The following is a 60,948-nucleotide window of genomic DNA, read 5'->3' as shown; positions in this document are numbered from 1 at the left end:
TCCACGAGGGGCGCTAGTTCTTTAGCCATCCAATGGGATGATTTTTGGGCATGTTCAGAAGTGAAACGTTGTAGAAAGTTTCAGATAGAAATACATTTTCTAGAACGCTATTCCAATTGACAAAGGGAGAATCTCAATTACATACCCTCGCGTCCTCTCTCCTCGCCGCCTCGAACCCCATTGGAGGAGAAAGGGGTTGGACCTCTGGCTTGCTCATTCGATGAGTTTTGAAGAGGCTAGGATAGAGGACGCGAGGAGGATTCAATTGAGATTCTCCCATAGTATATGATTTGTTCTGTGCGTTCGAGTTCTACGTTGGGCGTTTTGTAACGTCGCACCTTGCCCCAGGAATGGAATGTCTTCAGCCCCGCAACTGCCATACATTGACTGTTCGGCTAGGGCTCTGCGAGATACTGAAGCTGAGCGAGTGTATCATTTAAAGTTTCCTACGCGATTTGTTATTGTAATGATTAACGCGTAAATAGTTTTATTGCGACAACTGTGTACTCGTACTACTTGGTATTTTTTTGGTTGTTGTGAAGAAACGGGGAGGATTCAACTTCAGCGAATCCGGAGGTCCATTTTGTTATTTTTGCGAACCAAGCTGTTTTTTCCACTGAAGCTTTTATGGTGTTAGCGGACATATAGCTCGTTGGCTTTGTTGCGTTTGCTAAAATACACGGCGAATAAAGATTGAACAAAACAAACCACGACAAGACATATCAATATAGGTGTTAGCTATATGCATATTATATTTAGCTAGTACGTAAGCTAACGTGACCTAGCTAGCTACTACAGGCTGAAAGCTAGCAACAGTGATGAATCATTTTGAGCGACAGCCTTTGAAGAATTAAGCGAGGACCGTTCAAATGGTTGAGGTTTGTAGCTAGTTCATCAACAAAGAGAGAACGACATTAAATCAGGTGACTAATAACGTTAGGCTACCTCTGTCGAAAGATCTACACCTGGACAAACATATCATATTAGTTAGCTAACGCCAACTGCATCACCAATTTTGGGACAAGAGCTAACTAGCTATCTGGTCAGCTCGTGCGATTCTTGGCTAGATTCAAGCTTGCAAATACGGACAAAGAGGACCAACGTAAGCAAATATTTTTGTGTCAGCATTTAGAATCTTCCTCATTCATCGTATTTGGAAAGGAAAACAATAAACAAGGAATTGACATGATGTTTCCACAATCCAGACATTCAGTAAGTGGGTTTAATTTAATATTCAGACGCACTTGCAGTTTTTTTAGGATTATTTTCTGCACTGAACTTGTTTGTGTGCGCGTGCTAGTTACATTGTATCACGCTAGGTATATACAATGAGTAAGACCGTTACTTTGTATTATATCAAAGGTTTTTGACATGTCTAGTGTTTTTATGCCCTCGGCATGTCACTACACCAAGAGAAGAGGATTGTCAAATGTCGTTTCAGCTCTGACTTAAACAGACACCCCCTGGGGTAATTTGATTACCAAACCAGATAGAAGTTACTCATGCGTAACCACCAGCGTTCCTTATTTTGCCTATTTACTTGTGCTCACACATTTGCATACCTATGTTGAATGGGATTTCACAGGTTGTTCTTTTACACTAATTCATAATCATGCTCATATCCAGGCTTTTGCATCAAACATCAGTGAAACAATTCCAAGAGTAGTTCTGTTCAGTACAGAATCAACATGATTTGCATTGTAAATTAATTTGGATTGCAAGGCAGATGGGTAATGTAACTAGAGAGAAGGGCTTCTATGCTTGTGTCTAAAGTAAAATAGCCAAACAAAATCATGTATGCAGTGGAGAGGTGACTTGCACAGGGAGCCCCAAATTATGACATTGAAGAAGTTGGGACTCTGCAGGGATGGTACAGGTACGACTTTCCCAACTGTCTTATTTTGACCTTGAAATCAACCTCAGATTTGCTTTGGAGATGCTGGGTGAGGGCTTATCAACTTTCCCCAAAAGTTCTCATTGACTTGCACAAAAGTGCCTTCCATAGCAACATTCAAGGATTAACAAGCCCTTCATTTACCCTCTGAGGGAGACTTGGTTCGTGTCCAATGTTGATTATACTTCAGAAATCAGAACTGCCAGTGAGCTATAATTTGATCTTAGTTCCTTTGACAATGACTGATGTCTACGTGATTCCATTGACCAGGGGTGGGAAACTCCATTCCTTGGGGGCCGGAGTGGTGTCGCACTTTTTCCTCATCCCTAGCAAACACAGCTGACTTAAACGGAACAAAAATATAAATGCAACATACAATTTCACTTTACTGAGTTACAGTTCGTATAAGGAAATAAGTCAATGAAATAAATGCATTAGGCCATAATCTGTGGATTTCGGATAGATAAATATCTGTATTCACAGTTGTTGGTCGCATAGCTTTAAAAAAAAATTGTTTAAATAGGTGCATGGATCAGAAAACAAGTCCGTATCTGGTGTGACCATTTGCCTCATGCAGTGCAACACCTCTCCTTCACGTGTAGTTGGTCAGGCTGTTGATTGTGGCCTGTGGAATGTTGTCCCATTCCTCTTTTAATGGCTGTGCGAAGTTGCTGGATATCGTTGGGAAATGGAACACGCTGTTGTACATGTCAATCCAGAGCATCCCAAACATGCTCAATGGGTGACATGTCTGAGTATGCAGGCCATGGAAGAACTGGGACATTTTCAGCTTCCAGAAATTGTGTACAGATCTTTGCGATGTGGGGCCATGCATTATCATGCTGAAACATGAGGTGATCGCGGTGGATGAATAGCACTAAAATGGGCCTCCAGATCTTGTCCCGGTATCTCTGTGCTTTCAAATTGCCTTTGATAAAATGCAATTGTGTTCGTTGTCTGTAGCATTTACCCCAGTGCCACCATGGGGCACTCTGTTCACAATGTTGACATCAGCAAACCGCTCACCCACACGACGCCATACATGTGGTCTGCTGTTGTGAGGCCAATTTGGCTGTACTGCCAAATTCTCTAAAATTATGTTGGAGGCAGCTTATGATAGAGAAGTGAACATTCCTGCAGTCAGCATGCCAATTTATTGTCCCCAGCACAAGGTGCACCTGTGTAATGATCATGCTATTTAATCAGTTTCTTGATATGCTGCACCTGTCAAGTGGATATATCTTGGCAAAGGAGAAATGTTTGCACAATTTGCGAGAAATAAGCTTTTTGTGTGTATGGAACATTTCTGGGATATTTTATTTCATCTCATAACATGGGACCAACACTTTACATGTTGCGTTTTATATTTTTATTCTGTATTTGCATTCTAAACTGAAGATCATGAATAGTTGATTATTGGAGTCGGGTGTGTTAGCTGGGGCAAAAGTATACCTCCATTAAGGCCCATGAGGACTGGAGTTACCCATCCCTGCTCTTCACAATAAAATACATATGTGAAGTGTCCATCTACTGGAGTATCCATAATAATAATGAAGGGTAGAGCTGGTACTGGCTTGTGATTCATGGCCTGCAACCCAAATGTAGCAGGTCCATGTTGTTCCTTGACGTTGGTAATGGAACACATATTTGCTAGCATGAAAACAAGTAACTCTGGTGGTCGGGTGCCTTTGATGACTGGAATAGGCCATCATCCAGTTTATTTCCAAAATCCCACGTTTCCATGGTAACAAACTATGGTCTATGGAAAACGCAGGCTCTCTCCCCATGATCACACAACTGACACATTTGTCTATTCATTTAGGTAAAAAAATAAACACTGCAGTGAACATCCATTTTTGAAATGTTCACATCACTCGTGCTAAACTGAGCTCAAATATAACAGAAAATGAAAGCTTTGGAATAAAATGTAGGTAAACACAATTTTATTTATTTATTTAACCAGGTGGGCCAGTTGAGAAGTTCTTTGCAGGACTATTATGTTACCACGGTGCATTTGCTCCATATCATGATTTGTCGTCGCCAGTTCTAACACAGAAGGGGTAAGAGTTGTTTCCTCAGGCTAGAGCCTGTATGTCCCATGACATGAATGGTGTGCCTTTTTGCATCAGTCAGTGCAGCCACGGCATGCAGCTCTGTTCTGAGGCTGGCGTTGTCTGAGAGGACCACTCCTGCCACTTCACACCTCATCAGTGTGCAGAGGAGAAGTGAAGAGCTTGTAATTGTGAGATCTTACTGGCTCCCCATCGCACTCTCCAGAATCCTTCCGCTGACTGAGTTAGACTCGGCATTAGTGTTCAACCTGATTACAGTTGGTGGGTTGTCTCCCCAATGTCTCTCACCCTCATCAGGAGTGGAACAGCTTGTGTGATAGGCCTGCAACCCAAAGCTATCTTCTATAATGACTGGTTGTGTCTGAAAATAAATACCCATGCTAGCATACTACATACTTAAACGGTATACTATGGACTCAACTTTTTATACTATGTAGCACTATGTAGTTTTGATAAAAAAGAAGCCATGCAGTAGCTCCTCCCGACTGGCTGAGTAGGTGGGGCAGGCCGAGGCGTGGGTGAATTTTTCCAAATTCAACAGACATGCATCGCATTAACCAGCCTGATAATGGCCCCATTTTCCATTTCGATTAATTGCTCTAAACTCTGAATAGAATGAGAATTCTAGGCCTAATCAGGCTGGTTATAGGCAGACTATCACATTCAACCTATACTATAGCCCATCTGCTATTTAAAAAAGGACTGAAGATAGAACAGATCATTTGGTTCCATTTCAACATTTATTAGTGAAACCAAAGCGCTGTAACATAAATTAAATCAAATAGCCTAATACACACACCTTAACTTTTCAAATGTTCAAATCAAAGGCTGTTGCACAGGAACGAACGTGGAGTCCATCGCAAATTCAGAACCGCTGGACAACAATACACTAAAGCACTGATCATTGGGAACAAGATCAGAATGATGGCTACGGCTTGATATATTAATTAAATAGGTAGCCTAGCCTGCAAACTAAAACAATCCATATGTTCAAATCAGAAGGCCTGATTTAACATGACATTAATAACGCAGCCACATCCTGAGTACCTGTTACCGACACATCCAAAAATTAAGATTGTTTAGTATTTAGTTCAAAAGCTCTAAGGCCAAGAGAACAAACGCTTTTCAATGAGAACAGAAATCCACTTTGGGTTAAAAAAAAATATAATAATTAAACAACACTTATTTTCAAAGATGTAGCCTACGATGCAATACTTGTGATCATTGTAAGGAGAACAAAAACTACTTGGCGCATATTTGAACACCACACATTCAGCATCTTCCCAATATAAGTGGCCTAGTGTTGGCTACTTGAAGAGAACTAGGGCCTATCACGCGCAGTCCACCTCTTCCAATGCATCGTGGGAAAGTGTGCATTGAATTCTACCAGATGGCAGAAATTACTGTACAACACTGTACATGTTGCGCTTTGTATATTTGTTGATTTAGCTAAAATAAATTATTATAATAATTCTGGGATTCCATCCACTTTTCTGCAATTCCAATGACCCTAGGTTGGAGAAGATGCCTTGGTGCTGTAGGTAGCCAGTCATCTCTGATGTGGTGCACTGGCGTTCAGTCACCTTTACCAAGGTGAGAACCTGGCCATTTGTCACTTGTTTTTCCCCCCTAATCCAATTCAGTGCCCTTATGCTACTTGATTGGAGTATTAAGACCCAACACACAGGATTTAAAAACGTGGATTATGGATTTAGTGCGACGCTTTGTGAGAGCTACAGCAGTTCATCCTTGGAGCATAGGTAGTTAATGTTGCACCTCCACTCTGTGCTGCTGAAGCTCTCCTCAAATCAAACTGAACAGTGCTGCTGGCTGGCTGGGCTGGGCTGCCACAGGCCCTGTGGTTGGAAATATGTGACAGCTATAGATATGACTGTCAGAGATTAGAACCGTCATGATGGAAGACTTAAACTGGAGCCTGACAGCGGAGATGGATCTCTCAAACTCACCCGGTTCAGAAATGCCTCAAAGGTGATTTAGCTCGGAGTGCTTAAAGCAGAGTGTTTCACCTTATATATTTTTGTAACTAGCCTAGTATATTCCATGTTATCATGGTAAATCAATTAAATTGGAAGTTATTTTGCCTTCATCCCCCATGCAATTAAGGTGTTGTAATTGTAATGGATTTAAGAAACTGAATGTGTGTAGGATTCTTGCAGGAGTGTAGCAGTTACAGAACTATCACTCATCTTTCAAACCCGTTACCAGTGACAACGCCAGATGTTAGACCCAGGTGTATTTGCATACATTTGGTTGTAACACAGATAAACAAATGGCAGATGATGGATTGTTGACAGATGACCCGGGGAAAAGATTAACACCATTCAAATAATTAATATGCAAATGTTTTCCTAAAGAGCTCAGTCACTATAGTGGGTCAGTAGAATCCGTTGGTTTAAGTGAAGAAATCTTCATTTGGAAGTGGCTGCAGTCTGACCCAGATGTTTGCATTTACCATATTGTTTGGAGCCTGTTTAATCCTATGCATCTACAAAGCAGTTTCTTCTGTAAATAGGACCCACAGAACAGCGTGTAGCCGACACTGCTAAAAGTAGTAGTATGGGAGTAAAATCTCACAAACCTATTGGCTGTGACTCACAAGTTTGCATGAGCACACACACACACACACACACATGTTCCCTGCTTGTTGCCCTTTATCATGCATTTCCTCCCAGATTTGATGTAGTGGTGGGAGGGATGGAAGGGAAGAGGGTGCACAGGCATTATTAAGCCCACTTGAATTAACAGAACAGCCCCCAGCCTTTTCTCTAAAGCCTCCAGCTGGGGGAACTTAATCCCCATGGTCCCCTGTCTCGCCCATTAAACAAACTCCCTCCCACCCCTGCTCAATCGCTCTGTTACTCACACAGTGCACCACAAGCACACAGAGTGAACACACAAGGGCACCCTCTTCACCTGTCTCTAGCCAAAGCTGACATCCACTCGTCAATGCAGTAATGATTGCACACATATTTAAATTAACTCAAGGATGCCTATGTCTTTCACACTTTCCCATACACAACGTCAATAACAAGGGTACAGACACTTCTACAAATAACACCGTTTATGCACGCATACACACAAATGTCCTGACTGGCCTCAAGGGTCTTATCTGCTTTTTGTTTCTGGGGAACAAATTGAATGTGGGGCTTGACACATGCACAGCCAGCAGATGTCTGGGTCGTTAAGGGCAGAGTCGCTCATTAGCATGACAGAGGGCCCAGAGCACCACCTCCCTCCACTCCACGGGGGGCACAGCTATTGAGGGCAAGCCATGGGTCACAGGTGATATTGATTTTACTGGAGGGCCACACTGGCTGATTTTCAAATGACTGTTGGGTTGGGGGATTGGGACAGTCTCCAAGTCCCCATCAGAAATACACACATTCTAAGCAGGGAAGGCATACACACCTCCCCTTTCTGTCAGAGTTCATACCTGCCAATTTTGGAAGACTAACACAAAAGATTGGTTCTGCCCCCAAAAAACAATTATTTCACAAATAGCCATTTCAGTAATTGCTGACTAGATTAAATGCGAGGACTACGACTAAAGGGTGTTGATAATTTTACACATTTTCAGCAATGGAAAAGTAACATTTTTGGTGTTCTGATTTTAGGTCCTGGTTAGAATTCATTACTTCTTAAATCCTCTGAGAAGTGAAAGAACCACAGCCTTGTTGAATGTGTGAAAAGCATTGCTATTGTGCTGCTGAGAGGATTGGTTCTGTTGGTTGTTATTCCAAGACTTGAAGATTGCATGGAGAGACACCTGTTATAGCCTTCCGCCCAGCACCTTTCTGACCACACTCTGTATGAGTGATGATTGTGTGTGGGTGGATTTTATGAGCCTCTGTTTTGTGTTCATAAATTATTGCATGCTTTGTGTGGGTTGGCCTTTTGTCTGTATACATTATTCCTGACGCTGCGAAAACTGTGAGAGAAAAGGACAAACTGTAGGATGTTGGCAAGAGGGAGAAGTGGAGCATAAGGATGGTGTGTGTGTGTAGATGTGGTCTGTATGTGGGAGGAGGGAATATGGCGGGGGATTAAGTTTACTACAAGCATAACTCTGTTGATCTATGTGCGTGCATATGGGTGAAATGGAATTTTCTTTAGAGTAGGGGAAACACTTTTTGATAAAATTATATGCTTGCCGGTCCCACTCCCATTCACAAGGGGGCGATGGCAACATTTTTTTTGTTGTGTTGATTTTGTGAATACAAGGAAGTATCACCTTCCCTTGCTAGTCGTAGCTAGTGGCAGCCTGGCTAGCTGACGTTGGCCTGGCTAAAAACAGAGCAAGCTAGCCTTTTTAGATCTCCATGTGAAATTATCTGATTTATAATACAAAAATATGCCCTGGCAATATTCTTCTACTAGCCTGTGTAACCTACAACATTATCCCGGTTTGATGTGCTGCTTGTAGATTCATTCCCATATCAGCTAAAAATAGAACGTCATGTTTTGGTCATAGAGTAAAAAAGCACATGGCTAGCAAGTTGCCTATAGCAGGCTTTACCAATTCACAATAGCCTGTAATAACTAGTTATTACTTCTAAACAAAATACATTTTGGGGGGGTGGATTCTTCTTGTTTGGTTTACTATTTGAACAGTTGCTGAGATTATATTTGGTTATCAATCCAAAATGGGCTACTTTGACGATTAGCCTAGAGATCAGATCAAGGAACCAAGCGACAACACTGCCCCCGCGGCTGCAAAAGGAATGATACTTTTTTACTTCCTGAAAATGCTCCGTATGTTGAATGCCGGAGTCTATTACAAAGGACCTGCCCCCTGTGACAAAACAACATTGCAGCACTCTGAATCTTGCGTCTGCGTAGAGTTTGTGCCAAGCTTTAGAAGTGGAGCGGCAGCTGCATCAGTATTCAGAGGTGGCTGTGTGTGGTGGGGGGGGGGCACCCCTGAGCAGGGCGCTGGGCTGGAACAAAGCATCTCGGCGGGGGGGCTTTTGATTGGCCAACCCCTGTACAGGCCCCAGACCTGCCAGAACACAGGCACTGCAGAGCCCAGACAAGAGAATTAGCTGTACTCCCTCCTTTCACACAGGCAGGGCAGGAGGAAGACTGGAGCAACAAAACACCTCATCCTGGAGCTCTTTGAAAACCCCAGAGATCTACGGCAGGCAGCCCTCCCAGACTGAGCTGTACATGCCCAGGTGTAGGCTGTGGGTTGGCTGGGTCTAACTAGCCAGCTAGCTATGGTCATTGTTCAACAAATTGGAGTCAGCGTGCAGAGGAGGGAGCATTTTAGAATGCAGGTCTGTCCACTTATTTTGGTTATCAACCAGGGAGTAATCTTAGTACCTCCCTTTTGGACCCATGTAAGTAATAACCTGGGTTTTTACAAGGCGGCATAACCGCACTCTCTGTAATCTCACAGCCTCCTTCACCAGGCCATTTTTAATCTCTCCTATGGTTTCCCAAACCCGCAACCCTGTTTCCCAACACGTGACATTGCTCATTTCCCCTTGCCTTGCAGTCTTCCTCGGCTTGTTGCGGTTCCTGTGCTTTTGCCCTGGCTTTTGTGGGTGTGTGTTTAGGGTTTAATATTTTCCAGGTTTTGTTTTACAAATGTTCCATCCGGAGAATAAATCACTTTTTGTCCGGATATCCCGGTATATCTCGCAACAACAGGAAGTGTCATTCAAAGGCATTATAAAGCATATAAATATGTCTGGCTTTGATCAGCATGAACATTCCAACCTGATGCCCCCTGAACCTGATGAACCATATAATAAATACATTTTATGAGCACTACATTATTAACAACATTTACTGAGCCAAAGCTCAAAAAAGCCCAAATGATCGTGCTGTTATCCAATACATATAAGATATAGGCTACTGCACATTACGCACAACTGAAAAACATAAAAGCCCATAAATATGGCTAGCTATATGCTCTCTTGGGTAGATGAATGAAACTAGCTCCAGTAGGCTAATCTTTTTGTGTGAGCTGTTACTATACTCTTGTATTATATGGACTGGGATTATGTACATTATTCAAACCATGATGAAGCAGAAGAGTACATGCGATCCTGGTGCAACACATGCGGCCTACAGTTACAAGTTTAGGCTAGTGAATTTGTTTTTCATTTTGAAATGCAGTATAATAGGGCCTGACGCATATACAGTACCAGTCAAGTTTAGACAAACCTCATTCCAGGGTTTTTATTTTTACTACATGATTCCATATCTGTTATTTCATAGTTTGTCTTCACTATTCTACAATCTAGAAAATTGTAAAAATAAAAGAATCTCTGGAATGAGTAGGTGTGTCAACTTTTGACTGGTACTGTATACCTTTCATAATATTTCCCCTCATGTTAGTAGCCTACCTCTTTCTCTCTATTGTTGCTAATGACATCCTTGAATAATATAGGACTAGAATTTGATGCAAAGGCTTTCACTTTTCTTCACAAAGATTGAATGGATATGGGTCTGAATAAATAACTGCTATAGCCTACCGCCATTGTGTGTTCGCTCTTCTTTCAAACTACCCATGAGTTTTATTGGCTGCTGTATTTAACGTTCTGCAAAAAAGAGATTGCATCCCTCTTTGAATAGTCTATTGGTATAAGAAATGCTTTAAAAAATATATGTCCAGCAAGCTATTGTGGTGTAGCATTTCCTGCATGGGACTCGAAGAGCTAAAGAGCATTTTTTTTTGAGAGACCAGCAGAATACAGGTGATTGCGTAAGAGACGGAGGCTGTAAATTAAAAGCTTATTATGCATAACCCATCATTCATTATCTAAATACAAGGCTGATACTGCATTGAATGTATTACCTGAAAGAGGGTGGGTGTGTGTGTGTGTGTGTGTGTGTGTGTGTGTGTGTGTGTATATGAGAGAGAGAGCTACAGTTGCTACAGAGAGCTACAGTTGAAGTCGGAAGTTTACATCCACCTTAGCCAAATACATTTCAACTCAGTTTTCCACAATTCCTGACATTTAATCCTGGTAAAAAAAAATCCCTGTTTTAGGTCAGTTAGGATCACCACTTTATTTTAAGAATGTGAAATATCAGAATAATAGTATAGTGATTTATTTCCGCTTTTATTTCTTTCATCACATTCCCTGTGGGTCAGAAGTTTACATACATTCAATTAGTATTTGGTAGCATTGCCTTTAAATTGTTTAACTTGGGTTAAACATTTCGGGTAGCCTTCCACAAGCTTCCCACAATAAGCTGGGGGAATTTTGGCCCATTCCTCCTGACAGAGCTGCTGTAACGGAGTCAGGTTTGTAGGCCTCCTTGCTCGCACACGCTTTTTCAGTTCTGCCTACACATTTTCAATTATATTTAGGTCAGGGATTTGTGATGGCCACTCCAATACCTTGACTTTGTTGTCCTTAAGCCATTTTGCAACAACTTCGGAAGTATGCTTGGGGTCCTTGTCCATTTGAAAGACCCATTTACGACCAAGCTTTAACTTCCTGACTGATGTCTTGAGATGTTTCTTCAATATATCCACATAATTTTCCTACCTCATGATGCCATCTATTTTGTGAAGTGCACCAGACCCTCCTGCAGCAAAGCACCCCCACAACATGATGCTGCCACCCCCGTGCTTCACAGTTAGGATGGTGTTCTTCAGCTTGCAAGCCTCCCCCTTTTTCCTCCAAACATAACAATGTTCATTATGGCCAAACAATTTTATTTTTGTTTCATCAGACAAGAGGATTTTTTTTCTTCTGAGGTCTTAGCTGATTTATTTTGATTTTCCCATGATGTCAAGTAGAGGCACTAACAGACTTGCCAAAACTATAGTTTAAGACATTTGTGGAGTGATTGAAAAACAAGTTTTAATGACTCCAACCTAAGTGTATGTAAACTTCCGACTTCAACTGTACATACATACATACATCCCACTTTCACATTTCCTCTGTCACACACAGCTCAAAAATGGAGGAAAATTCCTCATTTCATTCTGCCCCAGTCCTTTGAGATGCATTAAAAACCGTTGTGCTCTGGTGGGGCAATAGAGACAGTCTTCATGGGATTCATCATTTCAGGAAATTGTCATCCTTTCCTCCCCCTGCCCAGCCCACAGACTTAAAAAAATAAAATAATCATAATCATAAAATCTGAGTTAAATTTACTCTCCATGGTCTCCTGAGTGGCACTGCATCACAGTGCTAGCTGTGCCACTAGAAATTCTGGGTACGAGTCCACGCTCTGTCGCAGCCGGCCGCGACCCGGGGTGGTTCACAATTAGCCCAGCGTCGTCTTTGTTAGGGGAGGGTTTGACTGGCAGTGATGTCCTCTTCCCATCGCTCCAACACATTGGTGCGGCGGGCTTCCCCGCTTTGTGTCAGGAAGCAGTGCGGCTTGGTAGGGTTGTGTTTCAGAGGATGCATGGCTCTTGACCTTCGCCTCTCCCAAGTCCGTACGGGAGTTGCAGCCATGAGACAAGACTAACTACCAATTGGATACCACAAAATTTGGGAGAAAAGGGGGGGGGGGAAATGTACAAAATCAATAAATCTGCTCTCCACCATAATGTCTATCTTTAACAAGGATTACAAACCCAATCCTATGTTTCTGCTCAGCAGATCAGACCACAAAGGCAGGAGAGTGCGATTACTCGGTGGGAGCGGCTATGCTTCACGCATGCACACACAGGCGCACACACACCGACAATAACACCGGGTATCATCAGAAAACATCCTCCTCAGTGTAAATCCTGCCTGAGGGGAACAGCAGTGTGGGGATTGCATTTCCTGCATCTCCGGCTCCCTGTTTACATCGCCACTGGAGAGAGAGCGTGAGATGGCAAGCGAGAGAGGGGTTTGTTCTGAATCCCCACATTCAGGGTGGAACCAAACCAGCAGGGAATCTCTCAAATGTGTAATTAGAGGGAAAAGGAAATGATACACAATGCAAATCTGTATTAGAACTTCATATGGATTCATGAACATTAAACCTGCACACAAACCTACCTAAAACACAAAACAAACTACAATGAAACAGTACCAGTTTACTACCTAGGATGAACCCATATAGGAACACATCGCACACAGACCTACATAACAAAGAATATATCTGTAGGCGCTACAAAGCAAACATTGGTGTCATATGAAACTTTATTGCTTGTTCTAATATTTAGTAGTATTTTGCTTTAAAATACAATTTCTTTCATTTATGAATATAGAAAAATATACAACTTATGATTTGGCAAATGTTTTATATTGTTAAAAAATATATATAAAACACAACATGCTGTAATTGCAACGATTTTACTGAGTGACAGTTCATAAGGAAATCAGTAAATTGAAATAAAATGCATTGATCTAGGGATTTCACATGACTGAATACAGATATGCCAGGCCCAGCCAATTAGAATGAGTTTTTCCCCTACAAACAGGCCTTATTAGAGACATAAATACTCTTTAGTTTCATCAGCTGTCCGGGTGGCTGGTCTCAGACGATAGCGCAGGTGAAGAAGATGGATGTGGAGGTCATGGGCAGGCGTAGTTACACGTGGTCTGCGGTTCTGAGGCCGGTTGGATGTAAAAATGATGTTGGAGGCGGCTTATGGTAGAGAACTTAACATTAAATTCTCTGGCAACAGCTCTGGTGGACATTCCTGCAGTCAACATGCAAATTGAATGTTTAGATTGAGAAAAATTAAAGGAAGAATTTCCCTTCTCATTGACTTCTCAAACCCCATTCTAGTCTGTTTTCCCGGATGTCTTGATGTTGCGCCTCTGGGTTTAGAAACTCTGTGGAGCAGGGCTGTGATTGGTTACATTGCCTACTACACCAATTTCTCAGTATAAAATGGCCATTAATTTAACTAGCAGAGATCCCACTCTGGAACTTTGATATGGCGCGGTTGGTAGCCTAGTGGTTAGAGCGTTGGGCCAGTAACCGAAAGGTTGCTAGATCAAATCCCCGAGCTGACAAGGTAAAAATATGTTGTTGGGCCCCTGAACAAGGCAATTAACCCACTGTTCCTAGGCCGTCATTGTAAATAAGAATTTGTCCTTAACTGACTTGCCTAGTTAAATAATAATACAATATATTTTTTTTAAATATGCCCGTAGAGTGAGTATACATAACAATTGACAAATCATCATTTATATTCATAAATTAATACCACTCATATTTCAGAGCAAGCGGTATACCTTCATATGACACCAATTTTTTTGCTTTGTAGCATCTCTATAACATTATGTCTGAAAGGGTAAGTCTGTCCCGTGTAGCTCAGCTGTTAGGGTATGGTGGTTCCAATGCCAGGGTTGGAGGTTTGATTCACACAGTGGACCAGAATGAAGAAAAAAGTATGAAAATGTATGCACTCAGTACTGGTCATTCTGGATAAGAGAGCCTGCTAAATTTCTAAAATATAAGGGCTAGAATGTGATAAATATGCAAACTTTGATTAAATATTCCCAATTATGATTTTAGATACAAATATATGTCAACAATCCTTCCTCCAAAAGACCATTCTATGACTTAAATTTGGTTTCGTGAGAAATCACCCTGATATGCTTGTAGAGCCACTGTACCCAGTGAGCAGAGAGACAGAGGTCTGACTGGCTCAGGGCCAGGCCAACCCATGCATGCTAGGGGCTGAGGAATTGGATTGTCTCTTCAGCATTGGACTGGGCTTTAGATACAGCAACAGGGAGCCTAATCTTGTTTGGGCCAGGAATTTGATTTTGATTATTATCTCCATGGACCAGGCCGGGCTTACCCCCATTCCTGAGATTCGGTTATCCCCCACCCTGAGCCCAGCTGATTTGACCTTGTTAAGACGCTTTAAAGGAGATTATTCTACTTTTATCACTTCTAGTGAAGTGCACTCGCAAACATAGACTGCAAGGCAGGCCAAGCATGGCAGTCAAAACACACACACACAACGCATGGACATGGAGGGCATACCAGCACACACACAAAACACATGGGAGGGCACAAACACACATTAGGGTTGAATAACGGGAACCCGGTTACCAAGAGTTACCGCCCAAAACCACTCCCTTTTCCTGGGATAAAAAACTGTGAGAAACGGGTTAATTATAATACATAGAATTATAGTACATACACATGTGGAGTGGTTAAAAAACGTTTTAATGAATCCAACCTAAGTGTATGTAAACTTCCGACTTCAACTGAATGTACAGTACCAGTCAAAAGTTTGGACACCTACTCATTCAAGGGTTTGTCTTTATTTTTACTGTTTTCTACTTTGTAGAATAATGGTGAAGACATCACAGCTATGAAATGACACACATGGAATCATGTAGTACCCAAAAAAGTGTTAAAATGATTTGTTTATATTTGAGATTCTTCAACGTAGCCACCTTTTGCCCTTATGACAGCTTTGCACACTCTTGGCATTCTCTCAACCAGCTTCACCTGGAATGCTTTTCCAACAGTCTTGAAGGAGTTCCCACATATGCTGAGCACTTGTTGGCTGCTTTTCCTTCACTCTGCGGTCCAACTCATCCCAATTGGGTTGAGATTGGGTGATTGTGGACACCAGGTCATCTGATGCAGCACCGCATCACTCTCCTTCCTCAGGCCCTTACACAGCCTGGAGGTGTATTGGCTCATTGTCCTGTTTAAAGCAAATGATAGTCCCACTAAGCACAAACCAGATGGGATGGCCATGCTGGTTAAGTGTGCCTTTTGAATTCTAAATAAATCATTGACAGTGTCACCAGCAAAGCGCCCCACACCATCACACCACCTCCATGCTTCACGGTGGGAACCACACATGCAGAGATCATCCATTCTCCTACTCTGCGTCTCACAAAGACACGGCAGTTGGAACCAAAAATCTCACATTTGGACTCATCAGAGCAAATTTCCACTGGTCTAATGTCCATTGCTCGTGTTCCTTGGCTCAAGCAAGTCTCTTCTTATTATTGGTGTCCTTTAGTAGCCCGATTCACACAGTCTTCTCTGAACAGTTGATGTCTGTTACTTGAACTCTGTGAAGCATTTATTTTGGATGCAATTTCTGAGGCTGGGAACTAATTAACATATCCTCTGCAGAGGTAACTCTTCCTTTCCTGTGGCGGTCCTCATGAGAGCCAGTTTTGAAGAAACTTTAAAACTTCTACATTTTCTGTATTGACTGACCTTCATGTCTTAAAGTGATGGACTGTTGTCTCTCTGCTTATTTGAGCTGTTCTTGCCATAATATGGGCTATTTGGTAAAGGACCATCTTCTGTATACCACCCCTACCTTGCACAACACAACTGATTGGCTCAAATGCATTAAGAAGGAAAGAAATTCCCCAAATGAACTTTTAACAAGGCACACCTGTTAATTAATTGAAATGCATTCCAGGTGACTACCTCATGAAGCTGGTTGAGAGAATGCCGAGAGCATACAACGCTGTCATCAAGGCAAATGGTGACTATTCTCAAATACATATACAGTGGGGCAAAAAAGTATTTAGTCAGCCACCAATTGTGCAAGTTCTCCCACTTAAAAAGATGAGAGGCCTGTAACAGCCACCAATTGTGCAAGTTCTCCCACTTAAAAAGATGAGGCCTGTAATTTTCATCATAGGTACACTTCAACTATGACAGACAAAATGAGGGGGAAAAATCCAGAAAATCACATTGTATGATTTTTAATGAATTTATTTTCAATTTATGGTGGAAAATAAGTATTTGGTCATCTACAAACAAGCAATATTTCTGGCTCTCACAGACCTGTAACTTCTTCTTTAAGAGGCTCCTGTGTCCTCCACTCGTTACCTGTATTAATGGCACCTGTTTGAACTTGTTATCAGTATAAAATACACCTGTCCACAACCTCAAACAGTCACACTCCAAACTCCACTGTGGCCAAGACCAAAGAGCTGTCAAAGGACACCAGAAACAAAATTGTAGACCTGCACCAGGCTGGGAAGACTGAATCTGAAATAGGTAAGCAGCTTGGTTTGAAGAAATCAACTGTGGGAGCAATTATTAGGAAATGGAACACATGCAAGACCACTGATAATCTCCCTCGATCCGGGGCCCCACGCAAGATCTCACCCCGTGGGGTCAAAATGATCACAAGAACGGTGAGCAAAAATCCCAGAACCACACGGGGGGACCTAGTGACTGACCTGCAGAGAGCTGGGACCAAAGTAACAAAGCCTACCATCAGTAACACACTACGCCGCCAGGGACTCAAATCCTGCAGTGCCAGACGTGTCCCCTGCTTAAGCCAGTACATGTCCAGGCCCGTCTGAAGTTTCCTAGAGAGCATTTGGATGATCCAGAAGAAGATTGGGAGAATATCATATGGTCAGATGAAACCAAAATAGAACTTTTTGGTAAAAACTCAACTCGTTGTGTTTGGAGGACAAAGAATGCTGAGTTGCATCCAAAGAACACCATACCTACTGTGAAGCATGGGGGTGGAAACATCATGCTTTGGGGCTGTTTTTCTGCAAAGGGACCAGGACGACTGATCCGTGTAAAGGAAAGAATGAATGGGGCCATGTATCGTGAGATTTTGAGTGAAAACCTCCTTCCATCAGCAAGGGCATTGAAGATGAAACGTGTCTGGGTCTTTCAGCATGACAATGATCCCAAACACACCGCCCGGGCAACGAAGGAGTGGCTTCGTAAGAAGCATTTCAAGGTCCTGGAGTGGCCTAGCCAGTCTCCAGATCTCAACCCCATAGAAAATCTTTGGAGGGAGTTGAAAGTCCGTGTTGCCCAGCAACAGCCCCAAAACATCACTGCTCTAGAGGAGATCTGCATGGAGGAATGGGCCAAAATACCAGCAACAGTGTGTGAAAACCTTGTGAAGACTTACAGAAAACGTTTGACCTCTGTCATTGCCAACAAAGGGTATATAAAAGTATTGAGAAACTTTTATTGACCAAATACTTATTTTCCACCATAATTTGCAAATAAATTCATAAAAAATCCTACAATGTGATTTTCTGGATTTTTTTTTTTCTTCTAATTTAGCCTGTCATAGTTGAAGTGTACCTATAATGAAAATTACAGGCCTCATCTTTTTAAGTGTTTGTCACGCCCTGGTCTTAGTATTTTGTGTTTTCTTTATTTATTTGGTCAGGCCAGGGTGTGACATGGGTTTATTTTGTGTTGTGTTTATGTATGGGGTTTTTTCGTAGGTTTTGGGATTGTGGCTTAGTGGAGTTTTCTAGCATAGTCTATGGTTGCCTGAGGCGGTTCTCAGAGGCAGGTGATTCTCGTTGTCTCTGATTGGGAACCATATTTAGGCAGCCATATTCTTTGAGTGTTTCGGGGGTGATTGTTCCTGTCTCTGTGTTAGTTGTCACCAGATAGGCTCAGTCACTTTGGTTTTTTCTTTTTTCATTGTTTTGGAAGAGAAGAGAACGAGCGCCATTCTCCTTGCGGAGATGGTGCTAAATCCATCAACACGGTCGGTCCCTGGGATTGGGCTGGCCAACACGATTCGGTTTGCTTGGAAGGAAAAGGAGTTGGAGCCTTTAGGACGGGAAACTTTTGGAAGGATAATATTGATGGGGATTCTAACGCTGACGGTGAAGGACGTGTTTTGTTTCCAAGGCAACTCGTTGGAGGGAGCATACGACGTGTCACTATATACAGAGGAGAAACACGATGATATCCTGAGAGGGGCAAGAGCAGTGGAAGGTGAGAGGCCGATGAGCCACTATGAAATAACAAGCCTGGCGAAGAACAACTTTAGGGTTGTAACTGTCAACATTTACAACCCATACGTTAAGGACGAAGAGGTGAGGGCCTTTCTGGGGAGATACATGGATAACGTCTCCTCAGCAAGGCACCTCAAAGACTCCCTTGGGTTTTGGAATGGGAGGAGAGGCTTCCAGGCCCTCCTCAGGGAGGACCCAAAGGGACATGGTGGCTACCTCCATCCTCCTGCTATGTTCTCCCTAGGGGCTGACAGGGGGATGTTGTTTTATGCACGTCAGCCCCCATTTTGCAGGCGCTGTATGGCCTACGGCCACATATTCGCCTCGTGCAGCACAAGAAAATGCAGATTTTGTGGATCTGAGGAACATGAGGCGAGGGATTGTGACAAGCCTAAGGCGTGCCACGGGTGTGGCTCGTCAGCACACCTGTGGCGGGGGTGCCCGGCTCGTCAGAGGTCATATGCGTCTGCGGCTGGGGGGGGAGCAGGAGCGGGGGATGGGGGAAGAAGAGGGGAAGGAAGCACGCCGCATGACCAGAGTACAGGTCCAGAGGGGAAGGCCGCAAGGAAGGAGGAGGAGCAAGAAGCGGCGGATGGAAGAGAGAAGGAAACGGAAGGCATGGGAGTAGGAGAACCAGGAAAAGCGGCGGAAGAAGGCAACCGAGTGGAGGAGCATGAGAGAGAAGAAAGCGATGGAGGAGTGTTGGAGAAGGAGACGGTATTCCTGCATCCTGGGTTGGTGAGATGGAGGAAGAGGGGGGGATGTCGGGAGTACAGATGGTGTTCTCACCGGTAGATATGGAGCAGGGGAGCATCGGGTGAGTCTCCTGTTTTTGTTTTTTTTCTGTCTGGGTTTAGAATTTGAGTGTATTACATGTTTTTATTTTATTTCATGGGGTCTAATTTTACTTTTGTTAGTTTAAATGTAAGGGGTTTAAGGGATTTTGTTAAGAGGAGGGCGGTTTTTAGTTATTTGGAGGGTGTGGGGTTTGATTTTTGTTTTTTACAGGAGGTTCACCTGAGGGATGGAGGAGATGTTAGTAGGTTTAACAGGGAGTGGGACAAGGGGGAGTCGGTTTGGGGTATTGGGGGGGTGCACTCATCGGGGTAGGGATTTTGTGTGGGCACAGGGAGGTAAAAGTGGAGGATTCTTTTGTGGTAATGCAGGGGAGGGTTATAGGGGTGGATGTCACGATAAGGGATTGTAAATTTAGATTAGTGGTGGTGTATGGGCCACAGGTGGTGGCAGACAGGAGGGAGATGGTGGACTGTCTGACGCCCCTGTGTGTCACAAATAGGAAATTAGTGATGGGGGGGATTTTAATATAGATTTAGGAATAGGGGGGGATAGCAGTGCAGGCGCCATCACCAGGCTAATGGCTTGCCATGGTCTGGTTGATGGTGGTCTGCACACTACTCCGAAAATGGCCGGTCCTACATGGCGCAACTCCAGGGGGGTTGAGCGGAGGCTCGACTATATTTTTGTACCCAGGTCTTTGGGTAAGTTGTCTGGGCGGCTGTTGCCTGTTTTCTTTTCGGATCACGACGGGGTGCTCCTGCAGGTGGGGTCGCCAGTCTGCCTCTTTGGTAGGGGGTACTGGAAGTTAGATCGGGATGTGCTGGAGGAGCAGGCTTTTGTTGACGGGTTTTATGGTTTCTTTTGGAGGCTTGAAGGCCTCCGGTCCATGTGCGAGGGGGTGTTAGAGTGGTGGGAATTAGTTAAGGTGAGGATTAGGGCTTTTATAATAGGGTATTGCAAGAGGAAAAAAAGGGAGGAGAGGAGGGAGGTGGATTGTATCCAAAAGTTAATTGAACTCGAGTACGAGGCAGGCAACCTCGGCAGGTCGTTTGACTGGGAGAGATCCGCAACCCTAAAGGCGCAGCTCAGGGAGTTGCAGGAGCGGAAGGCTCGAGCTTTCCTGGAGCTTGCGCATAGTGGCTTTCTAGAACACAATGAGACTTGTTCTGCTATGTTCTTTAAGTCGGTTAGGGCCAGACAGAGTAGGAAGGTAATGCATGGCGTTAGGGAAGAAAATGGTAGTATAGTTAGAAAACCAGAGGAAATGGTCAGGGTGACAACTGATCATTTCCAAGGTTTATTTAAGGAAAGGGAAATAGATGTGGAGCAGGCAAATGTGTTTTTAGAACACTTGTCCAGGCGGTTGCCGGAGGACATTAGAGAAGTGATGGAGGCCCAGATCTCACTAGAAGAGGTTGAGAGCACTCTTAGGAGGATGGGAAAAGGGAAGGTGCCTGGGATGGATGGGCTGCCGGCTGAGTTTTATCTCAAGTTTTGGGGTATACTTGGACCAGTGGTCCTCGAAGTCTTGAAGGCCATCCTTGAGACGGGGTCCCGGGGGATCAATGGCTGTTGGTGTGCTGTCACTTTTATATAAGAAGAAGGGAAGTAACAGACCTTGGCAACTGGCGGCCGTTGACCATGCTGTGTGTAGATTACAAGCTACTTGCAAAGGTTTTAGCAGACCGGTTGCGCACAGCCCTTCCCTACGTCGTCCATGAGGATCAGACATGCGGGGTAGAGGGCCGCTCTATTAGATGGAACCTACAGTTAATCAGGTACTCCATCGCTTGGGTTGAAGATAGAGGACTGCCTTTAATGGTAGCAGCGCTAGATCAGACGAAAGCCTTTGATCGCGTGAATAGATCCTTTTTATTCAGAGTGTTAGGTCGATTAGGATTTGGGGAGAAGTTCATAGGATGGATTCGTACATTATATGTCGGAGCGGGGTGCCGAGTTAGTGTAAATAGTCACTTGGGTGACGTTTTTGACCTCTCGTCTGGGGTCAGGCAGGGGTGCCCACTCTCGGCTCTCCTCTTCGTTCTGTACATGGAGCCTCTGGGGCTGCCATTAGGGCAGACACAGGGGTGGAAGGCTTGTTGATCCCTGGAAGTGGTGGGCTGCGTGTTAAGATGATGCAGTACGCCGACGACACTTCCTTCGTGCTGTGCAAGGACTCGTGCCTGACAAGGTCCCTTGCCATCTTTGGGGATTTCACCCGAGCGTCGGGAGCGGTTCTGAACCATGCAAAGTCTTCCGTCAAGTTTTTCGGAAGATGGCGTGGTAGAACGGATGTGCCCGGGGGGTTATCTCTCTGTGAGGGGGCCCTGAGGATTCTCGGGGTCCATTTTGAGACCTCCGGCTCAGCGATGCTAAACTGGAACATGCGTATCGCAGTGGTACAGAGGAAGCTAGCAATGTGGAAGGCTAGGTATTTGTCTTTTATGGGCAAAGTCCTGGTCCTAAAGGTGGATGTGTTGCCGTCTCTTTCGTATTTGGCGTACATCTACCCATTGCCGGCTTGTCTGAGGAGGCCTCTAGTGAGGCTTGTGTTTCAGTTCATGTGGAGTGGCAGGTGCGAGTGGGTCGCCAGGGCACGCATGCTCTGTCCCATCGGGGAGGGAGGTAGGGGGGTACCACATTTCCCCCTCAAGCTGGATGCAATTTTTGTTTCTTTCTTGTTAACGGAGCTTGCTCATCCAGTGATACACCCGTCCGGTTACCTCCTGCGGGTGTTCTTCTTGTATCAGGCGAGAAGCATAATGGTGTGGTCTAACACAGGTCCTCGGGCGGAACAGCTGCCGTGGCACTTTGGTCATGCGGCCAAGTGGCTGCGTGTACACCCTGAGGTTGAAGTTGCCCGAGTAGGTTTAGATCACAGGCACCTGTACGAGGAGGTCAGAAAGGCAGGGAGTCCGGCGCCTGTAGTGGGCATCTCGGAAGTGGTCTGGGAGGGAGTGCAGGCGCGGGGTCTGGACAACAGGCTCAAGGACCTGAATTGGTTGAGCCTCCATAAGTGCTTGCCGGTACGTTCCATCATGTACCGGTATAATTTGGTGCAATCCCCCACCTGTCCAAGATCCTCTTGTGGCAGGGAGGAGACTGTGCGCCATGTCTTTTGGGACTGTGCCTTTGCCGGAGTAGTATGGGCTAGGGCACGGGTGTTGTTAGGTTTGGTAAGGGGGGATTTTGTATTGACGTGGGCCAGGTTAGAGAGAGGTGTAGGGAGAGCAAGAGGGACGGATAGGGACAGGTTTCTGCTCTGGCTTCTCATGAGTCTCTTTAAACGGGGGCTGTGGGAAGCCAGGCAGAACATGGTGAAGACAGGGAGAGATTGGGGGGTGGAAGGGATAGTGAGGAGGGTGGAAGGAGATTTGAGGGGGAGAAGAAGTGGGGGCAGCATGCTGCTCGGGAGAGGTGGAAGGGGGGTTTAGGGCTGGGTGTCATTTAGATTTGTAAGGGGATAGATTAGGGACGGGGAGATAGGGAAAGGTAGTTTGTAGGGTGACGGGGAGGGAAGATGCTCCCCTGAGTTTTTGTTTGGGGTTTTTGTTTTGTTTAGTTAAATTAAAATACCATTGTTGGAGTATGTATGAAAATTATGAGTTGTAAAGAATGAATGGTATTGAAGGTAATAAATTATTTTTTATTTAAAAAAATTAAGCTGTTTCGGTTTTCACGTTCCGTTTATTGTTTTTGTATTGTTCGTGTTTTATCTTCATTAAAGATGTATCGAATTAATCACGCTGCATTTTGGTCCGACTCTCCTTCGACGGAAGAAAACCGTAACAGAATCACCCACCACACCAGGACCAAGCGGCGTGGTGACAGGCAGCGGCAGCAGGAGCAGCGAAAGGAGGAATGGACATGGGAAGACGTTTTGGATGGCAAGGGTTGTTACACTTGGGAGGAGATACTGGCTGGAAGAGATCGCCTCCCATGGGAACAGGTGGAGGCACTTAGGAGAGCAGAGGCAGCCGGAGATAGGAGCTGGCGATACGAGGGAACACGGTTGGCAAGGAAGCCCGAGAGTCAGCCCCAAAAATGTATTGGGGGGGGCTCAGGGAGAGTGTGGCAGAGTCAGGGTTCAGACCTGAGCCAACTCCCCCTGTTTATCGTGAGGAGCAGCGATCACAGGACTTCTGGACTTGGGAGGAGATATTGGACGGAAAAGGACTCTGGGCACAGCCTGGAGAATATCGACGCCCCAAAGAAGAACTGGAGGCGGCGAAAGCGGAGAGGCGCTGGTATGAAGAGGCAGCACGGCGACGCGGATGGAAGCCCGAGAGTGCTTTAGGTACGATATTCGCCCGACGGAGCGTGTCGGGGATTTGATGGCACCTGGGTCAGCGCTCCATACTCGTCCTGAGGTGCGTGTTAGTCGGCTGGTGAAGATTGTGCCAGCCTCACGCACTAGGCCTCTTGTGTACCTACCTAGCCTTGCACGTCCTGTGCCAGCCCTGCTCTCAGGCTCTCCAGTACACCTTCACGGTCCGGTCCATCCTGTGCCACCTTCACACACCAGTCCTCCGGTGGCAGCTCCCCACACCAGGCTTCCTGTGCGTGTCCTCGGCCCAGTGCCAGCACCACGCACCAGGCCTTCTGTGCGCCTCGCCTGTTCAGCGCTGCCAGAGCCTTTCTCCTCTCCAGCGCTGTGGGAGTCTCCCGCCTGTTTAGCGCTGTCGGAGTCTCCCGCCTGTTTAGCTCTGCCAGAGCCTTCCTCCTCTCCAGCGCTGCCGGAGTCTCCTGCCTGTTCAGCGCAGCCAGAGCTGCCAGTCTGCATGGAGCAGCCAGAGCTGTCAGTCTGCATGGGGCAGCCAGGATCTTCCAGATCCGCCAGTCAGCCAGGATGCGCCAGTCAGCCAGGATCTGCCAGAACCACCAGCTAGCCAGGATCTGCCAGAGCCAACTACCTGCCTGAGCTTCCCCTCAGTCCCGAGCTTCCCCTCAGTCCCGAGCTTCCCCTCAGTCCCGAGCTTCCCCTCAGTCCCGAGCTTCTACCTCAGTCTCGAGCTGCCCCTCAGTCCAGTGGGGTCCTTGGTGAGGGTTATTAGGCCAAGGTCGGCGGCGAGGGTCGCCAATCAAAGGACGCGTTACAGGGGGACTAAGACTTGGTTGGAGTGGGGTCCACGTCCCGAGCCGGAGCCGCCACCGTTGACAGACGCCCACCCGGACCCTCCCCTATGGGTTTAGGTGTGCGGCCGGGAGTCCGCACCTTGGGGGGGGGGTGGGGTTCTGTCACGCCCTGGTCTTAGTATTTTGTGTTTTCTTTATTTATTTGGTCAGGCCAGGGTGTGACATGGGTTTATTTTGTGTTGTGTTTATGTATGGGGTTTTTTCATAGGTTTTGGGATTGTGGCTTAGTGGGGTTTTCTAGCATAGTCTATGGTTGCCTGAGGCGGTTCTCAATCAGAGGCAGGTGATTCTCGTTGTCTCTGATTGGGAACCATATTTAGGCAGCCATATTCTTTGAGTGTTTCGGGGGTGATTGTTCCTGTCTCTGTGTTAGTTTGCACCAGTTTAAGCTGTTTCGGTTTTCACGTTACGTTTATTGTTTTTGTATTGTTTGTGTTTTATCTTCATTAAAGATGTATCGAATTAACCACGCTGCATTTTGGTCCGACTCTCTTTCACCCGAAGAAAACCGTAACAGTGTTAGAACTTGCACAATTGGTGGCTGACTAAATACTTTTTTGCCCCACTGTATATATATTTTTTCAACACTTTTTTTTGGTTACTACATGATTCCATATGTGTTATTTGTGGTTTTGATGTCTTCACTATTCTACAGTGTCGAAAATAGTAAAAATAAAGAAACCCTTGAATGAGTAGGTTTGTTCAAACTTTTGACTGGTACCTTTGTGTGTGTGCATGTTTCATTTCAATACTAGGTGTTATCTTCACAGGCAGCAGAGCATCTTTATGGAGGCTTATGTCCTCTCTCTGAATCGAGACGTGCTTACCTCACACACTTGGGCCAATACATACACACACGCGGGTGCACGTATTTTACACCCGCGCAGAGCAGTCACCTTTTTTTCGTCACACCAGATGGCATGTGTCACCGTATTACGGCAGTATTTCATTAACATTATGTGCATCCATCTGTTGTGTGCTTGGAGGCCCCACAGAGCTTTTTCATTTTGGTCACTTTACAGCACTGCACCACCAACAGTAGGCCCAGCCATACTGCATGTTTATATAGCCTAGAGTACTTCAAAGGTTGCATGTGGGTGAGGCTAAAGGTCAGAGGCCTGCATATGTGGGGCGCTCGGGCATAGATTATCCATCATATTTAACAGATGTGGCTGCTCTAACAATTAAAATACACGTCTTCAAAGATTGAAGGCAGTTGGGAGGTGAGATCAGGTGGGACTATTAGAGGGCAGATACGCGTGTGAACAACTGATATAAAGTTGTTGTTTTTCAAAGTTGCCAGGATGTGACGTGTTCCTCTTGTCAGTCCACTCGTAACAACCTAAGCATTATAAAACGTATATTCGATCAAATAAGCCTCACGTAGAAAATAAGCCATTACATGTTTTGTTGACTGAATTCCACACACTCATTTGGCCATACAAAAACTCCTGGCTTGGTGAAAATTGTGAAAAAAATACAAATAAAGGCCACCTGCTGGAAAGACCGAAGACGGGGCCCCTCACTTCGCCACTTCTTCATTGGCTCGAGGCAAAAGTTGCTCCTTACCATAGATCTAGGATCAGATTACCCTACCTCAAACCCTAACATTAACCATTAGGAGATAAAATAAAATATCTGACCCTGTATCTGTGGTTAAAGGGCAACTCCTACCTGCTCCGGGTTGGAGCTGTGTTCGGAGTGAGGCTGATGTGGGAGGAACTTGTGTGGGAGGAACTTATGGGAAGAAACACTGGGGGCCCTCACTCCCTCTTACTTACTTTCTCTCTCTCTGCACTGGAATGCTCCACCTGAGGCTATTGACTCAAAGAACCTTTGGTATTTTAAACGTTTGCATACTGTGCTAAACACTGAGGAAACCAGATCACCCCCCCCCCCCCAACTCTGTCTGGGGGCTACCAGCAGGGCCAGGCTGACTTCAGTGGTGCTGCAGGGCTGGGAAGAGCTGCGAACAACCAGCTGGTGTTTTGCCCCTAAGTGCCTTTTTGTTGACACAGGCTTGGTCTTGTGTAGGCAACATAACTGCTATTTGCTCTCTCTTTTCCACAGTTGGCTGGATGGCTAGATAATGTTAGAGGTTAGAGCTCTTGGAACTTGAAGTCTGTCGGATAGGCTTGTGTGGAGATTTTGCTTAGTTATAATGATAATGGATTAGGCCTACTTATATCTAGTGTTTTGATTTGCAAGTAAGGAAATGTGTAGCTTAGCATTTAGCCTAACTTTGTCCCTAGATTGTTAGAATACTGGCTATCAAAAATCAGGAAATCTTTAAGTTATGGGAAAATTTGACAAACCCTCATGTATCAGTCTGTCAGATCTGGAACTGGCCGTGTGCCTTTAGGAAAAGGTGTCTACTATTAGACTACCACCTATCATCACAGTATCTACAGGCAGCCAGAGTGTGCCTTCCATTTGTATTTATTTTTTATTTTTTTCAACACATTTCTCAGAACCTTTTAAGATCCATAATTGTTAGTGCCTGTGTTGCATTATTGAAATCAGAGGGGATATTAATTTGTATTTTGAAATGTTCTAAGCGTTGTCCAAAATCCCAATGGAGTGAGATTTTAAGGAAATTCCCGTAATGTCCTGATGGCATAGCAACTGCTCCATTTGGCTGCTGCTCAGCACTCACAAGACAGTTGCCTGCCCAGCACAGACAGCTGATAACCACATTACAAGATTTTGTCGATGAACGGCGGCGTGTATTCATGAATGCCAAATATTTGACCAATAAAAAAAACATCACCTCTTCATCATTTTCTGTCCATTAGCAAGTGACTGAATCTCACCGGAGAAATCATCCAACCGAGGGAAACAGCGCCCCTCTCCCAGCATGTGTAGCCCATGTATCTGATGCTGTCTGGACCAAAAGAGTATGGCATGTTGCGGCTGTAGCATGTTGCGCATCTAGTGGAAAGCCTTCCCAGAAGAGTGTAGGCTGTTATAGCAGAAAAGGGGGGGACCAACTCCATAATAATGCCCATGATTTTTGGAATGAGATGTTCGACGAGCAGGTGTCCACATACGTTTTGGTCATGTAGTGCCACTGGCCTCAGATGATTTGAAGTTCAATCTGTAGCCTAGCCCTTTTAGGCTGACGCTAATTTAGTTGGGTCATTGTTGCCCACGCGAGGAAGCTAAGCAAGTATTTTAGCTAGGTAGCCTATGACAACAAAAAACATACTATAGGACAGAGCCATAGACCGTTTTGCCAACATGAAAGAGAGGATGACTGCATTGCCGTTCAACTAGTCTACAAGTAGGGTGAGTAAAAAAAAGTTTTGCTTGCACGCACACAGTAATAAGTACTATGGACAGCCACAGAATATTTAGCAACAGTGATTGGACAAAATAGTTTTTGATGTCCTTTTTAAGTTTGTTTTCAGTGTATTAAACTAAGCATATAGCCTTGATTTGACGTTTTAAATGTTTAAATTGAAATGGTTCTGAAGTAGCGGCGGAAGTGCTCATGTTGTCTTTGTGCTGACTTGTGTTGTGTAGTCTGTGGTTCTAAAATCAGTAGTTTAGTAAACTGTCAAACATTAACGAACTTGACCACGTTGCAGGTCATATAACTGTTTGTTACATCCAATAATTGCTTTGTGTACTTCACCAGACAGGTGTTGTTCTTCGGTTTTGTGATGAAACAGATGTATATTTAGTTGAATTTATTCCGCCACTGTGTGACTGTATTTTTGTTGTCATGGCTTTATCGTATATAACGCTGGCGTATGAATGGATGGATTATAGAGCAAACAACGCAATTATCACAACGAAGGCTGTAATATGGATTTCTTTACATCGAGACTTCCGGGGACGCTTGCAAAGCTGACCCGGCTGGGGTTTGAGAAGTGAACAATTATTCGTTCGTTAATTTTCTTGAAAGGTAAGGGCACAACCTAGATTAAAGCCAATGTCTTAAATAGCTGAACATGTTAGTACTCCAACCTCCTGAAAGTGACAAACTGACACGTTTTCATTTTCGTCACAAAAAAAAACACGTTTTATCAAATAAGTGCCTTTGATTTGACGGCCTGCACATACGCAGTTCTGCGCGAGACAACCGTTAGACCTGATTAAGTGTTTCTGCACATGAGCTTAGCTAGCCAATGTCACAATGATCGGGGATTTCTATCATACTGTATGTACTGTTTTTGGCTTCATCATTCACTGACATACTGTACGTTGGCATCGGATGTAAAGTAGTGATTGCGCCGTGGCAATGGTTAGACTGGATTGAGTCAACGGGAGTGGAAAAATTACAATTTTGTATAGGTTTTTGAGTAAACTATATTAGACCTACAGTTATTTATTTTAAATGAAATGCTACACATATTTAAGAGATTTCCCACTTGACACATTATGCGGTCAGCTGGAAAAATAACAAGATTTTGTTCCTATTTGGGTTTAAAGCTGCAGTGAGTTTGGCACAAAGACACAATTAGTCCATCTACCACCACTACTGTTTGTAAAGTAATGTGACTGTAATGACAATCGGGTTGGAACCGGAAAATAACTAAATTGAGGAACATAATCAGAACCGGGAACCAAAGTGATCTATACTGTTATTTTAAAAGCATGGGAACCGCTTGATAACATTATTTTAACGTTCAAGACATTCTTATTTCAGTCCCACAAAAAAAACACAACAAAGCACCTATGCAAAGACCTAACTCAAACTTATTCCAGTGTCTGCCGCCAGCTGAACATTTTTGCTAGTGTGTATGCAACCTGCCCCTCCCCTTCCAAAGCATAGGTTACTGTAGCCTACTAGCTATGTTTCAAGCGTGATTCAGAAATTAGGGAGATTTTAATTACAGAAGAATGGATAAACCTTTTCAATGCTAGTTACTTAGATACTATAGTTACCATGTTTCACATCAGATGTATTAACTACAAAAAGGTACGACGTAGTTTTAATTCTGTTGCCGCTCTGCACACAAACTTTTTAGCTAGCTATCTAACGTTAGCACTGGTCTAATGTTAAGCCAACTGTCGGAAGTTCATCCATAGAATGTGCTCCTCTGTAGGTATAATTCTGTAGGCCAAATTCAGATAATGCATGTCGCTTCAACCCAAGCCGCCTCCACACTCTCTCCACCTACATCATGTCAGTCGCATCTCGTGCCCTTACACTTGTCTGTCCATCACGCATATAAACAACTAGGCTGTAGCTTCCCGGCTCCATAGCAAGCTGCTCTATCCGCACTGATTGGAAAAGTAATTTTAATTTTAAAAAGGAACATTATAAACCGGTACTTTTTGTTTGGAAGCTGTTCAGAACATATTTTGCAGGTTGGAACAGTAAAAAAATAAAAAATATGATAATGAAATTCTATTCAGAATGAAACGATTGTAAAATAATTTTGGTTCCAACCCTGATAACAATACAACACTCAGTCCTACTGGTGTGAGCCAGGCCGGATCTGTCTGATTTCACTGACATGTTTGATGGTGTTTCTGTGTCTCAGGCTTCATCGCAGCAGCTGAAATTCACGACCTCTGACTCGTGTGACCGAATCAAGGATGAGTTCCAGTTCCTCCAAGCACAATACCACAGGTACATTTTTTTTATCACTCCAACCACAGCTTATCAGAGAAACTAGTATCTTTAGTTAAAAGGCAACTCCAAATTTCAACATCATTTTCATTTTCTCCAGTACAATACCAATGTTAACATATGTAAAAAAAAATATATATATATATATATATTTTTTTTTCTTTTTTTAAATGTAAAATGGCACATTTTCAAAATTTTGTAGGAAAAAATAAAACGTTCTGCCTAATGACATCAAAAGTTAAAACATTTTAATAACAGTGAATTTCAAACACTATGAGATTTGCGGTGATGTGGGGAGTAAGAAAATACCGTCCCTTGGGCTAGAAACTTGAAGGGTTTGAAAATCTTTTTTTTAAACTTTAATCCTACCCCGTGATGTTACAGAGAAGTATTTTTTTAGGACCTTTTCTTTACAACCACAGATCATAGAAATACTCTGTTTTCACTCTGGTTTGGTGCTGGAGATGATGAATGAGGTTGAAAAATGGTGGAATTGTCCTTTACGATACAAACTCTTAATCACTTTATTAAGCATAACCATATTATATTTGTAGGTGAGAGTACAGATTAGAGCACTTGTTGAATTTTACTCTATTAAGTCATTGCCGTAAGCATGTGCACCACATGCTGCTTTTATCCAAATCACATGGCCATAACCTACATGATTAGAATACCAAATAATTCACAGCAAGACAAACACATTTTTGTGTCTTCTGCTGCATATTTTTTTTAGGAGCAGATCAATAGATGTGTGTCACTTCCATTTGGAACCCGAGTCTACAACGCTGTTCTCTTTCATGTAATTGAAAACAGTGTTATGATGTACCACTATAGCCACAACCCAACAATATTGGCATTTGCTAGATGGTATAAGGTCATTCGTTTTACCTGGATTGAGATGTGCTGTTTAATTCATGACTTAAATGGAGTTTATGGACCAAGGAAGGTTTCTTCTTTATTGATTTCTAGCCTTTGAAGAAGCAGCTGCACTGCTCCGACTGCATCTGGTTTCCCCTCTTTACCTGTGGTATAGGAACTAGAGTGTGTATTGGCTAAGGTTCTTTCCTCCCTGTTTCATTGAGCTTCATCAGAGGAGAGCAAGATAAAAGCCTATGTTCTTTCGTTGTGTGAAATTCCTGTCGGTCTGATCATCAGTCTGTTCCTATAGCATGAACACCTCAGTGCCTGGGCTTTGGTGTGTAATTCCCCAGACCCCCCCCACAATTTAACCCCTTCAGAGGCAGACAGAAGCAGTTGAAAAGAATACCTGTTCTCTACGCCGAATTCGTAGCATGCATATGCGCCGCCTATTGACTTGAGCTGAAGCGCCATAGACAAGGCTTTGTAGAACGCCGTGTTCAGCACTTTTAAAGGGAAATGTTCTGCAGGCGGTCTCCTGAGCATAGTAGTGAGCATTGTAACTGTCGCTCCCCCCTCCTTCACATGCATAAATAGTTCAGGGAATACATAAATCAAAATAAAGATGACAGCAGGAGCGATTTAGAGGCGGAAGGAGCGGCAATAAAACTCTATCAAAGTGTCGTTTGAGAGCGTCTCTCTGGACCCCTGGGCCGCCTCCACCAATCACAGGCACACAAAGACAATCCCAATAGGGTCTCAGGTAGGGTGGCAGCAGGGGAGGCTGGTTGTCATGACAACCAACCTCTGTGGCTGCTGTTGGATTTTTTATTTTTTTTTAGAAGGGAAAAGCGATTTGGCTAAGTGGAGGCTGCAGGCGAAAGAGGAGTAGAGATGGAGGGCCAGAGGGAGAGAGCTGTCTGAATGAAATGCGCCCCCTGAGCACTTGTTTGGTCAGGGAATCTGAGGACTGCTCTTGAATTGTAATGAGGTGGTTTATTCTTTAACCTTTTCACTTTGGGCTGGTTTAACATTGCCACTTTTATGATTCCATTTGCATCCACTATTTTTCCATGTAAGTGACAGAATCTGTGGTGGCTATGAGCAGCAGTTTCCCATTTAGGACCAATGATGAGAATCGCCACAGCTAATGCTCTGCCTAATTAAGCCGTCATTCACAGTGGCACAGATCCAGATCCCAAAGACTATCTTAATGTAAATACACCATTATAAACCCTTGTTTGATGTAAACCCTTCTCCCTCTGTATCATTATTAATCAGAATTCTTTCCAGGGGGGACGTCAACACCGGAACCATTCTAATATGGTAACCAAGTTTGTGACAAGTGGTGTGACTTGGCCTCCTTTGTCCTGTCACCTCCTGTGACATCTGCAGTGAGCACGCTGACATGATTACAGCTAATGGCTGTCTTTGACGCCTCAGAGCTGCACATTCACCAACCAGCCACTATTTATAGGCAGGACATTTAAAAGCAATCTGGGTGTATATATTGGCCTTTTATTGGGGTTTATTTGGGATCCTTTGGTCGATTGACACCATGTTAGATCTGCTGAGGGAAGGATGAAATCATTTCCTGGCTCTCTGAAGAGATATGATGGATGCTTCCTGTAGACTAAAAAGATGTTCTGTTTTTCTCTCCTTTTTCTGCAGTTTGAAACTGGAGTGTGACAAGCTGGCAAGTGAGAAGTCTGAGATGCAGCGTCATTATATCATGGTGAGAGTCTGTGTGTGTGTTTCTGTGATGTGTGTGTGTGTGTGTGTGTGTGATTGACCCTGCTCTGTCAGTCTGCCCCAGGGCCTGCTGGCCCAGTCACATGGAATCACATTCATACCAACTACTGTACAGGCAGGGGGATGTTAAACACTGCAATGATATATCTCAACAAAACATACTTTCACCTTTTTATTATGGGATAGTTTTGAATTTGGCACTATTTTAGTCTTACAACTGCAACATATTAGCAGTATTGCAGTGATGTTGAGCATATGATTTCTCTCATGTCTCTTATTTTACCCCCTCCTGTGTAGCCCTGTTCCCATCTATTTCTCTCTCTCCACTCCTTTTCTCCTGACTCTCCCTCTTCTCTGTGTATTTCTATGTCGTTGTTCTCTCTCTCCTCCCTTCTATGATTCCTCCTCATCTCATCTGTGGTCTTTTTGTCTCTGATGTCGTTATGTCATCCTCCCCCTCTTCCCACCATCCTCCCCCCGACACATACTCTCCACCTCTAGCTAATCTCATTGTCTCTTGCCAGGCCTGTGTAGCTGTCTGATATTCTGTCTCTAATTGATCCGTTGACTGGCTTAATCTCATCTAATCTGTGCAGCGCTGCACTCGTATCCATCAGCGGGTCAGTGTGTGGAGCTTCAGCCCAGGCCCCCCCCCCCATTGCCTATCGGGTTCCCGCGCTTCGCCGCCTGCTAACGCAAGCACCTCCATTTCCCCAGCACCGTAATTGCTTTAGGGACATGCCGTTTGGGGTGGAAGGCTTACTCTCCTCTCTCGTGTGTGTGTGTGTGTGTATGTGTGTTTGTTTTAGAGCGTTGGAGCCCATGCCTTCACAGACCGAGAGGGTGATTTAACAGGGCAAATGCTGAGCCACTGGCCCGCTCATTAACACAGAACACACACCATCCCTTCTCACAGCGACACACAGAAGGACACCAATAACAGGATGTGTGTAAAGGGTTTGACCTGGTGTAATGACATGATACATGACACCCAGGAGATGGCTGCTGTAGACTGCTCTGTGGGACAGTCAGAAATGCATATAGACAATCTGTCTACAGGACATAATGTCATTTCCCTTTTTCCATTATTATACTGTATATATAATAACGCTGTGTCTTCCTTCTACTTTACAGTACTATGAGATGTCCTATGGGCTGAACATCGAAATGCACAAGCAGGTAAGTCTCTCGTGCTACATTAATAGCAACCACTTCTTCAGCAGTGATATCTGAGAGAGGAATCTGTTCTTCTCCTTGGGTGTGCCGACTAGTCGGACAAAACAAGAATCTTAATGGATATGGGCAATTTCCGAGGTACGATTATGATCTGAGTATTTTTTTGTTATCCTTGATCGGGGTGCCAGCACGCATCTTTCTCATATCAATCAGTCATGTGCGAGGTTCTAGGTGGTCTAAATGACTCAACTGGCTGTAAAGAGAAGGGTGGGCTGTATGTTGATCCTGCTGCCCTGATTGGCTATATTTTTCCATCCACTTGCTTCAGAATTTCACCTGATCAGTTTTCGGTCTGATCATTTGGATTTCTGCTGCCTGTTACTATGATAAATCACATAGCGAGGATGTTTGCTATCAATGTGCGTAATATCTAACAAGCGGTGCAAGCTTAGGAGAAGAAATATGAACCGCTGCTGCACATTATGAGTGACAGACGGCAAACGTGGCTGCCCCTGCAAGTTGAGGACACACACACCCCTCTGTTCACTGCTCTTAATTTGCAGTGAGAATGTGCAGGGAGGTGTTTTGCCAACATCTACCAATCACGAGTATCATCCGATCCGACTATCAACTGTCAACTTGCGGATACGAGTATGACCATGTCGGCACACCCCTACTTCCCATCATGCTGCCTGTAGACAGACGGACAGTGAATCATCTCTCTGTGGCATCGATGAGAAAGCATCATTACTCACAGAGGGATTGTTCTAATGGAAGGAGCAGTACAGTACTGCACAGGTTAAAGCTCTAATCTAGGTATATTCCTACATGATCAGTGGAAGAGTAGCGTACTACTGTCTAAGGGGCTCATCTGGTGCCCATTGATCAGGGGGTGTGGGGAGTAAATAATGGGCAGGCTGCTGGGGTAGAGTGATGTGCCTCTGTGGACCCGGCTTTATCTGTGACCTCGTCTGGCGATCGCGGCGACCCTAAAAGATTGACGGTTCCTCCCTGATAGCCACACCGGCAGCATGGGACACGCAGTGAAAAATTGCGTCACAAACGCGCTCGCTCGCTGGCGCACACACACACACACGTGCATACACAGCCTCCACTCTGCCTCATGAGTACAATTCATCACCCCTACTCCTTTATTTGACGGGGATGAAATATTTAGAAATTCAGAGGCGAGAAAGAGCGAGGGGAGCTGTGTGTGTGTGTGTGTCCACTTATGTTTGCCTATATGTGTGTATCCGCATTTTTGTTAGCCCGTTTGTGTGTGTGTGTGAGTGCGTGCTTTGTGTGCCTTTGTGTGTGTGAGTGGGTGCAGATGAACTGCGGCAGCATTAGAGTTGAAATTGAAGGGGGTGTGTAGAACTGAATGTCGAGGAGAATTCACATCTGGGTTTTGTGTACAGCCTGCTCTCTTCCTCCTCCCACTCTCCCTCGCTTTCTCTCTCTCCTCCTGAGCGTTCTGTTCTCTCCAGCTGAGGGGCTCCAGACAGTTTAGTCTGGGATTGTGCCAGGGAGATATTGAAAAGGGGTTATTCGTGTTTCTTCTTTCTCTCTGCTTTTTATATTTATTTATTTAAAAAATAAATAAAAATGTCCTTGCCAGTTGCGAGGCCTCTCTCCGGTTAGCCTAGATGAATTGTGCTCCCGCCTGACAAAACATTTGGCATCTCCTCTTATTTTTGTGTGTGTGATGTGATCTTGCGTGTGTGTGTATAGAAAGAAGAGTGGAGAGACAAAATACATTTTTAGAGGAGACAGCAAGCGATGTCGGTGCGCATGATAGTGATAAGAGTGTAATGGTGCATGGTAAATGAATGTGATGAGGTCTCTTCTCAGATATCACGCTGAATTAGAAAGTAACACAATTAACACTGTTGCATATCTGAGTTGGTTATGATAATCACTGCCCGAACATGGTGCGTGTGCGTACAGATGTGTGATCTTAATTTGACCTACATTGTCACAGCAAAATAATCCTGCATGTTGCTTGATCGGTGGTTAGGCTACTTGAAAAGTGCAATACTGTTAATATAACTGTGGGTTTTCAGTGAATTTTATGTACACTACCGTTCAAACCAGTTTGCGCTGTTCTATGAAGGGAGTTGTACACTGTTGTACAAGATCTTCAGTTTCTTGGCAATTTCTCATATGCAATAGCCTTAATTTCTCAGAACAAGAATAGACTGATGAGTTTCAGAAGAAGGTTATTTGTTTCTGGCCATTTTGAGCCTGTAATCGAACCCACAAATGCTGATGCTCCAGATACTCAACCAGTCTAAAGAAGGACAGTTTTTTTATTGCTTTTTTAATCAGGACAACAGTTTTCAGCTGTGCTAACATAATTGCAAAATGATTTTCTAATGATCAATTAGCCTTTTAAAATGCTAAACTTGGATTAGCTAACACAATGTGCCATTGGAACACAGGAGTGATGGTTGCTGATAATGGGCCTGTGTACGCCTATGTAGCTATTCCATAAAGAAATCTGCCGTTTCCAGCTACAATTGTCATTTACAACATTAACAATGTCTACACTGTATTTCTGAACAATTTGATGTCATTTTAATGGACTTTAAAAAAAAATATATTTCAAAAACATTTTTAAGTGACCTCAAACTTTTGAACGGTAGTGTAAATCGGTGCAGGAAAATTCTCCGCAACAAAAGAGTGATCAAATTAAGGTCCTATGTTCTGTGTGCTTGTTGTAAAGTGCCCTTTGGGTGCATTGGGTTTGTGTTGTGAGACTGATGGGTGTTAAATGAAGCTAAGGGCTGAAGTGTTTTATCTCCTCAGGCTGAGATTGTGAAGAGATTAAATGGGATCTGTGCCCAGGTCCTCCCTTATCTGTCCCAGGAGGTAAGACCACCCTCTAACCCCTGACCCTTTACCCCTAACCCCAACCCCACATTGCGCCCTTAGCCTGGAATGAGATCATTCTCATTTGACCACTCCTCCTCCCTCCCTGTATTATATTTTTCTCTGTTCTCTCTCCATTCATCATTGAGAGCCCTGTAATCAAAGGGGCCAGTGCGCTCTGCTGTGATCCAGATAAGATGTGCTCATTTATGTCCATGACAAGATGACCCTGACCCATTCCAACATGGGAGTAGACCATTGATTCTCCATCAGAGCCCTATGTTCTGTTAGTGGTGGCTGGTTGAATAACTGAATGGGTGAGGAGCACAGGGTCAGTGTTGGTAGTGTTGATCCATCTACTTACCCCCCCCCCCTGTGTGTGTTTGTACCCCAGCACCAGCAGCAGGTCCTGGGGGCCATCGAGAGGGCCAAGCAGGTCACCCCTCCAGAGATGAACTCCATCATCCGGGTAGGCTGCTCCCTCCAGCCCCTCCTCTGTGGGGTTACTGCTACTCTGTCACTATTTCACTATCTATCACTCTTTTATGATGCATCTGCTGTCCTGGGGTTTCCTTTAGCTTTGTCTGGTGTTTTAGGTATTGAAGATGATGATAAACGATCTTTGTGTGTATATTACACTGAGTGTACAAAACATTACGAACACTTTCCTAATATTGAGTTGCACCCCCTTTTACCCTCAGAACAGCCTCAATTTGTCAGGTTGTGGACTCTACAAGGTGTCAAAAGCTTGTGTCAAGTTGTCTGGATGTACTTTTGGTGAGGGACCATTCTTGATACACACATGAAACTGTTCAGTGTGAAAAACCCAACAGCATTGTAGTTCTTGGCACATTTAAAACGGTGCACCTACTACCATACTCCGTTCAAAGGCACTTCAGTAATTTGTCTTGCTCATTCACCCTCTGAATGGTACACATACACAATCCATGTCTCAATTGTCTCAATGGTTAAACCTTATTTAACCTGTCTCCTCCCCTTCATCTACACTGATTGAAGTGAATTTAACAGGTGACATCAATAAGGAATCATAGTATTCACCTGGATTCATCTGGTCAGTCGTCATGGAAAGAGCAGGTTTTCCTAATGTTGTACACTTGGTGTATGTATATGTCACATGTGGCCGGTGGTACCTTAATTGTGGAGGACATGCTCTTTGTAATGGCTGTAACAGAATATATGGAATTGTTCAAACACATGGTTTACATGTGTTTGATGCCATTCCAGCCATTGTTATGAGCCGTCCTCCCCTCAGCAGCCTCCTGTAGTTTATGTATAATGTGTGTCTACATATGTTTATCATATACCCTCAGTGTATGTGCATATGTGTGCGTGTGAGAGCCATATGCACCCATCTGTACCTCCCCTGTGTTTGAGCTGTGTGTTTGTTGTCCGCAGCAGCAGCTCCAGGCTCACCAGCTGTCCCAGCTCCAGGGTCTGGCCCTGCCCATGACCCCCATGCCCCTGGGCCTGAGCCAGTCCACCCTGCCGGCCGTCACCTCCTCCTCAGGCCTCTTCTCCCTCTCCTCCATCCTTGCCTCGCAGGCCCAGCTGGCCAAGGAAGAGAAGGCATCACGTGAGGGAGCCGACAACCACCGTGAGGAGGACGGGGACAAGTCCGACTAGAGCTCCCTCTCTTTCTCCCTCCACCGCATATCAGCAGCATCGGAGGGCTGTGGTCCTGTATACCTGCTATGTATCCATGCCAGCCTTCCTCTTCTCCCCTACGCCCTTCTCCCTAATCGTCCTACTTATATTTGCCATGCTTGTTTTTAAAATCTACTCTCTTTTTCTCTCACTCTCTTGTCCTATCTGATGCTTTTGCCGTCATTCCAACTATGTACAGTGTTGAATTTTTTTTTTATACAATTTCTTCAGATATCGTTTGATTTGAGCTTGAGTTCTTTTGTTAATTGTGTATTCTTGTCACTGACCACCAACGGTCCCTTTTCCTTCCATTCTCACCACATTTTCACTCTTTACTCTCCCTCTTTTAAAGGAGGAGTTTCCTTTTCCACAACCAAATCTCTGTTTTTGATGTAAATGGCATGTTGTATAAGGGTCCAGACACCTTTTTTGTGATTTCAAATGTTTTTGAGAAATAAAGCTTTTAGTGTAGTGATGCCGGTCGTTAGATGTTGTACACATGAAATTATCATTCCAAACTTTATCCTCAACGTTATATTCCATTTTGTTGCGACTCAAGCTATATCTCTCCGTCCATTCTACATGTAACTGCCAAAAGAAAAGAAAGACTTGATTAAATAAGGGATACAAAGTGTTTTGAAAGCATGAGGTGCTTCCACAGGAAGTTCCAGACACTTGTAGATTCTATGCCAAGGTGCGTTGAAGCTGTTCTGGTGGCCCAATGCCCTATGAAGACACTTTGTGTTGGTGTTTTTCTTATTTTGGCAGTTACATGCAGCAAGCTACACGGAAAATGGAACAGCTGGATAGGGGAAACTACTTGAGTCGCCAAAAGGGAATATAACATTCTGGATAAAGTTTGGGAATGACACAATTTCATGTGTACAGCATCTAAGCCCTGCATCACTAGTATAAGCTTTGCTGTTTCTACAAAAACATATTTGGGTGTTTTTGGAACTTTTGTTCGTGTTTTTTCGGGGCCCCCATACTACACGACGAGGACAAAGAATTGATATGCTCTTTGGGTTAAGTTCCTCAAACTTGAAATCACAAGAGAGTCTAGACTGTACTATAACATGCCATTTACATCAAAAATAGAGATTTTGGTTGTAAAAAAAAAAGAAGAGGAAACTTCTCCTTTAATCACACTCTCCTCCCCTCCATTTTGCTCATTTGTGTTCTTTCTCATAAGTGGATATTTGTTTGCACGCCACTGTCGCTGAGCGTCTCCTTCCTCCCTTTTTAACCAGGGCCCATCTGGGACCCTGAATGTCACACAGTATAATTGGAATAACAAACCAGAAGAGATCCAACAGACAGGCTCGCGTCACACAGCTCTCTAGCCTCTGTTGTGTCAACTTGATTCGATCGGTTGGTGTACACGACTTTGTTGCTCCATCGTAAAGACTCTTAGATGAGCTACATTGAAACGGGTCTATGGACGTCTGAATCCTAACTTGAAAATCCTGCATTGATAGTTGGGTGCACTTCGATTTTCAGGTTAGTATTCGCCCCCAAGGTGAAGGAGGGTAGTTGAAAGACGTCAGTCTTCTTGGGGAATAGTGTAACTAGGTAATTCCAGTCCCTGATGGCTATAGTTGGGAAAGACTCATTCCTGTCTTAATGCCATATAAAGCTGTGCTCTTACGTAGTCAAACTCTAGTGCTGCTTTTAGTCGTTTTAAGAAAGTAGGACGTATTGAAAAAAAATACTTCTAGATAAGTAGAGAGATGTATAATAAAAATTGTGTATGGGAAACAAAAAACACCTTAGAGCTACTTTCATGCTGTTTCCCTTCAAGTCTGTGCTATCAGTCCTCCTAACAAATCCACCCCCTATGACAAATTCCCCAAAGAACCCGGTCTAACCCACCGAGCTGCTTTAGACATATCCACACACAGCAGCTTCCATGAAAGGCATGCTATCAGTACTATAATAACAGTCCGAATGTCCAGATCGCAGTGATGATAACATTGTGGAAGGTAGAAAAGACCTTCAATCTTTTTTTCTCCTTTCTGTAAAGTGCACTAATATTATGTTTTGGTGGTGATGCAGTAGAGGAGAGTAGTTGCCTCCAACACTAGAGGGCAGTAAGTGTTTTAGAAAGCAGCTCTGACGTCCATTGAGTCACCTCTTTGAACAGGAGTCCTCCGGTCTATTTTAGGAAACGGGTTGACATCTCTGTCAACCCCTATTGTTAGGCAGCGGCATTGAACATATGCAAAATGTCCACTCAGCCCCGACTATCTTTTTACTCAAAGATGAATCTCTGTATAAGAAAAAATGATACATGATTGAGCTTTCTCTTGTATACAATACATTAACAGCACTCACATATGTTGATCTATTGTCCATGGCCAATGAATAGTTAACGTACTGTTTTTTTGAGCTGTTCTTTGATTAGATAAAGCACAACTAGCCACTGTTTAATGTGCATTTACAAAAATATATCTTTCCCAAACATGTTTCTCACAACCTATTGGAGAAACGGAGCGAGAAACGACAGCTTGATACGATATTACCTGGCCCCTTGAGTGCCGATGTAGGCTAGAAGCTGAAGCTGTACCTGGACTTGAAGAAATAATGATGTGACTATCATGATCTCTGATTCCCAGGATCATTCAATTCAAAGTCCCATTAACCAGCTCTGCAAACGTTATGACAATACGTTCGGTAATCACCCGAAATATGGCACTCCATTTAGTATGATATGTTACGTTTCGTATGGTATGCATTAATTTGTGTATGTCCATCATCCATTTTGTATGGTATGATAGCTTACAAATTGCAAATGTTTTGTTAAGAATTCTATTTGTTGTTGCTAAGGTTGGCTAGGTGGCTAACGTTTGCTAGTCTAGGGGTTAAGACTTAAGGATGGGGGGAGTGTTATCTAGCATGCTAAGTAGCTAAAAAAGTATTTGCTAAAGTTGTCCGTGAGGAAATTCGAACGCGCTATCTTTTTGTTTGTTAGAAGTTCGCGTTATACTCCCACCCACCCCAACCAACCAACACCCACCAACCTCCTTCCTTTCAACCTCCTTCCTTTCTTTTGGCTTAAGTTACATTGTTTTATATAACCATGCCAAATGTAACATATACTAATTTGAGTGACCTGGATTTACGTTTACTATGTTACGTCTAGTCTGAGACGGGCTGTTTTTGGAAGTACATGCTGTGTGTAAATGCAGTAATGACAATAGTTGCTCCGCCAAACTCCATATTTTGGTGAGTTCCGAACATATGTTCTACAACGTTTGCAGAGCTGGTTAATGGGACTTTGAGTTGAAGAATCCTGGGCGTCAGAGGCGATGTCGTCATATTCATCATCTCCCAGGTACTGGTTCGGGCTAGGACTGAGGTCTAGAACCTTGGGTTGAATGTCCAGGCAGCCCTAGAGCTATGGGGAATATAGAAGATGTGTGTGATGGTGACTGTGGTGGTTTTACTGTAAGATTCATTGGGAGGTAATTGGTGTTATTGTCTGACCATTGTTTTGATCCCAGCCTGTGATACAGCATGTGATGTACTGTATGTTTTTTGTATTTCCCTTATATTAATAGACATTCTCCGTTCTGTTTTTGGTGGGTTACACTGTGAGGGTATATAGATCTGTGTAAATTTCCTAGATAACTCTGAGATGATTCCATAGCCGTATGTGAATGCATTCATAAACCTCTGTAATATTAGATTTGAACGTTGGTCAGTCAGTGGTGAACCTGGGATTGATGTGTGGCTCTCTAAGCTTGTGAGCACAACTTACTCCTATGGACTTAAACAGTAGTGATATGCAACGAGTGTGAGTAGCTAGATGCACACAAACGCATGTCTCTTGGGGAACTATATTCCTTTCTATTAGCGAAGAAATGTTTAAAAAAAAAAAATTGGTACACATTCTCTGTGATCAATGCACTTGTTTGAATATTATCGCTATAAAATAGAATGAGAGTAAAAAGCTGTTAAATTCTGATACAAATGAACTATGTGTTTGTTTAGTAGATGGGGACCAGTTTATGTATACAGTTATACATATAAAGCTTTACGTGTATATGGCTGCATCTTCTGTCTGTCCTGGATGGTTCCTGTGCTATGTCCTACAGTACTGATGTGACACTAGAGGACCTGCAGTACTTTGACCTATACCTGACCCAATCGCTTGCCCTTTCCCCAAAGCGTGAAGCATTGTAAGCATTTTGAGCTTTGTAAAGGTCATTTTTTAAATACTTATTTTGTGTATAATGTAAAACCTAAAGTGTGTACTTTGGCAAAAAAAAAAGAAAAAAAGTGTCATGAAATCATAGCTTCATTTAAACAAGGTGAAATATAAAAAGTAACACATTTACTATACATAACTGAAATGTTCTGCAGTAAGGAAGTACTTATGGTGCCTTACAAATAAAGTCAATCAAATCAGCCGTGCGTGTTTGTCATTATGTATCTACTACTCCAAGAGGCCATGGTGAAAATGCAGTGGAGCTCTAGTATATTTTCAGTATTATTGCTAGTTAAAGTATGACATTCACATGACTAATACTCTGCCAATTGATGTACTGTATCATATAAATAGTCTCATATGGACATTGTCAATGCCTGTGGAGCTTTGAGGTCCTTGTAGTTCATTGTAACTCCACAAGGCGGAAGTGTTGATTTAAAAACACCCTGTCTCATTTCTACTCTGGGCTGAATAATGCTCTGAGGTATTCCTCCATGTACTCCTCTGGCACAGAGGCATGGAATATTTGAAGAATGGGATGTCTGCTCCCTGGGGTTCCTGATTTAGGTTTAGAAATTCTCCACCACATGTTCTGTTTTATTATAACATTGGAGACATTGAGACATGACCCAGTTGGCACCTCCGCAAAACCCTTGTGTAGATATTCCATCTATCAATCAAATGCATATCTTGTCATCACATTCAGTTATTTCTCATTACACGCACACATATATGCAGTGTTACGCATACACAGGCAGTTACACACACACTCTTCCTATTGGTTATTTTGTGTGTGTGTGTGTGTGTGTGGTTCCAGCCCTTTCCTCCTCTCCTTCCTGCTCTGCTCTCTCTCAATCCATGGACTCCTCTGGATCTGAGCCCAGCGTTTAAATAAATATGAAAGTGCCCTATTTTCTGTGTCAGGATACAGAGTCCTCAGAGAAGCATTGATGAGTTGGTGATTGTTTTTCCTCTGCGACAACACATTGTATGGAAAAGCTGAGAAAATCATTCAGATTTAGTTCGAATGGTTATTAGCTACATCAAAGCCACCATACACTGTAGGCCTAAGACAACATGAGCATATTGTCATGATTTATGATTGCTAAGTACTGCACAATTTAAACACTTGCCCCCCATTCCCCAAAATGTCTGTTAATATGTTATGCTAAAATGTTTATTCTACTGAGCCATTTACTTTGTTCTTATCTTAGTATTTCTTGTTGTTGCATTGTCAAGAAGGAACCTGCAAGTAAGCATTTCATTGGACAGTCTATTCCGTGTCTATCCCGTACATACGACTAAAAAAACTTGAAACTAATGTTGGCTAATTAACTGTGTGCATGTACTGAGCAGAGGAGATAGAGAGTGGAGCGCCTGAATGGAGAGCGGGAAGCGTCTTGATTAATCATGATTGACTCATTCAGAGCCATCACTGCTTCCCCCATCACTCCCTCGCTCCTGCTCTACTTTATGGCTTGATTATGAAGATGCTCTCTTTTTTTCCTCTCTCTGTCGCCTTCCTCTCTCTCTCACCTCTTTCCGTCTGTCTCTCCCATACCTCTCTGGGGCGATACATGCTGTGCTGGTTTATTCATGTGTCCCAGGGAACGGAGGCTGTCAATCTGCCTATCCTCCATCCTCCCCCTTTCCTCCATCCCTCAGTCTATCTCTCCTGTCATTCCTCGCTGCCTCCCTCTGTCACTCTCCCTCTCTTTTGTCTCTCTTACGTCTGTGGCAGGCCCACCCTCTTAGTTTTTTTCTGCAAAGGCCTCACTATTTATCTTAATCTTCATTTCTTTCTCTGTCTTTCTCGTCTTCACACAGTCACACTTTAACTCTTGTTTCCTCCCTGCCAATCTCTTCTTTTTTCTCATCTCTCTCTTCTGTCTATTCTGTGTTTCTGTCTTCATCTCCAGTCTTCGTGTATTGTATGGCCCAGCCCAGCTGGCGGAGTCCATGTGGACACAGCAGCTCAGTCTGATGCAGATGCTCTCATAGATCCACCATGGGAACCCATGTCTGTCTGCATCTTCTTTTCTAATCTGGTCTTCCTCTGCATATCCTCCTCTCGCTCCCTCTCTACTCTGTCCTTCACGTCAGCATGTGTATGTCCGTCCGTGTGTCAGTCTGTGTGCGTGTGTGAAAGGGCAATGTGTCTCATCAGTGGTCTGCTGTGGGATTTGCAGCAGCTGTTTTGGTGATACAGTAGCAGGAAACCTAGTTGGAGAAATGGGGACTATTAAAAGTTTAATAGAGTCATGTGAGATACAAACAACATCCTCCTTTTTTCCTCTCTCTGCCTATCCTTTCTTTCCTTCACTGCCCTTCCCGCTCTAGCTCCCCCTCTCTCATCTCCTCCTCTATAATTCCCTCTCATCTTCTCTCTGTTCTCTCTCTGTTCTCTTGCTCAACACCTTCCTCTCTCATTTCCCTGTCTCACCCCTCCCAATCTCTCCTGCCACTCTTTTTATCCCTCCCTCCCCATCTCACTCTTCTCCCTTCTCTCTCTCTCCCCCCTCTCTTTATGAATCATCCTCACCCTCTCTCTCCAGTGCTAGTGAGATAAGAAAGGAGGGAAGGAGCGAGGGAATGTGAGAGAGTAGAGACAGTACTAATGGTGTTCAGTGTAAAGCCCTCCCCAGTGTGGTAGTGGGCTGTTACCCAGCTGTCTGTGGGGCTTCTTGCCTGTCACTTCCAATCCCAGTGACACCACAGCTACAACACACACAGCTATCTAGCATTCCACCTTGCCCCGCCCTTACACACACCCCTCCTCTCCACCACCTACTCTCTGGCTCTCAAAGACACACACACATGTATATGCTTGCACACAGAAGCATAATCACAGTACAGTCACACACGCACACACACTGGCTAACATTCACACACACACTGCTGGTGCAGTGTAGACTCCCCCTTGCTGAAAGCCAAATTCATTTAGTGAGCACTCTCCTTTTCCTAGCTCTGTGTGTGTATGTAACTATGTATGACTGTGTGTGTGTTTGCGTGCGCACACTTGCATCATCTCTTATTCATCCCTTTACTATCTCCATCTATCACGACTCTGAGAGAGGAAAACACATCAGGCTGAAAGTACAATAGTGCCTGTTCCTCACTATCTCTTATCTCACACACTTCTCTCACTCACTCTAACTCTGTCTTTTTTCTAATGCTCCCTTGTCCCAGACAGTAAGCAACAGTGTGTCAATGACATGTTAATGATAGGGTTATTACTGTTGTAAACACTATTACTGTTGTAAACACACAGACAGTTGGATCCCGTCCTTTCAGTCCGTCAGTCTGTTAGTTCTGTATAAGTAGTATATATATGTTGTCCAAGTTTGCCCTCCCTCTTCTCTGCTCTGGCGCTGGCCTGCCTCTGAGCTGTGGTCTCTGTGTGAGTGGCGTGTGGTCATCCCGTGGTCTGTTCACAGTCCCAGTGCGGTTCGCTCGCTCGCTCAGACTGAGGCCTGTGACCCTGTCTGTCTGTCTGTGTCTGCTGACTGGTGTTTCCCAATAAAACCCTCTGTGGTTCTGATGGTGTGATTAGAAAGCCAGTGTACACACACACACTACTCTAGACTTCTCAGATCACTCTTTCCTACTGTGTCAATCATCTCATTATAACACCATGAGAACTAGTGTTCTCCACCTCCTGAATAATCTGACAATGAACTGAGAAAAGTCATTCATCTTATCCTGCCATGAGGCTAGCCTGTAAATTATAATGATCTTGGAAAGAATGATAAATATTGTAAATGATCTTGCAGAAATTATGCATTTCACCCAAAGGCTTCACAAGTTTCCACTGAATATTACTTGGAAGTGAATGGTGGCAAATGTTTTACTTTTAAACTAAAAAACAGAACAGAGATGCTAGGTCTAGGTCCCAAGAAACAAAGAGATCTGATGTCGGATCTGACAATGAATCTCGATGGTTGTACAGTTGTCTCAAAACTGTGAAGGACATCGTCATTACTCTGGACCCTGATCTCTCTTTTGACAAACATCTAAACAAAAATGAATGAATTTTAATGTTCATCTTCATAACATTGCAAAAATCGAAATACTTTTTTGTCCAAAATGATGCAGAAAAATGACTCCATGCTTTTTCCACTTCAATGCTCTACTGCAATGCTGTACTCTCCGACTACCCGGATAAATCGCTAAGTTAACTTCAGCTAGTGCTAAACACGACTGCTAGAATCTTGACTAGAACCTAAACATTTTATCATAAGCATTACATGGACCTACTCCTACCTATCTCCCCGATTTGGTCCTGCCGTACACACCTACACCTACGATACGGTCACCAGACGCAGGCCTCCTTATTGTTCCTAGAATTTTGAAGCAAACAGCTGCTATTCGGTCTTTTTTAGTATGTTATTAGGATCCCTATTGGCTGTGGCAAAAGTAGCAGCTACTCTTCCTGGGGTCCAACACAAAACACAAAACATGACATAATACAGAACATTAATAGACAAGAACAGCTCAAGGACAGAACTACGTAAAAAAAAAGGTTAAAGGCACACGTGGCCTACAAATCAGTACACACACAAACTATCTAGGTCAAATAGGGGAGAGGCATTGTGCCGTGAGGTGTCGCTTTATCTGTTTCTTTAAACCAGGTTTGCTGTTTATTTTAGCAATATGAGATGGAACGGAATTGCATGCAATAATGGCTCTATATAATACTGTATGCTTTCTTGAATTTGTTCTGGATTTGGGGACTGTGAAAAGACACCTGGTGGCATGTCTGGAGGAGTAAGCGTGTGTGCCAGAGCTGTGTGTAAGATGTGTGTAACTGTACAAATTAAATAGATAGATAGATAGCTCTGAATCCATGATATGGCAAAGGTTGAAAAGCCATATCACATGTTTTTTTCAACAACAGGTTATGGTCAATAATATCAGTCTGCACTGAAATGTAACAGTACAGCGCCCACAATCATTCAACCAATCATCAGTCATTTGTGTCAGTGCAGTACATGTTGAGTGCCCTAGCCTGGGTCCTGACTTTCGAGGGAGTTTTTCCTAGCCACCATGCTTCTACGTCTGCATTGCTTGCTCTTTGGGGTTTTATGCTGGGTTTCTGTACAGCACTTTGTGATGATGTAAAAAAGGGCGTTATCAATACATTTGATTGATTGATTATCTCCCCCAGTAGAAGGAACTGTCTTATCCAAGCTAGACTGAACACCAGGGGCTACTTCCAATAGTTTAAAGTGTATCTTTCCTCACTCCCTTCCTGTTTTGTAATAACTGACTAGTAATGACCTGTTATGGCCAATCAAGGAAGGAAGGAATGATTGATTTGATAGGTTTTTAAACTGGTCCTAGGTAACGGCGTGATTTAGGACAGTGAATACAGGTCAAACTAGAGCCATGCTCTACTATATCTCCAGTCTATCCACAGTGGACTGCACAGCAGCAATTAGGGTCTCATGTGTACAGGTAGTGTAGTTCTGTTTAATTTCCTGTCCAAGCCTCTGCTGCATGTGTAGAAGCCATAAGAAGGTCTATTGGCTCTATTTGTTAGACGGCCAGGGAGTCAGGTGCAGCACAGACGCCACACTGTGAGGTCAGAGACCGGGCAGAGGATGGGGAGGGAGAGAGCGAGATAGGGAGGGTCGAGGGAGGGATAGAGAGTGTGAGGGATGGGGAGAGAGCGAGGGTCGACGGAGGGAAAGAGAGGGATAGGGAGGGATAGAGAGTGTGAGGGATGGGGGAAAGAGAGAGAGAGAGAGAGAGAGGGAGGCATGTGAGGGTCACAGAGAGGTACAGCTGGGAGGCAGTTGGAAACAGAGAGATTGAGCAGAGGGTTGGCAGGATGTAATAAAGAGCATAGTGTGTTTAATTTGATTTTATTTCATATTTGTGTAGTTTTATGTGCAGAGCCTTCAACAAAGCCCAAAATCCTCCTGAAAGTACCGTATGTCTACAGCTACAGAGATGATACCTCACTGACATAGTGTCATAGTCAGGGTAGGTTTAGTCTTATTCTGTGGTGGAGAATGTATCCTGTGTATTGTGTGTGTCTCCATGTGTGATTGTATGTGTTTGAGGGCTTCGGGGTCTGATGTGTGAGGATAGAGGTCACTAGTGTGGCAAGGGTTGTCATTCTGCAGTCTTAGAGAGAGAGAGAGTGTGTGTGTGTGTGTGTGTGTGTGTGTGTGTGTGTGTGTGTGTGTGTGTGTGTGTGTGTGTGTGTGTGTGTGTGTGTGTGTGTGTGTGTGTGTGTGTGTGTGTGTGTGTGTGTGTGTGTGTGTGAGTGCTGCATGCGTACAGTGTGTATGTTTTGTATTTGCGCCTGTGTACTGTGTGTGTGTGTGTGTGTGTGTGTGAGTGCTGCGTGCGTACAGTGTGTATGTTTTGTATTTGCGCCTGTGTACTGTGTATGTGTGTGTGAGAGAGTCAGCTCGTGAGTCAGTGAGCGTGTAGTGGTGAGTCAATGGCTGCTTACAGCTATGGAACATGCAGTCACAGTGCTCCAGTCCTGAGGGAATCACTGCCTGGTCTTACCCACAGAGCCTCACACTGCTGCTGCTGCTGCCTGCTCAATGTCACTCTGACATTTACTCTCACAGGGAAACATCCACGCTGAAGGGAATTCAATGCAAAATGGCAGCACACATACTATACATGCTTATAAGAATTCAATACAAAACAAAAACGCCACTATACAGGTATATTTTGACCACAATACATACGAGTCCTTTTCTCCCAAATTCTTTAGAACTCTAGCCAACATTAGACACCAACCCCTCCCCTACTCTTCTCGCTGTGTAAGTGTGACCATGATGTCCCAGCTATCCACCAGATGGTGTCATTTGGCCAAATGATGTAGATGTCTCTCTGGTTCCCTCACTCAACACCCCCTCCCTCTTCCCTATACCTCACCACCATCCATCTACCCCACATTCATAGTTTTCTCTCTTTCCATATCTTTCACCTACTTTTTGAATGTTGTGTATCACCTTTCCTCCATCCTGCTTTGATGATATTGAGAACATGTTTAAATAGAATGTGGGGAAGGGGAGGTAACAGAAATGTTTCCATTTGGATAAAACAATGTATATGTCTGTTTGAGTATAAATTGCTGTGGCTGTGTTCACATGTGTTGTATATGTGTATGAATATTTATGTATGTATGTTTGCGTGTGTGTGTGTGTGTGTGCATTAGTTACTCTCAGTTCAGGGAAGGGTTAATGTTGTCAGTAACAGGAATAATTCCCAGATGGAAGACTTTTAGCTGCTGAACTTAATTGGCATGACATGGCCCAGGCACCCAGCCAACCTGCCTGGCCATTCCACAGCTGTGTATGGAGAGAGGGAGGAAGAGAGAGAGGCACAGAGAGAAGGATATGGAGAGAGGGAGAGGAAGAGGATGAAAGGGAAGAAAAGAGAGGAAGGGAGAGAGATAAGGAGAGAAGAAGAGAGGGAGTGAGGGAGGGAGGGAAAGAGACGGGGGGTGAGGGGTATAATACCTCATCTGTTTGTCAGACCTATCTTTCCATTTACTTCCATTCTGTAACACAAAACAATATTAGAGGCCTGTAATGATTTGCATGTAACGATTAAACAGCTCAACATGTATGTGTGTGGGGGAGGAGGGATACGGCTGGGGAGGGATATGGTGTGTGTGGGGGAGGAGGGATACGGCTGGGGAGGGATATGGTGTGTGTGGGGAGAAGGGATACGGCTGGGGAGGGATATGGTGTGTGTGTGGGAGGAGGGATATGTGTGTGGAGGAGGAGGGATACAGCTGGGGAGGGATATGGTGTGTGTGGGGAGGAGGGATACAGCTGGGGAGGGATATGGTGTGTGGGGGAGCAGGGATACGGCTGGGGAGGGATATGGTGTGTGTGGGGAGGAGGGATACGGCTTTGGGGAGGGATTTGGTGTGTGTGGGGGGAGGAGGGATATGGTGTGTGTGGGGAGGGATATGGCTGGTGGGGGAGGGATATAGGGATATGTGTTTGGGGGGAGGGATACGGCTGGGGAGGGATTTGGTGTGTGTGGGGGGAGGAGGGATACAGCTGGGGAGGGATATGGTGTGTGTGGGGGAGGAGGGATATGGTGTGTGTGGGGAAGGAGGGATATGGCTGTGGAGGATTTGGTGTGTGTGGGGGAGGAGGGATATGGTGTGTGTGGGGGAGGGATACGGCTGGTGAGGGATATAATGTGTTTGGGGTAGGGATACGGCTGGGGAGGGGTTTGGTGTGTGTGGGGGGGAGGAGGGATATGGTGTGTGTGGGGGGAGGGATACGGCTGGGGAGGGATATAATGTGTTTGGGGTAGGGATACGGCTGGGGAGGGAGGGAGGAGGGATATGGGATAAGGTGTGAGGAGGAAGGAGGGATATAGCTGGGAAGGGATACGGTGGGGGGGGGGATACGGCTTGGGGTCAAACTCTGAGTCTAGGGTGACGCTGAATCAACTGTCTGACTCACACTAAAGTAAAGACTTCATTAGAGATCAAGCTGAAAAGGTCTCTCATTCTACAGAGCCTGCAGTGTTCATCTGTTACAGGTTTGTAGATGGAACCTTTCCTCTGACCTCCACAGGAATGTACTGAACTAGGTTCATCTAATAATGTCAATGAGTAACATATAGTATCTCCAATCTTTATTGGAGATTTATTTCAGCTTGTTGTGGAGATTTTATCTCTAAAGAACTGAATCTAGTTTCCATGAAAATATCAACGTAGTCAGCAGTGTCTGTGACCTTGGATTGTCTCTTTCTAGCCCGTTTCCATTACCAGGTCCTGAACAAAGCCTGACTCATGTATTGGTGGATACAACACAGTAAGCCTTTCTCAATGCTGTTTTCTGTTGAACAAATGACATTTCAGGGATGTATCTGGTGTAATGCACTGAGTTCCTCTCTCCTTTTGTTCACACGGATAGTCACACACTGACATACACTACAACACATCTACTGTCTTTCTCTCTCGTTACATGTGTGCATGTTGTATGTATTTTTGGATTGTTGTTCCTGTACACACACAACTGCACTCCAGATCCCAGCTATTTTGGGCCAGTTAAACAACACAGCTCCCCCAAGGATTTTCCAAACATAGCATCATGAATTTTTCAAAATTGACATCCACCGTCTGCCCCTCAGCCAGCAGGCCCACATGTACACACACACTCTCCCTCTCTTCTCTCTATCCCTCTTCCAGTCTCTCACTGCTCTCCTCTTTCGGTCTGTCTCTCTCGCTCTCTCTTTTCACACACACACACACACACTGCATCTGTTCGCAAGAATCCCTGCCAGTATATTTTACACTTATGTGAATGAATGCATCCTAGTGTGAGACTGTTTATAGCGAGAGAAGCATCAGATATTTGGTACCGGCAGGGAGACAGAACCAAACACACATTCACTGGCAGATATCATTTGACAAATGGCCTGCAAAGATAAAACATGTCATATAAATGTAACCGTAATAGAATGATGGATACATACATGGTCATAGTAGATTGTATGTATTTGTACCAAATGTATGCACTTGACTTGACCATGGGTTTCTGGTTTTGTCACTGTATATGAATTACACGCCGTGTGTGTTTGTGCATGAACGCTGTGTGTATCCATGCGCATTTGTTTGTGTGTGTGTGTGTGTGTACACAAGTGGTGTGTATTTTGTCTTATGCATAACTTACACTCTCCTCCCTCCACACTACCATCCACTCCAGTCTTCCACAGAGCCAGGCAGTGAGAGGAGCTTTTATCCACTGCAGCCTGCCTGAATCCCAATTAGTCACACAATTGGCTTTTGCCAAGCAGCCTGATCAGAGTACAGTACATAGCCAGAGGAAAATACTGCAGCACTCCACTCACAGGCAGCACCAAGGGTGGGCTGTCTAGCTGGCTCTCTATAGGGACACTGACTCACACAGACACACAGTAGATTTACAGGGGAGCAAAGGCATACGTACTGTACATACAGTATATATACGCTTATACACACTTACACATACAGTATATACAAGAACAATATACAGACATACACACCAAATTGTACAAATGAGTGTATAGTACATAATCATACATCACATTTATACAATACTTCTACATGTGTGTATAATATATAACACAGTCCTATAGAGGAAAGAGGGAGCACTGAACAACGATAGCTACATAACCAACATGTCAGTAGTAATATGCATGCAAACCCACACCCTCACATACCATATGCAGGCTCACACACAAACGCCACCAGGCCTGTATGCTTTATTGAACACACACAAATATGAGTAGCTGCCAACACAAGTCCATGGGTCTAAGCGTGAGGCGGTAGTGAGATGGAAATGAGCCTGATCCTAGTTTGGATGTGTGTCTCGTTTCCTGGAGATTCTCCACATTCATATCAAAACAGTGACCACCTCAACGTACATACATACACACACACTCGCACGCGCATGTACACACACATACTGTACACACACACGCACGGACACACACACATGCAGCACATTTGTACAAGCTCAACAGTGCAACCCGACCCACAAATCCAACAGGAAATAAGTGGGATAAACCTAATTATGGCAGTGTGACAGACTAAGTCTCACACATGCCCTTGAGCACACAGACAGGAAGGGGAATTTACCTTGTGAAAACACACGAACACACCCAAATAGCCAAATGTTTGCACTGCTGGTTATAGCTGTGGGAAGCAGGGGTGCTGGGGGTGCTGCAGCACCCCCTGAAAAATATAAAAAGTAGTGCACGGGGCCTTTACTAGTCCAGTATTAGCCGACCGATATAGCTCTCGGTAGAATGGGTAAAAAAAACATTGCAGAAAGACACTGTTCACGTCACTTTGATTTCAACCGTTCTGTTTAACCAATGTCAACATCCCGCTTGTCCAGTTTCACATTTGTAGAGATTTATTTATTTTTTCTTAATGTACAGTACCAGTCAAAAGTTTGGACACACCTACTCATTCAAGGGTTTTTCTTTATTTGTACTATTTTCTACATTGTAGAATAATACTGAAGACATCAAAACTATGAAATTACACATATGGAATCATGTAGTAACCAAAAAAGTGTTAAACAAATCAAAATATATTTTACATTTGAGATTCTTCAAAGTAGTCACCATTTGCCTTGATGACAGCTTTGCACACTCTTGGCATTCTCTCAACCAGCTTCATGAGGTAGTCACCTGGAATTCATTTAAATTAACAGGTGTGCCTTGATAAAAGTTAATTTGTGGAATTAATTTCATTCTTAATGCCAATCAGTTGTGTTGTGAGGGGGTGGTCAGGGAAGATGGCCCTATTTGGTAAAGGACCAAGTCCATATTATGGCAAGAACAGCTGAAATAAGCAAAGACAAACGGCAGCCCATCATCACTTTAAGACATGAAGGTCAGTCAGTCCAGAACATTTCAAGAAGTTTCTTCAAGTGCAGTCTCAAAAACCATCAAATGCTATGATGGAACTGGCTCTCATGAGGACCACCACAAGAAAGGAAGACCCAGAGTTACCTGGGTCTTAAGGGGATAAGTTCATTAGAGTTACCAGCCTCAGAAATTGCAGCTCAAATAAATGCTTCACAGAGTTCAAGTAACAGACACATCTCAAACATCAACTGTTCAGAGGAGACTGTATGAATCAGGCCTTTATTTTATTTTTTTACGTATTTTACCTTCATTTAACTAGGCAAGTCAGTTAAGAACAAATTCTTATTTACAATGACGGCCTACTGGGGATCAGTGGGTTAACTGTCTTGTTCAGGGGCAGAACGACCAATTTTTACCTTGTCAGCTCGCAGATTCGATCCAGCAACCTTTCAGTTACTGGCCCAATTCTCTAATCACTAGGCTAACTAACTCTATTATGATAAAATAAATAAATAAATATATATATATATATATATATATATATCGCATAGCACATTAGTAGGCCCTTGTGGTTGAATATATATGTATCTATTGTCGGTCCTAGGATACAACAATGAATAATGTGGAACAAATAAATACCATCAAAGGATACCTTACAACTTACAATGAACACCTTGTGAAACAGCTGTGAAAACCAACATGGCAATATTTAAGATTTTAATCCAGCAACGTTTATGTTTTTGTGATACAGGAGTGTCATTCATTTATTTTCACAGATTCTTTTTTGTACACTCACATGGCATTCAGACTGAAATACTTAATTCTGGTGTGTGTGATAGAGAGGTGGGTGATGTGTGGTTGTGAGGTTCTGCTTGTCACTTGTTCTCAACAACAGTCTCGGAAGGGGGACTTGAAGAGGGGGACTACGAAGTCCAGGCACTGCTGCTCTCTTTGTTCCCGAGTGTTTCCAGTGCTAGTGTTTTTAGTTCATCTGTGTATCTCAAATATTATGTGTCCAGTATGATACGGCTAGCAAACTTAATTAGCAGATAATGACAACATGACAATAGCAGTAGCTTTAAATGATGCAATGAGATGGAGGAGGGGATGGGATGAGTGGGCAGATTGTTGGGCAATCAGACGTCACTAGATTTCGTCTGGAGGGAAAGGAGAGAAAGGGTTAAAGGATGAGAACCTCACTAGTGTCTTCTAGTCCAGTGACTAGACTTACCTGCCTCTGTTCCTCCAGTCTGACACAAGTCACCTCTGAGAGCATGTGATGGATTAGTGCAGTGTTATGAAGGGGAGACATATTTCTCAACAGTGTAGCCTACCTCAACCTACTCCCCCTTCGACTCGGCGCACAGAGAATCAGACTGATCCAAACTGGCTCTGGTGGATGAGATACCTCCTGGGTGGCTCGGATAGTTGACGGTCCTAAAGTCATTTGGAGAGGTCAATTGAAGAGGTCAATTTTTATGAGCTCAGCATAACTAACATTTCTTGCTTTATCAAATGTCAACCAAAAGCTTAACATACTTTGACTCACGGGCTTCACTGAAGTGAGTGTAGGGCGTCAGGGCTCTCTGTGGTCGACCGTCCAACTGATTCAACTAGTGAAGATGGTTGGCTTGAATTGTGAATTTCTCTGCCCCCTATGAATGTTGGGCCTCTTGTCGAGATCAGTGGTGCCTTCACAGTACTTTGCCTGGTTGGAAAGATAAAATAAAATCTCCTCGAGGGATGCCATTGAAGTGCAAGCTGCATACAAACAGAAAGCAGCTACAATAACAGTTAGCTAGCTAGATAATTTTAGCTAAATAAAACTGTCTGGCTGAGGTATATAAGTAGCTAGCAATGTCAATATAAAATGAACATAAAAACAGCTTAAATTACTTATTCCTATTTAACAATATTTTTGTATATAAACAAAAAAATACATATGGTTAAGAAATAGTGTTATCTTTCCAGTGTTTTCGGTCCTCTGAAGCAGAAGGTAGTCAGAAGGTTGTTGCCGTCAAAAACACTGTCCTTGGAGAATAATTCTGAGGTAATAGTTCTGCGCGGACTGAGCCAGGTGAAATAGAACTAAACTGCTGGCGTCCTCCTTCCATCGCAGCCACTATGAGGTAAAATAGAGCCAAGCAACCAGCCTCGCAACGTACGCTTTGGTTCATTGCGTAATCCGGTCCGAATTTTGCAAGCTTTAGCAACAGCCTTTAGCAACACAAGCTAGAACTCATTGAATTCCATTGTGATTTAGAGGGGGAAACTATTTGGCATGACAGGACTATCATTTGTTTTTCAACAGTACACTGACCAAACACACCTCCAGGCTGTGTAAGTGCTATTTGACCAAGAAGGAGAGTGATGGAGTGCTGCATCAGATGACCTGGCCTCCACAATCACCAGACCTCAATCCAATTGAGATGGTTTGGGATGAGTTGGACCACAGAGTGAAGGAAAAGCAGCCAACAAGTGCTCAGCATATGTGGGAACTCCTTCAAGACTATTGGAAAAGCATTCCAGGTGATGCTGGTTGAGAGAATGCAAAGCTGTCATCAAAGCCAAGGGTGGCTACTTTGAAGAATCTAACATACATTTTGATTTATTCAACACTTTTTAAGTTACTACATGATTCCATATTTGCTATTTCACAGTTTTGATGTCTTATTTTTACAATGTAGAAAATAGAAAAAATAAAGAAAAACACTGGAACGAGTAGCTGTGTCCAAACTTTTGACTGGTACTGTGTTTGTCCTACGAGGTTGAAATCTGCAACAGTTTAATGTGTGCTACTGTGAACTAAGGAGTAGCTGCTGAGTTCAGAGCAGAGAGAACCTGCCTGGAGAATGGGAGGTGGAATTTGTTCTCCTCTTGATGGAGTTGTAAACAGAACTATCATTATAGTGAAACATGCCCTGACAGACTGACTTTCACACATATGGGAGGGAGGCAACAAGTGAAGAGTAGAGAGATAGAACGAGAGAGAGAGAGAGAGAGTGTGAGAGAGAGGGGAGACAGGCACAGAAAGAGAGAGATCTGATAGAGAGAGAGTGAGGAGGAAGAGAGAGATGAGTCACTGCTCTGAGGGTGGCTATAGGCAATGAGGTACAGGGCCAGAGGTGACAAACATACTCACTCAGGGAATAAGCCCCATCTATCAGAGTGATCGATGCTCTCTGACAAGTGTGTGTGACTCCCTTTGGTTGCGTGCGTGTTTTTGTGTGTGTGCGTGTGCTTGTGTGTGTAGTGTGTGTGTGTGTGTGTGTGTGTGCCTGCATGCGTGTGCAGCAGGTAACACAGTCACAGACAGGAACAGAGTGACAACACTGTTTCAAACAGGAATGATTTCAAAGCAGACAGCTGGAGTGAGTTCAAAGCGCTGTGTTGCTTTACAGTAACATGATAGAAATACAAACTACGGAGTACTCCATCAACAAATGTTAGTCTCTATGATTTATATTACAGCTAGCTATAGGTTGCAGATGCAAAAACGTACAGTAAAAAGAGTCCTTGCTGACTTCTATCTTCTCATGTTGACAGAACAAAAATAACAGACACACCCAGTGGTGTAGTGGTGCCTGGAGAAGTGGATATACTCACATTTTGCCCCAAACGAATCAAATGGCCTCTGCCCAGCGAAGGAAAGGAGCCCTGTGTGAAAAATTCTATGAGAAACAGTGACACACTCTGAATGACCTAAAAGGATAAATCACATATTGGTCTTTCACAGTCATATCAACCCAAGCTGTACTGTGCAGTAGGTCTCCTATTGAAATATATATTAGTCAGAAATTCACAGGTGTCAGATTTTCTCCTCTTTTTTTCAGGTTTTTGTTCTCAAAGTAACACTTCTTTTTCAGAGTCCATAACTATGCCACATCAGGAGACGACTTTAAAATATATTTTTTAAGGGTAGTTACCCTCTATTTCAAGTGTGCAGGCACCTAGCACTATTGTTTGATTGAGTGGTGATTCTGTAGCACATGAGACTTGAGTTTGCGAAATAAATGGCCACTGGACCGATGCAAATAGGCCTAATCATGATATTCTGACAGGTAGGCATAGGCTATTTTGTAACTAGTTAACATTTAATAGAGTTTTTCGGGAAAGCCTTTCCATCAACCATGAGACAGTTAGGCCTATCATTGGCATCACTATATATAAAGGCATTATCCTAATCATATTAGCAACCCATGATAGTTGTTGCATCTTTAAATCCCCCCTATTTCTAACATATATTTCCATCTCTATCCATGAAACCGCTTGCGTGTGCTGTGCGCATTTTAGAATGGTGTTCTCCCGCAAATTGCATTTTGGAATATTCACGCGTATGCCTACTGCGAAGTGTACATTCCTGCGCCTAAAATGTGAATTAATTATAGTTTATCAACATTTTAAGATAAACATTCCGATCTGTTCCATCAGCCCTGTTAATTGATATGGCATATACCTCTACTACACTACTCTGATACCTATCAATGAGGATTAAGTGAGCATACGCAATGCCCACTGAAAAATTCGTGGGTATACGGCGTATACCCTCACCACTGCAGACACCTCATTATATTCTGTCCATGTGCATGGCATAATGGTCTTGGTCTCATATGAGAATACTGTAAACAGAATCATTACTTTCTGCTTTGAAATGAACGTAAGTGTAATTTTTTCAGTCTCCCTCACTACATTTCTAATCTTTAATTCGGACTGTGGACACGAGTAGGGAGCTTTCCCGCTCAATTTAGGAAAATAAGGATTTAAATTAACGGCGGAATTTACTGAGCATTTATGTAGCGTGACTGACAGCGGGAGTCTGTGAAGGGGTATGTGTGTGTGTGTGTGTGTGTGTGTGTGTGTGTATAATAATTGGAACTTCAATGCCCACAATCCCCACAGACTCTTCAACTCCCCCTCCATTGCCCGCAACCAGTCATTGGACATCCGAACCATGATTGGTCCGAATTTTCCTATGATGTCAATACCCAACGTGGGACAATGTATTGCTTATTGGCTAGAATAGGCACCAAGCTCGGCCAATCAGAGAGCGATTAGACCTGTTTTTACAGCGGCAAGCTTTTAAGGTGGTCTTGAAGTATTTGTATGCTCTCCTCAAATTGAATCTCGTCAGAGGCGGATATAATTTCTCGAAGATAATGTTTGCCTGTCTCATTGCGCAGTTATGTTACATTTACATAGTTGTTTACATCTAGGGCTGTCATTTTTCTCCTATTTTTTATTTTATTTTTATTTTACCTTTATTTTACTAGGCAAGTCAGTTAATAACAAATTCTTAATTTCAATGACGGCCTAGGAACAGTGGGTTAACTGCCTAGACATGCTTATATCGATCAATTCGAGTGAAGTTATAGTGCTTAGATAACAACCTAATATTACATGCATGACTTTTGGAAGAAAATTGCGGAAAACTCACGTGTTTAGGTTTACTGATGAAGAATCATTACAGCCAAGTTAAATATGTTTGCAATCTGATACAGTTTCAATGTGCATGTGTAGGTTTTAGAAATATGATAATGCGGCTGCATTGTTGACTATAGTTCAACTAGGATCATTATGCACATTGTGATCAGACAGGTAGGTTCAAATCAAATTTGATTTGTCACATGCACTGAATACAACAAGTGTGGACCTTACAGTGAAATGCTTACTTTACAAGCCAAAACAATGCAGTTTTAAGAAAAACACCTAAAAAAGAAAAACACCTAAAAAAAAGATAAACATTCCGATCTGTTCCGATCTGTTCCGATCTGTTCCATCAGCCCTGTTAATTGATATGGCTTGATATACCTAAAAAAAGAGAAATAAAAGAAACAAATAAAGAGCAGCAGTAAAATAACAATAGCGAGGCTATATACAGGGGATATCGGTACAGAGTCAATGTGCGGGGGCACCGGTTAGTCGAGGTAATTTGAGGTTCAAAGCTCACCTCTCTGAAGATTCAATAGGCCTACATATAGAACCTTTGGGATTTGTTAAGTTTACCTGTTAAATTGAGAGGTGAGATTGATGCAGACTGAAAACATGTACACAGAAAACCTTAGTCATTAGGGAGCTGCCATGAAATTACTATTAAAATGGCTCTTATAGATACATCAAAGGCCAATGCTGCATGCAGGTTCACTACACATACAATACAGATTGAATCGTCTGTTTATTTTGTTTCTATAAATCACCATCTGACATCATTCAAGTTAATACAGTTTGGTAAGATAAGAATAGAATATGTAAGTGTGACTTGATTAAGTAACCTACATTATACTCTGCAAGAGAAGGTAGAGGGGTCAGTGGGAGAAGGAGGGGTTAGTGAATGGGATAAGGGCAGTTTACACTTGAGTATGGAGTATCACAAACACTGGTCAAAAACACTGGTACCACCAACAAGTGACCATACTGGTCACTATACTTAGGTGTTGTCAGGCTCATCTCAAGGTGCCTTAATAGACAGAAACACTCATCCCTATTAAGCCCTGTTTATCCAGCACCACCCAGTCAGCCCTGTGTAGATTAGACAGCTCATCAGCCTATCAGCCTTGAACCCTGTGCTTCTGATCAGCTCTCCCAGGGAAATAGACTCAGAGTCATGTGAATAATTACCTGCCTAGATAACCATGATTAGTGCAATCCCCTACCTGCCTGGGAGGAGGGTACGGTAATACCACCTCTCAGATGGAGGGAGGGAGGAAGGGAGAATGCGCTAGAGAGACAGAGAGGCGGGGGTGGGGTGGGAAATTAGTTATTGGATGATGAAGTGTGTAAGATGAAGACCAATAAGAGATGGATGGATAAAGAATGAGAGAGGGGTGTGAGGGTTAATAGGGATATGAAAAACGCTAGTTACTGACTGTAAGAGAGAAGTATTGATGTGCAGCACAGTTAGGCTATCTGAGGTC

General features: G+C 43.7%; 1 protein-coding gene across 2 annotated transcripts; it reads left to right on the top strand.

The window, feature by feature from the left end:
* Positions 1–271: 271 nt before the first annotated feature.
* LOC112250891 (TLE family member 5) lies at positions 272–42,879 on the top strand. 2 transcript variants are annotated; one of them, XM_024421417.2, is made up of 7 exons: positions 272–1,212; positions 30,059–30,147; positions 32,677–32,740; positions 33,892–33,936; positions 36,742–36,804; positions 37,199–37,273; positions 38,221–42,879. In XM_024421417.2, exons 1-7 carry the CDS (start codon positions 1,186–1,188, stop codon positions 38,446–38,448), a joined length of 591 nt encoding a protein of 196 aa, XP_024277185.1. In that variant the 5' UTR covers positions 272–1,185; the 3' UTR covers positions 38,449–42,879. The 2 variants fall into 2 exon arrangements, with proteins under 2 accessions (XP_024277185.1, XP_024277186.1); XM_024421418.2 differs by having other exon boundaries at positions 278–1,212; positions 38,224–42,879.
* The last annotated feature ends 18,069 nt before the right edge of the window (positions 42,880–60,948 follow it).

The sequence above is a fragment of the Oncorhynchus tshawytscha genome, linkage group LG05 (genome assembly GCF_018296145.1).
Source record: "Oncorhynchus tshawytscha isolate Ot180627B linkage group LG05, Otsh_v2.0, whole genome shotgun sequence".
In the NCBI taxonomy this organism is placed as follows: domain Eukaryota; kingdom Metazoa; phylum Chordata; class Actinopteri; order Salmoniformes; family Salmonidae; genus Oncorhynchus; species Oncorhynchus tshawytscha.
This window is presented reverse-complemented; position numbering and strand designations above follow the sequence as displayed.

Excerpts from the sequence above, each read along its gene's own strand:
- LOC112250891 (XM_024421417.2), top strand. The coding sequence starts at position 1,186 with ATGATGTTTCCACAATCCAGACATTCA. Across the intron at positions 33,937-36,741 it reads ACATCGAAATGCACAAGCAG|GCTGAGATTGTGAAGAGATT; the intron begins GTAAGTCTCTCG and ends TTATCTCCTCAG. Across the intron at positions 36,805-37,198 it reads TCCCTTATCTGTCCCAGGAG|CACCAGCAGCAGGTCCTGGG; the intron begins GTAAGACCACCC and ends TTTGTACCCCAG.